Source organism: Lagenorhynchus albirostris, chromosome 2 (assembly GCF_949774975.1).
Source record: "Lagenorhynchus albirostris chromosome 2, mLagAlb1.1, whole genome shotgun sequence".
In the NCBI taxonomy this organism is placed as follows: domain Eukaryota; kingdom Metazoa; phylum Chordata; class Mammalia; order Artiodactyla; family Delphinidae; genus Lagenorhynchus; species Lagenorhynchus albirostris.
Genome location: NC_083096.1, coordinates 70,278,760 through 70,350,848, shown reverse-complemented (window position 1 = coordinate 70,350,848; position 72,089 = coordinate 70,278,760). Strand labels below are relative to the sequence as shown.

General features: G+C 39.8%; 2 protein-coding genes across 2 annotated transcripts; both read right to left on the bottom strand.

Annotated features, from left to right (window-relative positions):
- Positions 1-28,389: 28,389 nt before the first annotated feature.
- Positions 28,390-30,175, bottom strand: LOC132511684 (transcription factor Dp-2-like). The gene is given in 1 exon segment (XM_060135109.1): positions 28,390-30,175. A coding segment is annotated over 1 exon segment (1,344 nt). The 5' UTR covers positions 29,772-30,175; the 3' UTR covers positions 28,390-28,427.
- Positions 30,176-37,992: 7,817 nt separating this feature from the next.
- On the bottom strand, positions 37,993-65,358 carry SLAMF6 (SLAM family member 6). The gene is made up of 8 exons (XM_060142255.1): positions 65,253-65,358; positions 46,803-47,126; positions 43,778-44,041; positions 43,190-43,306; positions 42,837-42,875; positions 41,704-41,783; positions 39,110-39,184; positions 37,993-38,760 (listed from the first exon to the last, which is right to left on the bottom strand). Exons 1-8 carry the CDS (start codon positions 65,356-65,358, stop codon positions 38,707-38,709), a joined length of 1,059 nt encoding a protein of 352 aa, XP_059998238.1. The 3' UTR covers positions 37,993-38,706.
- Positions 65,359-72,089: the final 6,731 nt, after the last annotated feature.

The window sequence follows — 72,089 nt, the reverse complement described above, 5'->3', positions numbered from 1 at the left end:
TGACTCCCTGTTCAAATTTGAGAACAATGGAATTATTAACTTTTTATACTTATTGTTTTACTCTTCTCACTTATTGTTTCCATGTGGTTATTTTACAGATGTAGTACTATGAAAATACTGAAGTATTATCAATATTGTGTATCTCTTAACTTCCCTGAGTTGAGGACTACCACATTCATAACGACCTGTAAATTCCCCTGGATACCTGTCCCCTTCTGCTACCTTGCTCCAAGCCACACAGATCAGAGATGCCTGTGTGGTGACTCTTGTCAATAGCTGACTCTCAGGTTTTGAAACTTTGGAGAGAACAAAGGGATAATTCAAGTCACCGAGCAAAGAGTTAGGGAAATGAGCCAGGGGAGCCAAGTTGTGTACTGGGCCTGGAAGCAAGAAAGCATGGGTCCCTTCTGTAACTATTTTCTGTGTGATCTTAGACTGACCTCAGTTTTCTTATTTGTTGGGCTACATGAATTATAATGACTCTTTCACTTCTAAAATTCAAATGGGACTCAGTCATTATCTTTCTGTGTGACTATAAGTATACATACATATATAGATTTTAGTTTCTTTTTCTATAACTCTAGTTTCTTTTGCATGTTTATTCAGAGTCAGTGCTTAATAAATATCTGATTTCTTACCTGTTTTAGGACAATAGCACGGATGTACCCAGGGAAGAAGTGGAAAGGAGGTATGGCAAGAGTTGGTGAGAAGTTTACAAGAAAGGGTAAAGCCCACCAGTCTGCCCCCTCAGTCACTATAAAGTTCTTTAACAACAATACATGTACCTCTTTGAAACTGTTTCCTTCACTTGCAAATGAGGATAACAGTACCTACCTCATTTACTTTATATACTTTTTGGGAAGGTCAAAGGAGATATTAGAAATATAAATAATGAAGTATTTTAAAAAATGGAAGCAGTTATATATACACTCACTGGGTACTGTCTCTGATCCTGCAAAAACAACACATAATCAATTCCAGCCTTCAAGGAGCTCACAATCCACAGATATAACATGGTATAGTGGCAAAAACACTGCAGTAGAAAAAGACACCCTATTTCCTGGTATTATATTTGTTGTGTGAACTTGGACAAGTCTTTTAACCTCCCTGAACCTGATCTTTTATTTGCAAAATGGGCAGGAAAAGATTAAGCCACACAGTTGATAACATTGCTTCTAAAATTCCCCGATTCCATGTCCCTGGACAAATTACAACTATTCTTCCTCTTTTTTTTCTTTAATATTTATTTATTTATTTATTTATTTTGGCTGCACTGGGTCTTCATTGTGGCAGGTGGGATCTTCACTGTGACACATGGGATCTTCATTGCGATATGTGGGATCTTTAGTTGTGGCATGAGGACTTCTTAGCTGAGGCATGCAGACTCTTAGGTGCAGCATGCAAACTCTTAGTCTCAGCATGCTGACTCCTAGTTGTGGCATGCAGGCGGGATCTAGTTCCCTGACCAGGGATTGAACCCAAGCCCCCTGCATTGGGAGTGCGAGTCTTACCAACTGGTCCACCAGGGAAGTCCCTCCTCCTTTTTCTTTTTTTTCCTTCTTAAAAGAAACATTGTGAGGGTCAAGCAAGATGTGCCAAAGGACTTTGAAATCTTAAGGGGCTGTGTGAATGTGATGTGTGGTTATTTCTATCTCCCCCACCTCCCACCCTTGGTGTGAGTGGGTTTCAGGACCAGCTGTGTAATTTGCATGGCCTGTTGCAAGATGAAAACATGGTCCCTTATTAAAAAGTTATTAAGAATTGCAGGACAGCAACATCAGAGCATTAAATCAAACACAGGGACCTTCTCAGCATGTGGCCCTGTGTGACTGCACAAGCCACAAGACCGTGAAGCCATCCCTCGTGGTTTTGTAATTTCCCAAGTATCCAGCTCTCCTAGCACCGCTTGGTGGTTTACAGGTTTATGACCTGTCCACCTGTCTTTTTACTCGTCTGTTGCAATACACAAGGACCAGTCATGCAAGTTATTACCCACTTAGTAGAAAGTGAGGGAATTCATGGCATTGGGTAATATACCAAAATGTAAGTATTCTTAGTTTTAGTTTCATTTAAAATTACACAGTAGTGTTTTGATCTACTTTACTGACATGTCTTCTTGACTTGGTCGACCTCAAAATTCTGCCTTGAATGGTTTTAAACAGTCCCTTGGACTTTTCAACTCATGTCACCTAACTTCTTGCTCTGTTGCTTCTCATCCTCTACCCCAGACAAGTTCTACAGACATCCTGCTGTTCCAGCCCATCTTCCAAGCCTATGCTCAATTGGCTTCTTTTACTTACTTCAGCTTTCTGTTTGAAACTCAAGTGCTTAAGAATAATACCTTTTAAACCTTCCCTGGTACTTCCCTTGGATACTAATTTAATGCTCAGTCCCAGAGATCCCCAACTTTTTCCTAGAACAGATAGTTTTGATTTTTACAGTCTTAAGTTTTCTGGAGTTAGGACTTCTTGAAGTTTTTGAGCTGAGGGTTAGGGCTTACAGGAGGTAGCCCATGTGAGGCTTCAATGCTTTAAAGAATAACTGCAATAAATGGACCTGACCAAGGATGAAACGGTTTGTTAAATAAGACAGTTACTTACCTATCGCTGAATGTTGTCTAACTAGGCTCGGTAACTATAGAGGCATTTGAGCATGGGTGGAAGTTTGAGTGAGATGGTCTTAAAAGGTCTACAACACTGACAGTCTGGTGATTCTGTGTTAGCAAAGTTATTATCAGGTTGACTCCTCCTCCTTTACTTTTTTGAAAATCTCCTAAACTGCAAATGGGCATAAAGTTCTTTTCTGGAGTGATGGAATGTTTTAAAATTGGATTATAATGATGATTGCCCAAGTTTGCAAATTTACTAAAAATCATTGAACTGTACATTTGAAATGGATGAATTATGGTACATAAATTATACCCCAATAAATCTGTTTTTAAAAAGTCTTGAGAACATACACTGTCATATTTTTAAAACAATATATTTATTTTACATTATACATTATATATGTTTAAAGTATATGCTAAGAATCGGGATAGTTTTAAGAGACTAGATACTCAAATAAGAAGTTAAATCTAATGCCTGGAAATTTATCTAGAATATGTTAAAATGATGTAAACGTAAAAAAATGTATGTGAATCACCACTGAAGTTACTGACTCATTCTTTAAAAAATTATTTAATTAGTTTTAAATTTACACACAGTAAAATTCATTCTTTGTGATATATACTTCTGTGGGTCTTCTCAAATGCATATAGTTATATAACCACCACCACAATCAAGATATGGAACAGTTCTATCACATTCAAAAATCCTCTTGTGCTGCCCATCTGTAGTCAGCCTGTCTCCCACCTGCAGACCCTGGCAACCACTGAGCTGTTCTCTGTCTCTATAGTGTTGTCTTTTCAAGGACATTACATGATATATACATTTTGAAAAGATTTTCAAATAGCAATTACTAATTTTAATTTTTAACTGAGATATAATTGACATATAACATTATATTAGTTTCAGGTGTACAAAATAATGATTCAATATTTGTATATATTGTGAAATGATCACTACAATATGTTTAGTTTACTAAACATCTGTCATCTTACAGAAAAAGTCGTAACAAACTTTTTTTCTTGTGATGAGAACTTTTAAGAACCACTCTTTTAGCAACTTTCAAATATACAATAAAGTATTGTTAATTATAGTCACCATGCTGTGCATTGCATCCTTATGACTTACGTATTTTATGACTGGAAGTTTTTATTTTGTGACCAACTTCACCCATTTTGCACCCACCCCCCTTCCAATGACACCACCAATCTGTTCTCTGTATCCATAAGCTTGTTTTTGTTCTTTGGAGGGGGGTGGGGGGAAAGTTTAGATTCCACATATAAGTAAGATCATATGGCATTTGTCTTTCTCTGTCTGATTTATTTCACTCAGCATAATGCCCTCAAGATCCGTTTAGGCTGTTGAATTTTAATTTTTGAATTACAAAAATAATGGCTATTTTGGGGTTGTGGGAATTTCCCTGCTGATAACTAGTCAGATTGAGAAGGCTGAGATAGTCACAGACAGGATGAGGTTAGTCTGAATTCAGTTATTCTCATAGACTCACACTCAGTTAGAGCTGGAAGGATTTTTAGAGTTATTTAGCTAAAATCCTAATTTTAAATATAAAGAAACTGAGGTCCAGAAGACAAGAGTGAATCTCAAGCTTATGTAACTAGTAGTAGAATTGACCTGGCACTCAGTTTCTTTTTAATAAAATTTAATTAAAAAAATTGAAGTATAGATGATTTACAGTGTTTCAGGTGTATAGCAAAGTTACGTATATGTAAATATTTCAGATTCTTTTCCATTATAGGTTATTACAAGAAATTAAATATAGTTCCCTGTGCTATATAGTAGGTCCTTGCTAGTTATCTATTTTATATACAGTAGTAAGTATCAGTTAATACCAAATTCCTAATTTATCCCTCCCCACCCCTTTCCCCTTTGGTAACCATAAGTTTGTTTTCTATGTCTGTGAGTATATTTCTGTTTTGTAAATAGGTTCATTTGTATCATTTTTTTTTAGATTCTACATATAAGTGATATCATATGGTGTTTGTCTTTCTTTGCCTGACAACTTAGTATGATAATCTCTAGGTTCATTCATGTTGCTGCAAATGACATTATTTCATTCTTTTTAATTGCTGGGTAGTATGCCATTTTATGTATATATCACATCTTCTTTATCCATTCATCTGTTGATAGATATTTATGATGCTTCCATGACCTGGCTATTGTAAATAGTGTTGTTATGAACATTGGGGTGCATGTATCTTTTCAAATTAGCGTTTTCATTTTTTCAGGGTATATGTCCAGGAGTGGGATTGCTGGATCAAATGGTTACTCTATTCTTAGGTTTTTAAAGAAATTCCATACTGTTCTCCATAGTGGCTGCACCAGTTTACACTCCCACCAATAGTATATGAGTGTTCCCTTTTCTCCATACCCTCTCCAGCATTTTTTATTTGTAGACTTTTTGATGGTCATTCTGACTGGTGTGAGGTGATATCTCATTGCAGTTTTGATTTGCATTTCTCTAATAAGTAATGATGAGCATCTTTTCATGTGCCTATTAGTCATCTGTATGTCTTCTTTGGAGAAATGTCTGCTTAGGTCTTCTGCCCATTTTTTGATTGGGTTGTTTGTTTTCTTGATATTGAGCTGTGTGAGCTGTTTGCATATTTTGGAGTTTAATCCCTTGTCAATTGCATTATTTACAAATATTTTCTCCCATTCTGTAGGTTTTCTTTGTTTTGTTTATGGTTTCCTTTCCTGTGCAAAAGCTTTTAAATTTAATTAGGTCCCACTTGTTTATTTTTGCTTTTGTTTCCATTTCTCTAGGAGATAGATCCAAAAAAATATTTCTGTGATTTATGTCAAAGAGTTTTCTGCCTATGTTTTCTTCTAGGAGTTTTAGAGTATCAGGTCTTACATTTAGGTCTTTAATCCATTTTGAGTTTATTTTTGTATATGGTGTTAGAGAATGTTCTAATTTATTCTTTTACTTGTATCTGTCCAGTTTTACCAGCACCACTTTTTCAAGAGACTGCCTTTTCTCCATTGTATATTTTTGCCTCCTTTGTTGCAGATTAATTGACTATAAGTGTTTGGGTTTATTTCTGGGCTTTCTACCCTATTCCATTGATCTATGTGTCTGTTTTTGTGCCAGTACCATACTGTTTTGATTACTGTAGCATTGCAGTATAGCCTGAAGTCAGAGAGCATGATTCCTTCAGCTCCGTTCTTCTTTCTCAAGATTGTTTTGGTTATTTGGGGTCTTTTGTGTTTCCACACAAATTAAAATTTTTTTTGTTCCAGTTCTGTGAAAAATGCCATTGGTAATTTGATAGGGATTGCATTACATAGTGTTAATCTCTATATTAGCACTCAGTTTCTTAACAGTCAGATTAAGTATGCTTTTAACTATTATATAACATGATTTTTACTATTGGTTTTGTCTGACTTTCAGTTCTAGCACAAATTCTGCCTTTTTGTACTTCCTCTGCCACATTCCTGATTGCTGATGATCAAAGCAATACTTGGTATATATCACTAATACTGGAAAAAGGATGGTTTTGGACTACCATCTCATTGTTAATTCCTGACTCTTTGCATCATAAAACTATTTCAGTAACTCACTAATTAATATGTATTTGGTGGCTGTTCCTTCTGCTTATAGGAAAAATGCCCAAGAGAAAACACACAATCCAGACTCAAATCATTTTATTTTTTATGGTCAGAGAGGTAAAGTTTTTTTTTTAATTGGGGTATAGTTGTTTTACAATGTTGTGTTAGTTTCTACTGTACAGTGATCAAGTCATTTTAAATGGTGAGAACAAGAAAGGCCTTTATAGATCATTTGAGGTGGTTCTGAGGCATTGTTAGGCATCTGTAGAGTCCCCACCTGGAGCACCTTAGTAATGGGGTAAAGAAAGGGACTGAGTGGTAGCTGTGCTACCTCCTCTGATGAAACCATTTGGTATCATTATCATTCTTCCTGAAAGGCTTCCTTTAACATTTCTTGTGGTGCCAATCTGCTGGTGATGATTCAGCTTGTGCATGTCTGAAACAGTCTTTATTTCAGCTTTGTTTCTGAAGGCTATTTTCACTGGGTATAGAATTCTAGGTTGACAGTTTTTGTCTCTCACTCTCAAGACGTTGCTCCATTGTCTACTGTCTTGCATTGTTTCCAATGAGAAATCTGCTGTTGTTATTACTTTTATTCCTCTGTACATATGTCCTTTTTCCTTTGGCTGCTTCTAAACTTCTCTCTGTATCACTGGTTTTAAACAATTTGATTATGATGCACCTTGGCATAATTTTCTTAAGTTTTTTTGTGGTTGGAATTTATTGAGTTTCTTGGATCTATGGGTTTATAATTTCATCAAACTTGAAAAATTTTACTGTTAATTTTACTTAAGACATTTTCCCCCTCCCCTTTTCCTGGACTCAAGGTACATGTATATTGGTCCATTTGAAGTTGCCCTAAATGTCAATAATTCTTGGTTATTTTGTTTTCAGTCTTTATGTTTCATTTTGGGTAGTTTCTATTGCTAATCATTTTTTATGCAGAGTTTAAGTTCACTAATCTTTTTTTTTTTAATGCAGAGTTTAATAAGTTCTTACTTTCAGCCAGTGCATTTTTTCATCTCTAGAAGTTCAGTTTGGGCCTGTTTTATATCTTCCATGTCTCTCCTTTTTTTTTTTTTTCCTGGCCATGCTGTATGACTTGCAGAATCTTAGTTCCCCAACCAGGGATTGAACCCAGGTCACGGCAGTGAAAGTGCCGAGTCCTAACCACTGGACGACCAGGGAATTCCCTTCCATGTCTCTCCTTAATATGCTCATGCTTTCTTCTACCTTCTTGGACATATAGAATATGTTTATAACAGTTGTTTAAATGTCCTTTTCTATTATTTTTATCATTGGTGTCATTTTTTGGCTCTTTTTTTTTATCCTCAAAATGAGTCACATGACCCTGATTCTTTGCATGTCTGATAATTTTTTTTATTGGATGCCAGTTTTGTGAATTTTAGGTTATTGGAGGTTTTTGTATTTTTTAAAAATAATTCTGAGTTGTGTGTGTTGTTAATTTATTTGGAGACTGTTTAATATTTTCAGTTTTGCTTTTGAGTTTGTTAGGTGAGATTAGAGCCAATCCTCTTTATTCCTTAGTATACATCCAAATTTCCATCTGCAATCTTTTTATTTTAGCCTTAAGAACTTATTTTAATATTTCTTGTAGTGTATGTCTTCAGGTCATGAATTCTTCTATCCTTTTATTCTTCTTAAAAAGTCTTTATTTTGCCTTATTTTCTAAAAGATATTTTCTCTGGAAAGAACTCTAGATTTAGTGCTTTTTCTTTCAACACTGTAAAGATGTTTTTTGTCTGCTTGCTTACAAAATTTTTTTACTAGACATCTGCAATAATTCTTATCTTTCTTCCTCTGTATGTAAGGCTCCTTTTTCCCTTGGCTGCTTTTAAGATTTTTTTATCACTGGTTTTCAACAATTTGTTTATGATATTACTTTTTGTGGTTTTTATGTGTATCTTGCTTGGGGTTGACTGAGCTTCTTGGTGCTGACTGAGCTTCTGGGAGTTTATAGTTTTATCAGATTTGGAATATTTTTGGCCATTATACCTTGAAATATTTCTCTGCTCCCTCTTTTCGGTCTCTGATTACATTTATGTTATTCTGCTTAACAGTGCCACACTTCGCTGAGGTACTGTCCTTGTCTCTTTTTTAAAGTAATTTTTTCTCTGTATTATTCAGTTTGTCTCTCACTCTCAAGATGTTTCTTGAGAGTGTTGTTAATGGTTTTAATGGTTTAATGTTGTTAATGGTTTTTATTACTATGTTATCAAGTTCACTGGTCATTTCTTTTGTAACTGTTAAGCCCAGCTAGGGAATTTTTATTTCAGATATTGTATTTTTTTAACTCTATAACTTCCATTTAATTGTTTTCTGTGTCTTCTATTTTTTCCCATATGAACACAATAAGGAGAGAAGTGGAAGTATAGAAAAGAACCAAATGCAACATCAGCTTAAAACATTTTAAAAAAATTGATGTAGCCCTGAAAGTATGTCACTGAGATCTTTTGTTGCAGAAAGGCTAATTGATTGATGACTCCAGCAGCATGCTCTGAAGCCAGCATTGTGTTTGTACTGAAGTCATGGTTTTCATGCTCTTAGTCAGTGATTGAATGTGGTTTGTATACTAATACAGGCCTTTTCTTGTAAGATGCAGACTCCTCTAATGGGTGATTTTGGCTTGAGGACTCATCAGCCTAGCTGAGACTTTCTTAGAACTGCATGGCAGTTCGAAACTCTACTAATCCAATTCTTCTTCCTTTCCTCTCTTTTTCCTAAGGGTCAGATCTACATCATGGTCTGAAAAGCCTCCCTCCTTCTCCAGTTCCTTCTCTTTTTCTCATAGGCATCTCCCTCAGTAAATCTTTGGCATCTTGTTCATTGGAGGATCTGAACAAATATATTTATTATTATTTTATTTTTGTTTTCAGCCAGTATAGAATTTCATTTAAATAAAAGATTACAGATCTAAAAGTTTTTGAGAACTAGTGATCTATTTTATATCATTTATAGTTTAGATACTGAAGCTCAGAGGGTCCTTCTGAATATTGAGTTTGTGAAGCAAAACCAACCTATATTATGGCAATAGGTGATAAAGGCTTGTTCTCCTATCTGGTGACCTGAGGTCCTGGATAAAGAATCAGGAGCCCTGACATTATTGCTAACTCTCTTTTGTACCTAGACAAGACACTTAACTTCTCTAAGTTTATTAAAAGGTTTGGGCTAGCTCACTTATATAGACCCTTTAACTCTAAAATGTAATTTTATAGAAGAGAAAGCTTAAGTAATTTACCTGTCCAATTGTCCAAAGTCTTGTTAGTGAATATCTGGATTGGACTTTTTTTTCCTAACAGCCAACAAATGGCCCAAGACTTTTTTTTGTATTGAACTGTCTTTAGGAAAATACCTTGATAAACCACTCGTGGTAAAGGATGTAATCTGAGAACATGGATTTTTGGGGCCAATATAATGAAAAAAGTGGCTGAACTGTTCTGTATAAAAAGAGAAGGCATTTAGTTTTCACTGTAGGAGGGAATAGAAAAGAGAAGGAAGAAGCAAGGAAAAAGAGTGAAGCTATCAAAAGAGTAAGAAGCTAGAGAGCTACATGGGGTGAACATTCCTAGGTGTAGAATGGGGAAAGGGTTTTTAAGCCTAGAGATACACAACATTTAATTGAAGCTTTTTTTTTTTCTCTGTATGAATTAGGCTTCTGTGTTTGAAAGTAACACAAACCCAATTCAAAGAAGCTTCAATAAAAAAAAATCTTAGTGGCTCACAAAGTTTGGAAAGATACTAGGAGAGTTTGTAGCATCTAAGGAAGAGTTACAGAAACCAGAGCTGCAGGAACTGGAACCAGAAACTTGATTTAAAATTGCCAGATCTCAGGAGGAGCTTCAAGATGGCGGAAGAGTAAGACGCAGAGATCAACTTCCTCCCCACAAATACATCAGAAATACATCTAAATGTGGAACAACTCCTACAGAACACCTCCTGAACGCCGGCAGAAGACCTCAGACCTCCCAAAAGGCAAGAAACTCCCCACGTACCTAGGTAGGGTAAAAGAAAACAGAAAAAACAGAGACAAAATAATAGGGATGGGACCTGCACCAGTGGGAGGGAGCCGTGAAGGAGGAAAGGTTTCCACACACTAGAAGCCCCTTCGCGGGCAGAGACTGTGGGTGGCGGAGGGGGTGAGCTTCAGAACCATGAAGGAGAGCGCAGCAAGAGGGGTGTGCAGGGCAAAGCGGAGAGATTCCCGCCCAGAGGATCAGTGCCGACCAGCACTCACCAGCCCAAGAGGCTTGTCAGCTCACCCGCTGGGATGGTTGGAGGCTGGGAGGTGAGGCTCGGGCTTCGGAGGTCGGACCCCAGGCAGAGGACTGTGGTTGTTAGCTGTGTGAACAAAGCCTGAAGGGGGCTAGTGCGCCACAGCTAGCCGGGAGGGAGCCCAGGAAAAAGTCTGGAGCTGCCGAAGAGACAAGAGACTTTTTCTTGCCTCTTTGTTTCCTGGTGCGCGAGGAGAGGGGATTAAGAGCGCCGCTTAAAGGAGCTCCAGAGACTTGCGCGAGCCGCGGCTATCAACATGGACCCCAGAGACGGGCATGAGACACTAAGGCTGCTGCTGCCGCCACCAAGAAGCCTGTGTGCGAGCACAGGTCACTCTCCACACCTCCCTTACGAGGAGGCTGTGCAGCCCACCACTGCCAGGGTCCCGGGATCCAGGGACAACTTCCCCGGAAGAACACACAGTGCATCTCAGACTGTTGCAACGTCATGCTGGCCTCTGCCGGTGCAGGCTCACCCCGCACTCTGTACCCCTCCGTCACCCCGGCCTGAGTGAGCCAGAGCCCCCGAAGCAGCTGCTCCTTTAACCCCGTCCTGTCTGAGTGAAGAACAGATACCCTACGGCCACCTACATGCAGAGGCGGGGCCAAATCCAAAACTGAACCACGGGAGCTGTGCGAACAAAGAAGAGAAAGGGAAATCTCTCCCAGCAGCCTCAGGAGCAGTGGATTAAATCTCCACAATCAACTTGATGTACGCTGCATCTATGGAATACGTGAATAGACAACAAATCAGCCCAAATTGAGGAAGTGGACTTTGGGAGCAACAATATATATATTTTTAACCCTTCTTCTCTTTTTGTGAGTGTGTATGTGTATGCTTCTGTGTGTCATTTTGTCTGTATAGCTTTGTTTTTACCATTTGTCTTAGGGTTCTGTCTGTCCATTTATTTTTTATTATTTAACTTAAAAATATTTTTCTTAATTATTTTTTATTTTAATAATTTTATTTTATTCTATTTTATTTTATCTTCTTCTTTCTTTCTTTCTTTTTTTTCTCACTTTTATTCTGAGCCATGTAGAAGACAACTCTTGGTCCTCCAGCCAGGAGCCGGGGCTGTGCCACTGAGGTGGGAGAGCCAAGTTCAGGACACTGGTCCATAAGAGACCTCCTGGTGAAACGGTGAAAATCTCCCAGAGATCTCCATCTCAAGGCCAAGGCCCAGCTCCACTCAACGACCAGCAAGTTACAGTGCAGGACACCCTATGCCAAACAACTAGCAACACAGGAACACATCCCAATCCATTAGGACAGAGGCTACCTAAAATCACAATAAGGCCACAGACACCCCAAAACACACCACCAGACGTGGACCTGCCTACCAGAAAGACAAGATCCAGCCTCATCCACCAGAACACAGGCACTAGTCCCCTCCACCTGGAAGCCTACACAACCCACTAAACCAACCTTAGCTACTGGGGGAAGACACCAAAAATACCAGAAACTATGAACCTGCAGCCTGCGAAAAGGAGACCCCAAACACAGTAAGTTAAGCAAAATGAGAAGACAGAGAAACACACAGTAGATGAAGGAGCAAGGCAAAAACCCACCAGACCTAACAAATGAAGAGGAAATAGGCAGTTTACCAGAAAAAGAATTCAGAATAATGATAGTAAAGATGATCCAAAATCTTGGAAATAGCATGGAGAAAATAAAGAAACAATTAACAAAGACGTAGAAGAACTAAAGAGCAAACAAACAAAGATGAACAACACAATAAATGAAATTAAAAATTCTCTAGAAGGGATCAATAGCAGAATAACTGAGGCAGAAGAACGGATAAGTGACCTGGAAGATAAAATAATGGAAATAACTACTGCAGAGCAGAATAAAGAAAAATGAATGAAAAGAATTGAGGACAGTCTCAGAGACCTCTGGGGCAACATTAAATGCACCGACATTCGAATTATAGGGGTCCCAGAAGAAGAAGAGAAAAAGAGAGGGACTGAGAAAATATTTGAAGAGATTATAGTTGAAAACTTCCCTAATATGGGAAAGGAAATAGTTAATCAAGTCCAGGAAGCACACAGAGTCCCATACAGGATAAATCCAAGGAGAAACACTCCAAGACACATAATAATCAAAATATCAAAAATTAAATACAAAGAAAAAATATTAAAAGCAGCAAGAGAAAAACAACAAGTAACACAAAAGGGAATCCCCATAAGGTTAACAGTTGATCTTTCAGCAGAAACTCTGCAAGCCAGAAGGGAGTGGCAGGACATATTTAAAGTAATGAAGGAGAAAAACCTACAACTAAGATTACTCTACCCAGCAAGGATCTCATTCAGATTTGACGGAGAAATTAAAAGTTTTACAGACAAGCAAAAGTTAAGAAAATTCAGAACCACCAAACCAGCTTTACAACAAATGCTAAAGGAACTTCTCTAGGCAGGAAACACAAGAGAAGGAAAAGACCTACAATAATAAACCCAAAACAATTAAGAAAATGGTAATAGGAACATACATATCGATAATTACCTTAAACGTAAATGGATGAAATGCTCCAACCAAACAACATAGACTGGCTGAATGGAAACAAAAACAAGACCCTTATATATGCTGTCTACAAGAGACCCACTTCAGACTTTGGGACACATATAGACTGAAAGTGAGGGAATGGAAAAAGATATTCCATGCAAATGGAAATCAAAAAAAAGCTGGAGTAGCAATTCTCATATCAGACAAAATAGACTTTAAAACAAAGACTATTAAAAGAGACAAGGACACTACATAATGATCAAGGGATAATGATCAATCCAAGAAGATAAAACAACTGTAAATATTTATGCACCCAACAGAGGAGCACCTCAATACATAAGGCAAATACTAACAGTCATAAAAGGGGAAATCGACAGTAACACAATCACAGTAGGGGACTTTAACACCCCACTTTCACCAATGGACAGATCATCCAAAATGAAAATAAATAAAGAAACACAAGCTTTAAATGATACATTAAACAAGATGGACTTAATTGATATTTATAGGACATTCCACCCAAAAACAACAGAATACACATTTTTCTGAAGTGCTCATGGAACATTCCCAGGATAGATCATATCTTGGGTCACAAATCAAGCCTTGGTAAATTTAAGAAAGTTGAAATCATATCAAGTATCTTTTCTGACCACAATGCTATGAGACTAGATATCAATTGCAGGAAAAAATCTGTAAGAAATACAAACACAAGAGGCTAAACAACACACTACTTAATAACCAAGAGATCACTGAAGAAATCAAAGAGGAAATCAAAAAATACCTAGAAAAAAGTGACAGTGAAAACACAATGACCAAAAACCTATGGGATGCAACAAAAGCAGTTTTAAGAGGGAAGTTTCTAGCTATACAACCTACCTTAAGAAACAAGAAACATCTCAAATAAACAACCTAACCTTACACCTAAAGCAATTAGAGAAAGAAGAACAAAAAACCCCCAATTTAGCAGAAGGAAAGAAATCATAAAAATCAGATCAGAAATAAATGAAGGAAATGATAGCAAAGATCAATAAAACTAAAAGCTGGTTCTTTGAGAAGATAAACAAAATAGATAAACCATTAGCCAGACTATCAAGAAAAAAAAGGGAGAAGACTCAAATCAATAGAATTAGAAATGAAAAAGGAGAAGTAACAAATGACACTGCAGAAATACAAAGGATCATGAGAGATTACTACAAGCAACTCTATGCCATTAAATGGACAACCTGGAAGAAATGGACAAATTCTTAGAAATGCACAACCTGCCAAGACTGAACCAGGAAGAAATAGAAAATATGAACAGACCAATCACAAGCAATGAAATTGAAACTGTGATTAAAAATCTTCCAACAAACACGAGCCCAGGACCAGATGGCTTCATAGGCGAATTCTATCAAACATTTAGAGAAGAGCTAACACCTATCCTTCTCAAACTCTTCCAAATTATAGCAGAGGGAGGAACACTCCCAAACTCATTCTATGAGGCCACCATCACCCTGATACCAAAACCAGAGAAGAATGTCACAAAGAAAGAAAACTACAGGCCAATATCACTGATGAACATAGATGCAAGAATCCTCAACAAAATACTAGCAAACAGAATCCAACAGCACATTAAAAGGATCATACATCTTGATCAAGTGGGGTTTATCCCAGGAATGCAAGGATTCTTCAATATACACAAATCAATCAACATGTTACACCATATTAACAAATTGAAGGAAAAAACCCGTATGATCACCTCAATAGATGCAGAAAAAGCTTTTGACAAAATTCAACACCCATTTATGATAAAAACCATCCAGAAAGTAGGCATAGAGGGAAATTTCCTCAACATAATAATGTCTATATATGACAAACCCACAGCCAACATCATCTTCAATGGTGAAAAACTGAAACCATTTACACTAAGATCAGGAACAAGACAAGGTTGCCCATTCTCACCACTATTATTCGACATAGTTTTGGAAGTTTTAGCCACAGCAATCAGAGAAAAAAGGAAAAAAAAGGAATCCAAGTCGGAAAAGAAGTAAAGCTGTCACTGTTTGCAGATGACAGGATACTATACATAGAGAATCGTAAAGATGCTACCAGAATGCTACTAGAGCTAATCAATGAATTTGGTAAAGTAGCAGGATACAAAATTAATGCACAGAAATCTCTTACATTCCTGTACAATAATGATGAAAAATCTGAAAATGAAATTAAGAAAACACTCCCATTTACCATTGCAGCAAAAAGAATAAAATATCTAGGAATAAACCTACCTATGGAGACAAAAGACCTGTATGCAGAAAATTATAAGACACTGATGAAGGAAATTAAAGGTGACACAAACAGATAGAGAGATATACCATGTTCTTGAATTGGAAGAATCAACATTGTGAAAATGACTCTACTACCCAAAGCAATCTACAGATTCAATGCATTCCCTATCAAACTACCACTGGCATCTTTCACAGAACTAGAACAAAAAATTTCACAATTTATATGGAAACACAAAAGGCCCCGAATAGCCAAAGCAATCTTGAGAAAGGAAAATGGAGCTTGAGGAATCAGGCTCCCTGACTTCAGACTATACTACAAAGCTACAGTAATCAAGGCAGTATGGTACTGGCACAAAAACAGAAATATAGATCAATGGAACAGGATAGAAAGCCCAGAGATAAACCCAGGCACATATGGTCACCTTATCTTTGATAAAGGAGGCAAGAATATACAGTGGAGAAAAAACAGCCTTTTCAATAAGTGGTGCTGGGAAAACTGGACAGCTACATGTAAAAGAATTAAATTAGAACACTCCCTAATACCATACACAAAAATAAACTCAAAATGGATTAAAGACCTAAATGTAAGGCTAGACACCAACAAACTCTTAGAGGAAAACATAGGCAGAACAGTCTATGACATAAATCACAGGAAGATCCTTTTTGACCCACCTCCTAGAGAAATGGAAATAAAAACAAAAATAAACAAATGGGACCTATTGAAACTTAAAAGCTTTTGCACAGCAAAGGAAACCATAAACAAGACGAAAAGGCAACCCTCAGAATGGGAGAAAATATTTGCAAATGAAGCAACTGACAAAGGATTAATCTCCAAAACATACAAGCAACTCATGCAGCTCAATATCAAAAAAAAAAAAACAAACAACCCAATCCAAAAATGGGCAGAAGACCTAAATAGACATTTCTCCAAAGAAGATATACAGATTGCCAACAAACACATGAAAGAATGCTCAACATCATTAATCCTTAGAGAAATGCAAATCAAAACTGCAATGAGATATCATCTCACACCGATCAGAATGGCCATGATCAAAAAAATCTACAAACAATAAATGCTGGAGAGGGTGTGGAGAAAAGGGAACCCTCTTTCACTGTTGGTGGGAATGTAAAGTCATACAGCCACTATGGAGAACAATATGGAGGTTCCTTAAAAAACTAAAAATAGAACTACCAAGCAACCCAGCAATCCTACTATTGGGCAGATACACTGAGAAAACCATAATTCAAAAAGAGTCATGTACCAAAATATTCATTGCAGCTCTACTTACAATAGCCAGGACATGGAAGCAACCTAAGTGTCCATCAACAGATGAATGGATAAAGAAGTTGTGGCACATATATACAATGGAATATTACTCAGCCATAAAAGGAATGAAACTGTTATTTGTAGTGAGGTCGATGGACCTAGAGACTGTCATACAGAGTGAAGTAAGTCAGAAGGAGAAAAGCAAATACCATATGCTAATACATATATATGGAATCTAAAAAAAAGAAAAGAAAGAAGAAAATGGTCAGAAGAACCTAGGGGTAAGACCTACTAGAGAATGGACTTGAGGATACGGGGAGAGGGAAGTGTAAGCTGTGACAAAGTGAGAGAGTGGCATGGACATATATACACTAGCAAATGTAAAATAGATAGCTAGTGGGAAGCAGCCGCATAGCACAGGGAGATCAGCTTGGTGCTTTTTGACCACCTAGAGGGGTGGGATAGGGAGGGTGGGAGGGAGGGAGATGCAAGAGGGAAGAGATATTGGGGACATATGTATATGTATAACTGATTCACTTTGTTATAAAGCAGAAAGTGACACACCATTGTAAAGCAAATATACTCTAATAAAGATGTTAAAAGACAAACAAAAGGGCTTCCCTGGTGGCGCAGTGGTTGAGAATCTGCCTGCCAATGCAGTGGACACAGGTTCGAGCCCTGGTCTGGGAAGATCCCACATGCCACGGAGCAGCTAGGCCCGTGAGCCACAACTACTGAGCCTGTGCGTCTGGAGCCTGTGCTCCCAACAAGAGAGGCCGCAATAGTGAGAGGCCCACGCACCGCGATGAAGAGTGGCCCCCGCTTGCTGCAACTGGAGAAAGCCCTTGCACAGAAACGAAGACCCAACACAGCCAAAAATAAATAAATAAATAAATTAAAACAAACAAACAAACAAACAAAAAACATTGCCATCTCTCTCTCTCTTTTTCTTCTTCCCCCCTTCCTTCTTTTCCTATCTTGCTCATCTCTGCTTGACTTTTTCTTTCCATGCTGACTTCACTCTTTACTGCAGACAGGACTTTGCCATGTGGTAGGAAACATGGTTCCTGCCAGACCCAGCTCAGTGACCACGGAAACAGAGCTTTTTGGGTTCCAAGTATGCATATAACAATCCTAGGGACCTTCTCTAATTAGCCTTGCTTGGATTACATTTCCATCCCTTGGATCAATCAACAGTGCCAGTGATACTAGGCACTATGATTGTCCTACAGAAGTCATGTGACTACATTTTTGCCTAGAGGGGAAGGGTCTATTACCAGAAGAATGGGAATAAAAATACTTACTGGGAAGATAAAAATAAGAGTGGAACTTTGTGTTGCTTAAACTCTCTTCCAAAAACCTTCAGTACAATCTTCTATCCATGCAACAGCTTTGTGTAAATGGAGATTTTCAGGTGGAAATTTTGGAAAGGATCTTAGGCCTTGTCGGCTCTTTTTAAAAAAATACCTATTTATTTATTTATTTAGGCTGCACTGGGTCTTAGTTGCAGCATGCCGGATCTTTGTTGCGGCATGCAGGCTCATAGTTGCAGCATGTGGACTCTCAGTTGCAGCATGCAATCTGGGTCTAGTTCCCCAACCAGGGATTGAACCTGGGTCCCCTGCATTGGGAGTACAGAGTCTTACCCACTGGGCCGCCAGGGAAGTCCTCTTGTCTGGGTTTAAGGTAGTAAGGGGTAGGGAAACACACATAGGTGGCCAAATGATCCATAAACTGAACTAATTTAGCAGAAGCAGGAATTTGGAGCCAGAAGTGACAGTGAGAACAATGCCATGAAAGAGGGCATCGGATTACTAAAAGATGTAGGTGGAGATCTGAGGCCATCTTAGGTAGTTCTGTGACCTGGAAACGGGCAGATTAATATTGTTGGCTTATTAAAATGGGGTATTGTAAGTTCTTCAAAGATTCCCCTGCTAGGAATCTGTAAGTGTAATTCCTGTCATGTGGTTGATGCTTCTTATCTGACAGGCCGGTTTTAACTTCAACTCCTAGGAATGAGCCTCCTATAGTAAACATAAGGTACCTCTATGGAGTCATGAGTTTTCAGACTGGCTCCAGGTCAACTCCATTTTAGAAAACCTGTGTCTGGTATGAGGAAACATTCTTATTTCTGTTCTGCCCTCTGTGGATGGTCAGCCTTCTTTTTTCTCTGCTCTGTGGCCTCAGGCCCATCTATCCACAGCCTCTCTTCACAGTCCTTATAAACCCCAAACTCCAGAGGACACAGGTCACTCTGAATGATCTGCTGTTTATGATTCTATTGAAGCCCATCCAGTTGGCTTAGGGTGAAGGGAAGCCCCCCTTCCTCATGCTGTGAACACGAGCATTTATACAACTCTTTTAAAGAAATTCTGTGCTTCCCCTTCTCTTCAGCTTTAACTCCTGATACAGGGGATGTGCTAAGGGTCACAAAGCCAGCTTTTGATCATCTCCTTAGTAAATTCCTGAAAAAGAGGGCAAGCTTTGTACTGTGAGGAGAGCTTGGCATCTACTGTTTTATTTTTGGTTTTGTAGACTTAGCCCAAACTAACAAAGAAAGAATACTGTTTTAAGCTCCTTTTACACAAGCATTACCTCACTTAAACATTTCAATATATTGGTCCCATTTTACACATGAGAAAACAGGTTTAAAAAGGTTACATGACTTGTATGAGATCATATAGATAGTAAGTGGCAGGGATAGAATGTGAACGCAGATCTTTCTCACTTCAAACTTTATGCTCCTTCCACTTTAAAAGTGTTAACTGATTACCAGGGAGGCCGAGCGTCTTGTGGTTAATGCTCTGAGTCAGGCTTGAGGAGCCTTGATCAAGTGCTGGTGCCTCTGACTCACTATGGTGCTAGTCCATTTGCCTTTGTGTCTCAGGTTTCCTTTATGCGAGCTGTGGAACATAAAAGTAATACAAAATCTTATGTACAGAATCTTACTTCCTCTCCTTGTGACAGTGCTCCCCAATCAAGATACATGTGCATTACTGAGAGCAATACAAAAGAAAAAGAAAGAAGGACAGTGGGGGAACAGATCAAAAAGAAAGAAAGGGAGTCAGAGAAAGACAGAGAAGAAAGGAAGGAAGGAAGGAGGGAGAGAAGAAAAAAAGCCAGCAAGAAAGAAAGCATTCAGAACAGGGCTAGTTCTGGAGCTTTGTTTCTACAGTTTAATCAGATAGGCTCACAGTGAATGGAAAGTTTGCAAATTTAGAAGTTATTTCTGACTCCCTAGCAGCTTTCAACATCAAAGTGCTTCAGACTCCCCAGTGTATTCACTCAACACCAGGGCTCCGGTAATCACGACCTGGGAGGGGAGGTAAGGGTGAAGGGTACAGACTCAACTGTTACTTGTGGAAAAACCAAGGATAAACAGGAAGAATTAAAACAGGAAATGACTCATAAACCATAGAAGGGGGCACTCCCTTTACCTTGATCATTCCTCTCACAGAAAGAAGCATTTCCATTATCTTTGTTTTTAGGATTTTTCCCTCAACAACTCAAACTCTCTTAACTCCCTCCTATGAGGCAAATTCAGTTTTTCCGAAGAAGTCATGACAAACCTCTCTGGCCTCTTCTTTCACTCTTCTTTCAAGCATACTGAATACTTGTGTTGAGTTTTTGCTATTGAAGAAAACAGGATTAGTCAAAGATTTGTAAATACATTGCTTATAAAAAAGCACAGCAGCAGCTGCAAATTTTATGGGTCTGGTAAAATCATTTAGAGAAGTGATGGGTTTAGAAAAGCTCCTCAACAGGCCTGTTTGGTTCAGATCCTGTTCTGATCCTGTTCTGAAAAGGGAACAACTGTGACAGAGTTCAAATTGGTCGGCATAATAAAGTAACAGGTATGTTTCAGTTTTCCCCTTGGGGGAAGGCCAGTGGTGTGCTAGCAAATGTTTAAAAGCCATTTCTCTGGGCTTCCCTGGTGGCGCAGTGGTTGAGAATCTGCCTGCTAATTCAGGGAACATGGGTTCGAGCCCTGGTCTGGGAAGATCCCACATGCCACAGAGCAACTAAGCCCGTGAGCCACAACTACTGAGCCTGTGCGTCTGAAGCCTGTGCTCCGCAACAAGAGAGGCCGCGATAGTGAGAGGCCCGCACACCGCGATGAAGGGTGGTCCCCGCTTGCCACAACTAGAGAAAACCCTTGCACAGAAACAAAGACCCAACACAGCCAAAAATAAATAAATAAACAAATGTGGGTTTAAAAAAAAAACAAAGCAAAAAACCACTTCTCTAATAAAAACTACAGACGAACAGAAAACCCACAAAACCCTGATTTATAGCGCTTGTCCATTCTGTGGTAGCATTTGCATAAAGATGTGTACCATTATACAGTATTTCCACTCAACAGGTAAAATAGATGTAAATAGTCTCAAGAGCATCGAATACTAAAGTGTAGTAAAATAATTAGGAAGTGAATATTTACTATCTTTTAAAAATATAATTTATTTGAACGTAAGCTTATATAATTTAGTTTTTAATAACGGCTGTGTTTAACAACAGGCTTGTTGGACTTTGAGGACAGTGATTTAAATAATTCAATTTTAATTTGTTTTTTATTCCAGCCTTTTTCCTCAAATCTTTAAGTGTGTTAAATAATGATTAAAGAAGACAATTTAGGTGATACAAACAATCTTTACCTACCGTTTTATGAAGTGGAATGTCTCCATTTGGAGAACTGCAAAATGGGGCGGAGGGCAGGAGCTTTTCTTTTTTTTTTTCTTTCTTTCTTTTTCTTTTTTTCTTGAAGTATCATTGATTTACAATGTTGTGTTAGTTTCAGGTGTACAGCAAAGTGATTCAGTTATATATATATATATATATATATATATATATATATATATATATATATATATATATATATATATCAGATTCTTTCTGGCAGCAGCTTTTACAGGGTAAAGACTAAGGCAAAAGCAAGTAAGTATAGAGCCCAGAGTTGGCTTGGTGTTTAGGGACTGGCTGACTGGATATACCATGTTTCTGGTCAAGCAGAGTGTAGGTGAGCAAAACTTGCCACCCCAAAACATCTCTTTCGCATGAGCATTATTTTGAGCTGAAAACAATCAAGTCTTAAAAGACTCAGGAAGAAATTTCGACCTTCCCCCTAACTGCCTAAAAGAATTTAGATAGACTGGTCCTGGAATAGGGCTGTCACCAGAGATAATCTGCAAAGAATATGGGCTAGGGGTGCTGGGGAAACTCAGCAGGGCCTATTGATAAGAGTCCACTCTGTGCACTATTGTCTCAGGTGGCCCAGCAAACATTTGTTTACCAAACATTTGCTTTTCAATCTCCATGTGAATTGCCTACCACCCCTTTGAAGTTCCAAACCACTACACCCAGCATCCTTTTTTGTCTTTAGCTGAAGATGATATTTAAGGTGAGGGTTTTGACCATTTTGGTAAGTTACTCAGTTTTCCGGGATCTCTCCCAGTTGTACATGCTATTAAACTTTTGTTTTATTTTCTCCTGTTCATCTGTTGCATGTCAATTTAATTCTTGGGTCAGCCAGAAGAACCTACAAGGAAAATTTCCTCCTTCCTGACAAGAGCATTTACTAGGACATGAAAGTTGTCAAAGTTTTGGTTTGATGACATGGCATCTGGGGCAGGCAGAGCTCCATCTTGGGCCTAGAAAGTTATTTGAACAAGTGAAAGTGTGATAGACACACAGGCTAGTGTTTGATGGTACTTTCACGGTCAGGGTCCATGCAAATGTAAAACAAAGAATGTTGCCCACCATCCTTGGGCTGTCTGTGAGGATTAAGACATTAGCCACTGCAGTTGCTGACTGACAGTATGCCCTGAAAGGAATTACAGATGAAAAACAGCATAAGTCACTCTGTGCTTTGGAAAAACAAGCCCCTTAGTTAGTTAGAGATCCCAGAAATAATTTTAATGAACCCAAATTCTTGTGTTTTCCCACATATATGTTTTAAAAAACACTTAGATCACTAACAGAGATACCTGTTCCTCGTGACTAGCAGTTACCTTTTACTGAGGGGTGTGTGTGTGTGTGTGTGTGTGTGTGTATATACATATATATATATATATATATATATATATATATATATATATATATATATATTGGCTGGTCCTCCTACCTCCTCAGAGCAGTTAGCCAGAGCTACCTGAGAGGCTGTTTCCCTGGCTATAGTTCTCTGTAAGACCCTGAATAAAATTCAACTCAAAGCTCTGACATGTACTTTTTTTCAGTCAACACTAGTGATGAAATAGTATGGAGAGAACACAGCTGTAGAAGGTGAAAGGACAATAGGAAATGGAAACTCTATAGGTGTAGCAATTTGGAGTGAGGTTACCAGGTGAGTATAAGCACTGCTTCCTTCCCAGCCATACAGCAATCCCCTGGAACAGGAATTTCTGAGTGTGGGATGGGGCTTGAGGTGTTTTATCTGGGTGTTAAAGGAAAGGGTGACCCTAGAAGTCTAGAAGAATTAAAAACATTTGGCTTGGACTTCCCTGGTGGCGCAGTGGTTGAGAGTTTGCCTGCCAATGCAGGGGACATGGGTTTGATCCCTAGTCTGGGAGGATCCCACATGCCGCAGAGCAAATAAGCCCGTGTGCCACATCTACTGAGCCTGCACTCCAGAGCCCACGAGCCGCAACTACTGTGCCCACGTGCCACAACTACTGAACCCTGTGCACTCTAGGGCCCGGGTGCTGCAACTAGTGAAGCCCATGTGTCTAGAGCCCGTGCCCCACAACAAGAGAAGCCACTGCAACGAGAAGCCCATCCACCACAACAAAGAGTAGCCCCTGCTCACGACAACTAGAAAAAGCCCATGTGTAGCAACGAAGACCCAACGCAGCCAAAAAAACCAAACCAAAACAACAACAGAAAAAACATTTGGTTTAAATATTTAAGGAATACTTTATTTAAAAAATGGTTTAGGAGGATTGGGAAGATGGCAGAAGAGTAAGATGCGGAGATCACCTTCCTCCCCACAGATACATCAGAAATACATCTACACGTGGAACAACTCCTACAGAACACCTACTGAATGCTGGCAGAAGACCTCAGACCTCCCTAAAGGCAAGAAACTCCCCACCTACCTGGGTAGGGCAAAAGAAAAAAGAATAAACAGAGACAAAAGAATAGGGACGGGACCTGCACCAGTGGGAGGAAGCCGTGAAGGAGGAAAGGTTTCCACACACTAGAAGCCCCTTCGCAGGCAGAGACTGCGGGTGGCGGAGGAGGGGAGTTTCGGGGCCGCAGAGGAGAGCGCAGCCACAGGGTGCGGAGGGCAAAGTGGAGAGATTTCCGCCCAGAGGATCAGTGCTGACCAGCACTCACCAGCCCGGGCGGGCGTGGGCTGGGAGCGGAGGCTCGGGCTTCGGTCTGAGCGTAGGGAGAGGACTGGGGTTGGCGGCGTGAACACAGCCTGCAAGGGGTTAGTGGCCCACGGATAGCCGGGAGGGAGTCCAGGAAAAAGTCTGGACCTGCCGAAGAGGCAAGAGACTTTTTCTTCCCTCTCTGTTTCCTGGTGCGCAAGGAGAGGGGATTAAGAGCGCTGCTTAATGTAGCTCCAGAGACGGGCGCGAGCCGCGGCTATCAGCGCGGACGCCAGAGACGGGCATGAGATGCTAAGGCTGCTGCTGCAGCCACCAAGAAGCCTGTGTGCGAGCACAGGTCACTCTCCACACCTCCCTTCCGGGACCCTGTGCAGCCCGCCACTGCCAGGGTCCCTGGATCCAGGGAAAACTTCCCCAGGAGAACGCAAGGCGCGCCTCAGGCTGGTGCAACGTCACGCGGCCTCTGCCGCCGCAGGCTCGCCAAGCATCGTGCCCCTCCCTCCCCCCCCGGCCTGAGTGAGCCAGAGTCCCTGAAGCAGCTGCTCCTTTAACCCCGTCCTGTCTGAGCGAAGAACAGACGCCCTCCAGCGACCTACACTTAGAGGCGGGGCCAAATCCAAAGCTGAGCCCTGGGAGCTGTGCGAACAAAGAAGAGAAAGGGAAATGTCTCCCAGCAGCCTCAGAAGTGGATTAAAGCTCCACAATCAACTTGATGTACCCTGCATCTGTGGAATACCTGAATAGACAACGAATCATCCCAAATTGAGGAGGTGGACTTTGAGAGCAAGATTTATTATTTTTTCCCCTTTTCCTCTTTTAGTGAGTGTGTATGTTTCTGTGTGAGATTTTGTCTGTATAGCTTTTCTTTCACCATTTGTCCTAGGGTTCTATCCGTCCGTTTTTTGAATTTAAAAAAAAAATTCTTTTTCTTAATAATTATATTTTTATTTTAATAACTTTATTTTATTTTCCCTTACTTTATTTTATTTTCTTTTATCCTCTTTCTTTCTTTCTTTCTTTCTTTCTTTCTTTCTTTCTTTCTTTCTTTCTTTCTACTTTTTCTCCCTTTTATTCTGAGCTGTGTGGATGAAAGGCTCTTGGTGCTGCAGCCAGGAGTCAGTGCTGTGCCTCTGAGGTGGGAGAGCCAACTTCAGGAAACTGGTCCACAAGAGACCTCCCAGCTCCACGTAATATCAAACAGCGAAAATCTCCCAGAGATCTCCATCTCAACACCAACACCGAGCTTCACTCAACGACCAGCACGCTACAGTGCAGGACACCCTATGCCAAACAACTAGCAAGATAGGAACACAACCCCACCCATTAGCAGAGTGCCTGCCTAAAACCATAATAAGTCCACAGACACCCCAAAACACACCACCAGACGTGGACCTGCCCACCAGAAAGAAAAGATCCAGCCTCATCCCCCAGAACACAGGCACTAGTCCCCTCTACCCGGAAGCCTACACAACCCACTGAACCAACTTAGCCACTGGGGACAGACACCAAAAACAACGGGAACTATGAACCTGCAGCCTGCAAAACGGAGACCCCCAAACACAGTAAGTTAAGCAAAATGAGAAGACAGCAGATGAAGGAGCAAGGCAATAACCCACCAGACCTAACAAACGAAGAGGAAATAGGCAGTCTACCTGAAAAAGAATTCAGAATAATGATAGTAAAGATGATCCAAATTCTTGGAAATAGAATAGAGAAAATCCAAGAAACATTTAACAAGGACCTAGAAGAACTAAAGATGAAACAAGCAACGATGAACAACACAATAAATGAAATTAAAAATACCCTAGAAGGGATCGACAGCAGAATAACTGAGGCAGAAGAACGGATAAGTGACCTGGAAGATAAAATAGTGGAAATACCTACTACAGAGCAGAATAAAGAAAGAAGAATGAAAAGAACTGAGGACAGTCTCAGAGACCTCTGGGACAACATTAAACACACCAACATTTGAATTATAGGGGTTCCAGAAGAAGAAGAGAAAAAGAAAGGGACAGAAAATATTTGAAGAGATTATAGTTGAAAACTTCCCTAATATGGGAAAGGAAATAGTTAATCAAGTTCAGGAAGCACAGAGAGTCCCATAAGGATAAATCCAAGGAGAAACATGCCAAGACACATATTAATCAAACTGTCAAAAATTAATTACAAAGAAAACATATTAAAAGCAGCAAGGGAAAAACAACAAATAACACACAAGTGAATCCCCATAAGGTTAACAGCTGATCTTTCATCAGAAACTCTGCAAGCCAGAAGGGACTGGCAGGACATATTTAAAGTGATGAAGGAGAAAAACCTACAACAATATTACCCTACCCAGCAAGGATCTCATTCAGATTTGATGGAGAAATTAAAATCTGCAAAAGCTGAGAGAGTTCAGCACCACCAAACCAGCTTTACAACAAATGCTAAAGGATCTTCTCTAAGCAAGAAACACAAGAGAAGGAAAAGACCTACCATAACAAACCCAAAACAATTAAGAAAATGGGAATAGGAACATACATATCGATAATTGCCTTAAATGTAAATGGATTAAATGCCTCCCACCAAAAGACACAGACTGGCTGAATGGATACAAAAACAAGACCCATATATATGCTGTCTACAAGAGACCCACTTCAGACCAAGGGACACATACAAACTGAAAGTGAGGGGATGGAAAAAGATATTCCATACAAATGGAAATCAAAAGAAAGCTGGAGTAGCAATTCTCATATCAGACAAAATAGACTTTCAAATAAAGACTATTAGAAGAGACAAAGAAGGACACTACATAATGATCAAGGGATCTATCCAAGAAGAAGATATAACAATTGTAAATATTTATGCAACCAACATAGGAGCACATCAATACATAAGGCAAATACTAACACCCATAAAAGGGGAAATTGACAGTAACACATTCATAGTAGGGGACTTTAATACCCCACTTTCACCAATGGACAGATCATCCAAAATGAAAATAAGTAAGGAAACACAAGCTTTAAATGATACGTTAAACAAGATGGACTTAATTGATATTTATAGGACATTCCATCCAAAAACAACAGAATACACATTTTTCTCAAGTACTCATGGAACATTCTCCAGGGTAGATCATATCTTGGGTCACAAATTAAGCCTTGGTAAATTTAAGAAAATTGAAGTTGTATCAAGTATCTTTTCCGACCACAACACTATGAGACTAGATATCAATTACAGGAAAAGATCTGTTAAAAATACAAACACATGTTTTTTAATCTTTTAAATTTATTTACATTTATTTATTTATTATTTTCGGCTGCGTTGTGTCTTCATTGCTGTGCACAGGTTTTATCTAGTTGCAGAGAGCAGGGGCTACTCTTCATTGTGGAGCACGCGCTCTGGGTGCACGGGCTTCAGTAGTTGTGGCAAGCAAGCTCAGTAGTTGTGGCTTGTGGGCTCTAGAGCACAGGCTCAGTAGTTGTGGTGCACAGGCTCAGTAGTTGCTCCGTGACATGTGGGATCTTTCTGGACCAGGGCTCGAACCCGTGTCCCCTGCATTGGCAGGCAGATTCTTTACCACTGTGCCACCAGAGCAGTCCCTATTTTTAGTTTTTTTTTTGTTGTTGTTCGTATTCTGGAAATACTTTTCAGACAAAAGTAATGACAGTTCATTTTCACAAATTGCACACGGGGTGAAATCATACAATTACGGCAGGGAACTTGTAAGCAAGCAGCTCGGTCATAGGGACTTGTTTCTTTGTTTTGTTCTAGGTGAAAAAGCGGTATGAAATGCATAGCTCTGATTAAAACGATAGAGACAATTTTCTTCTCTTGTAAAACTCCAGATTTAGGTTGCTGGCGAAAGGCAGTGCTGGCAAAGTATTTAATGCACGTGGAAATGCTATTCTATTTTGGCTTCCAGAAGTAGCCCTAGAAAATTCTATGCACCAATGCATTGGCTAATAGTGATCATTTCAGTTTGACTATAAATTATTCTAAATGTCACTTAAGTACTCAAGAATTAGCGTTCGCTCCTTTCTAGAAGCCGTCTAAGGCAGCTGATGCGTAAAGCACCTCGACTAGACTTTCAACTAGTTCAGCGGTTCAATCTGTGCTCCTTGGGCCACGAGGGTCTCCATCCCTCGCTGTACAGCTCCTCCCACCGGGAACCTCTCGCGTTCAGCTCCGCCTCGTGAAAGGCAGCCCAGAGCAGGGAGCGGGGCGTGGGGCACACGGCCGTCGGGGACTGTTCATGGAGCCACCTCAGCAATAAGGAGGGCTGCGTGGGTTTGGGGGCCACGGCGCCCCGCCTCACGGAAGATAAATGCGCTGCGTTCGTGCTGCCAAGTCAGGGACTATCCCCTCTGCCACCTCCGAGTACGTGCTTTGTTTGCCATGTGATCTACTGCTCTGTCGTTCAGGGTTTTCATTCACACTACGTTAACTTTCACCTCAATCCTCTCAGCCTTCAGGTAATTTGCTTATTGTGTTTCCCTAGTTTTCACTGAACACACAGTGCAAACAAAGGCAAAGACCGAAGCAATCGTTTCAAACACAAGAGCTCACACTAAAAACACACATGAGCATCAAAGAGCAGAACGTGGGTCTGCGCCTGTCTTTATTCTGGGGAGGAGGAGTCCTCCTCGTCCTCGTCCTCGTCCTCGTCGTTGAGGGAACAGGGGGTCTCGCCTCGGGACTCAGAGCAGTGGGAGGCCGCACTGCCGGACCGGTGAGTGTCTGCGGCCAGGAGCCGCCCCGTTGCTAAGGCCACTTCAGCATCCAAGCACAACCCTTGGTTTGCACTTGATTGGGACAAGGTGGCACCAGCGGTCAGGTCTAAGTTTGAAACTGACTGGGTAGAGTTCAAAAGCAGTCCCTGATTTAACCACGACGGTCCTGTGGAGATGTCTGTGATATAACCTTCTAAAGCCTTTGGCACCAGTGATTTAGCAAGTTTCAGATCCTCCAAGGAGCACTTGCCTGACTCCAGGCCAAAGGACATTCCCATCCGCTTCAGCACTTCTATGTCATCATGAATCTCAAAGGTATTGTCAAAATTAAAAAGATATTCAAACTTGTCACTTGAGATGCTGCAGTCTATGACTGTTTTTCTGCTTGTATTGATGATTATAAATGGCAGCTGAATGGTGGAGTTCAGAGCTGGAGGGCCCTGGTTCTGCTGTTCGTTTTGCCGATTTCTCTGTACCAGGTTTTTGAAAGCGATTTGCTGCAGGAGAAGTTCCTGAAGCTGGGCCCGCTTCTGCTTTATCCGTTCTATCCGCCTCTGCTTCTCGATCTCCAGGTTCTGACATTCCTGAGCAGAATTGGTAGGCAAGCCGATCCACTTGATTTCTTTTTTCTCCTTTGAAATTATGTTCATTGCCATTAGCACATTTAAAGCATCATAAACCCTTCACCTAATGTTCTTCTGGTCATAAGCCTGCGAATCGGCTGCCAGATGGTTATTGGAATTGGTGAACTCGGACACCAGCTCATCAGCTACTTCATTATACGATGTTGTACCTTTCCGCTGAACTTTCTCACACACTTTCATTGAAAAATGTCTCAAGCCTTTTCCATTTTTATCTCCTTTTTTGCTTCGTTTGCTTTCTGAAAAATCAGAGTCTATAAATTCTCTAGCCCGTTTTCTATCACCAGGGACCCAGCCAGTAGCTTCTGCTATGTGTGTCTGAGTAACCATTGCTGGTGCAGGGGTATATGGACTCCCAATCAGAACACTTCCTGAACTGGTTAGTCTCTGTGGTGTACTTATAATCATTTGGGGTCCAACATTCACATTTATTGGTCCTAAGGTTTTTGGTAAAATCTTTGTTGGTGAGTTGGTGCTGGAAACTGGAAATGCAACAAATGAAACGTTACCTTTTGTTGGACTGAGATTCTGATCTATAAATCCTCTTAATTCTGCATTTGTAGAAGTCAAACCAACATTTTTTGCCGTCATGTCAAATTGTATTCAATTTAAAATTCTGTAAAGCCATTAAAAAACAAACAAAAAACCAAAAGAAAACAAAAAACTTCGTCTTCAATATTCTTTAAAAGAACATCCGCCGCTTGGCTGCAGAAAACGAGGCGACCGCCCAGGGCTGTTCTTCGAGCCTGGGGCACGTCTTCGGGCGCCGCCGCTCCAGTGGCGCCCGCGGCTGGCGGCGGCCGGGTCCCGGCCGACTCGCACGCCGGGCAGGCTGGCGATCCGCGGCCTGCCCAGTCGAGGCCCTGGAGTTCGAGGCCCCGGGACGCCGACCACGCGCGCGCCCCTGAGCCTGCCCAAAGAGGAAGGGTCAGGGCGCGCCCGCGTACCGAGCAGCGGCGGCGGCTGCAGCCGAGACCGCTGGCAGCTTCGTCCGCCCTCGCCCGGCCAAGCCACTCCTATTTTTAGTTTTTAAAGAAACCTCCTTACTGTTCTCCATAGTGGCTGTATCAATTTACATTCTCACCAACAGTGTAGGCGGGTTCCCTTTTCTCCAAACCCTCTGCAGTATTTATTGTTTGTGGATTTTTTTAAAAGACTTTATTTTTTTATTTTTATATTTTTAAAGTTATTTATTTATTTATTTAATTTTATTGATTTTTGTCTGCATTGGGTCTTTGTTGCTGCACGCGGGCTTTTCTCTAGTTGTGGCAAGTGGGGGCTACTTTTCATTGTGGTGCGTGGGCTTATTGCTGTGGCTTCTCTTGTTGAGGAGCATGGGCTCTAGGTACACAGGCTTCAGTAGTTGTGGCTCATGGGCTTAGTTGCTCCATGGCATGGAGCATGGAGTTGCTCCATCTTCCTGGACCAGGGCTTGAACCCATACCTCCAGCATTGGCAGGCGGATTCGTAATGACTGCACCACCATGGAAGCCCATTTGTGGATTTTTAATGATGGTCATTCTGACTGGTGTGAGGGGACATCTCACTGTATTTTTGATTTGCATTTCTCTAATAATTAGCGATGTTGGCCATCTGTATGTCTTCTTTGGAGAAATATCTATTTAGGTCTTCTCCCTATTTTTGGATTGGGTTGTGTTTCTTTTGATATTGAGCTGCATGAGCTGTTTGTAAATTTTGGAGACTAAGATCTCATCTGTCACATTGTTTGAAAATATTTTCTCCCATTGTGTGGGTTTTCTTTGTTTTGCTTATGGTTCCCTTTGATGTGCAAAAGCTTTTGAGTTTAATTAGATCCCATTTGTTTATTTGTATTTCCATTACACTGGGAGACAGATCGAAAAAGATATTGCTGCAATTTATGTCAAAGAGGGTTCTACCCATGTTTTCCGCTATGAGTTTTATAGTATCTGGTCTTATATTTAGGTCTTTAATCCATTTGGAGTTTATTTTTGTGTATGGTGTTAAAGAATAATCTAATTTCTTTTTTTTGCTTATATGTGGAATTTTTTCTTTTTTTTTTTAACATCTTTATTGGAGTATAATTACTTTAAAATGGAGTGCTAGTTTCTGCTTTGTAACAAAGTGAATCAGCTATACACATACATACATCCCCATATCTCCTCCCTCTTGTGTCTCCCTCCCACCCTCCATATACCACCCCTCTAGGTGGTCACAAAGCATAAAGCTGATCTCCCTGTGCTATGAGGCTGCTTCCTGCTAGCTATGTGGTAGTATACATAAGTGCGTGTATATTTGGTAGTATATATAAGTGCATGCCACTCTCTCACTTCTTCCCAGCTTACCCTTCCCACTCCATGTGTCCTCAAGCCCATACTCTATGTCTGCATCTTTATTCCTGTCCTGCCCCTAGGTTCTTTTTTTAGGATTTTTTTTTTTTAGATTGAATATATATGTGATAGCATATGGTATTTGTTTTTCTATTTCTGACTTATTTCACTCTGTATGACAGGCTCTAGGTTCATCCACCTCACTACAAATAACTCAATTTCGTTTCTTTTCATGGCTGAGCAATTTTCCATTGTGTATATGTGCCACATCTTCTTTAACCATTCATCTGTTTATGGACACTTAGGTTGCTTCCATGTCCTGGCTATTGTAAATAGTGCTGCAGTGGACATTGTGGTACATGACTCTTTTTGTTTATTTTATTTTATTTTTAACATCTTTGTTGGAGTATAATTGCTTTACAATGGTGTGTTAATTTCTGCTTTATAACAAAGTGAATCAGCTTTCCATATACATGACTCTTTTTGAATTATGATTTTCTCAGGATATTTGCCCAGTAGTGGGATTGTTGGGTCATATGGTAGTTCTATTTTTCGTTTTTTAAGGAACCTCCATACTGGTCTCCATAGTGGCTATATCAGTTTACATTTCTACAAACAGAACAAGAGGATTCCCTTTTCTCCACACCCTCTCCAGCATTTATTGTTTGTAGATTATTTGATGATGACCATTCTGGCCAGTGTGAGGTGATACTTCATTGTAGTTCTGATTTGCATTTCTCTAATGATTAGTGATGTTGAGCATCCTTTCATGTGTTTGTTGGCAATCTGTATATCTTCTTTGGAGGAATGTCTATTTAGGTCTTCTGCCCATTTTTGGATTGGGTTGTTTGTTTTTTTGATATTGAGGTGCATGAGCTGCTTGTATATTTTGGAGATTAATCCTTTGTCAGTTGCTTCATTTCCAAATATTTTCTCCCATTGTGAAGGTTGTCTTTTCATTGTTTTTATGGTTTCCTTTGCTGTGCAAAAGTTTTTAAGTTTCATTAGGTCCCATTTGTTTATTTTTGTTTTTATTTCCATTTCTCTAGGAGGAGGGTCAAAAGGATCTTGCTGTGATTTATGTCATAGAGTGTTCTGCCTATGGTTTCCCCTAAGAGTTTTATAGTGTCTGGTCTTACATTTAGGTCTTTAATCCATTTTGAGTTTATTTCTGTGTATGGTGTTAGGGAGTGTTCTAATTGCATTCTTTTACATGTAGCTGTCCAGTTTTCCTAGCAGCACTTATTGAAGAGGTTGTCTTTTCTTCATTGTATATCCTTGCCTCCTTTATCAAAAATAAGGTGACCATATGTGCGTGGGTTTATCTCTGGGCTTTCTATCCTGTTCTATTGATCTATAGTTCTGTTTTTGTGCCAGTACCATACTGTCTTGATTACTGTAGCTTTGTGGTATAGTCTGAAGTCCAGGGGCCTGATTACTCCAGCTCCATTTTTCTTTCTCAAGATTGCTTTTGCTATTCGGCATCTTTCATGTTTCCATATAAATTGTGCAATTTTTTGTACTAGTTCTGTGAAAAATGCCATTGGTAGTTTGATAGGGATTGCATTGAATCTGTAGATTGTTTTAGGTAGTATAGTCATTTTCACAGTATTGATTCTTCCAATCCAAGAACATGGTATATCTCTCCATCTGTTTGTATCATCTTTAATTTCTTTCATCAGTGTCTTATAGTTTTCTGCATACAGGTCTTTTGTCTCCTTAGGTAGGTTTATTCCTAGGTATGTTATTCTTTTTGCTGCAATGGTAAATGGGAGTGTTTCCTTAATTTCTCTTTCAGATTTTTTTCATCATTAGTGTATAGGAATACAAGAGATTTCTGTGCATTAATTCTGTACCCTGCTACTCTACCAAATTAATTGATTAGCTCTAGTAATTTTTTGGTAGCATCTTTAGGATTCTCTCTGTATAGTACCATGTCATCTGCAAACAGTGACAGCTTTACTTCTTCTTTTTCGATTTGGATTCCTTTTATTTCTTTTTCTTTTCTGATTACTGTGGATAAAACTTCCAAAACTATGTTGAATAATAGTGGTGAGAGTGGGCAACCTTGTCTTGTTCCTGATCTTAGTGTAAATTTTTTCAGTTTTTCACCATTGAGAATAATGTTGGCTGTGGGTTTGTCATATATGGCCTTTATTAGGTCGAGGTAGGTCCCCTCTATGTTTACTTTCTGGAGAGTTTTTATCATAAATTGTTGTTGAATTTTGTCAAAAGCTTTTTCTGCATCTACTGAGATTATCATATGGTTTTTATCCTTCAATTTGTTAGTATGGTGTATCACATTAATTGATTTGCATATACTGAATAATTCTTCCATCCCTGGTATAAACCCCACTTGATGATGATGTATGATCCTTTTAATGTGCTGTTGGATTCTCTTTGCTAGTATTTTGTTGAGGATGTTTTCAGCTATGTTTATCAGAGATATTGGCCTGTAGTTTTCTTTTTTTGTGACATATTTGTTTGGTTTTGGTATCAGGGTGATGGTGGCCTTGTAGAATGAGTTCAGCAGTGTTCCTCCCTTGGCTATATTTTGGAAGAGTTTGAGAAGGATAGGTGTTAGCTCTTCTCTAAATGTTTGATAGAATTCGCCTGTGAAGCCATCTGGTCCTGGGCTTTTGTTTCTTGGAAGATTTTTAATCACAGTTTCAATTTCAGTGCTTGTGAATGGTCCATGTATATTTTCTATTTCTACCTGGTTCAGTCTCAGAAAGTTGTGCTTTTCTAAGAATTTGTCCATTTCTTCCAGGTTGTCCATTTTATTGGCATATAATTGCTTGTAGTAATCTCTCATGATGCTTTGTGTTTCTGTAGTGTTTGTTGTTACTTCACCTTTTTCATTTCTAATTCTGTTGATTTGAGTCTTCTCCCTTTTTATCTGATGAGTCTGGCTAATGATTTATCAATTTTGTTTATCTTCTCAAAGAACCAACTTTTAGTTTTATTGATCTTTGCTACTGTTTCCTTCATTTATTTTTCATTTATTTCTGATCTGATCTTTATGATTTCTTTCCTTCTGCTAACTTTGGTTTTTTTTGTTGTTGTTCTTTTTTTTGTTGTTGTTACACAGGTCTCTCACTGTTGTGGCCTCCTCCGTTGTGGAGCACAGGCTCCAGACGCACAGGCTCCGTGGCCATGGCTCATGGGCCTAGCCACTCCATGGCCTGTGGGATCTTCCTGGACCGGGGCAAGAACCCTTGTCCCCTGCATCGGCAGGTGGACTCTCAATCACTGCGCCAACAGGGAAGCCCTGTTGTTGTTCTTGTTCTTCTTTCTCTAATTGCTTTTGGTGTAAGGTTTGGTTGTTTATTTGAGATGTTTCTTGTTTCTTGAGATAGGCTTGTATTGTTATAAACTTCCCTGTAAGAACTGCTTTTGCTACAACCCATAGGTTTTGGGTGGTCGTGTATTCATTGTCATTTGTTTCTAGGTATTTTTCAATTTCCACTTTGATTTCTCCAATGATCTCTTGGTTATTTAGTAGTGTATTGTTTAGCCTACATGTGTTTGTATTTTTTACAGTTTTTTCCCTGTTATTGATATCTTCTCATAGCACTGTGGTTGGCAAAGATACATGATATGATATCAATTTTCTTAAATTTACCAAGGCTTGATATGTGACCCAAGATATGGTCTATCCTGGAGAATGTTCCATGAGCACTTGAGAAGAAAATATATTGTGGTGTTTTTGGATGGAATGTCCTATAAATATCAATTAAGTCCATCTTGTTTAATGTGTCATTTAAAGCTTTTGTTTCCTTATTTATTTTCATTTTGGCTGATTTGTCCATTGGTGAAAGTGGGGTGTTAAAGTCCCCTACTATGATTGTTGTACTTTCAGTTTCCCCTTTTATGGCTGTTAGCATTTGCCTTATGTATTGAGGTGCTCCTACATTGGGTGCATATTTACAATTGTTATTATTTCTTCTTGGATTGATCCTTTGATCATTGTATAGCGTCCTTCTTTGTCTCTTGTAATATTCTATTTTGTCTTCAATGAGAATTGCTACTCCAGCTTTCTTTTGATTTCCATTTGCATGGAATATCTTTTTCGTCCCCTCACTTTCAGTCTGTTTTGTCCCTAGGTCTGAAGTGGGTCTCTTGTAGACAACATACGTATGGGTCTTGTTTTTGTATCCCTTCAGCCAGTCTATGTGTGTTGGAGCATTTAATCCATTTACATTTAAAGTAATTATCGATATGTATGTTCCTATTACCATTTTCTTAATAGTTTTGGGTTTGTTTTTGTAGGTCTTTTCCTTCTCTTGTATTTCCTGCCTAGAGAAGTTCCTTTAGCATTTGTTGTAAAGCTGGTTTGGTGGTGCTGAATTCTCTTAACTTTTGCTTATCTGTAGAATATTTTTTCTCCACTGAATGTGAATGAGATCCTTGCTGGGTAGAGTAATCTTGGTTGTAGGTTTTTTCCCTTTCATCACTTTAAATATGTCCTACCACTCCCTTCTGGCTTAAAGAATTTCTGCTGAAAATTTAGCTGTTAACCTTATGGGGATTCCCAGGTATATTATTTGTTGCTTTTCTCTTCCTGTTTTTAATATTTTTTCTTTGTGTTTAATTTTTGATAGTTTGCTTAATATGTGTCTTGGCATGTTTCTCTTTGGGTTTATCCTGTATGGTACTCTCTCCTGTATGGATTTGATTGACTATTTCCTTTCCCATGTTGGGGAAGTTTTTGACTATAATCTCTTCAAATATTTTCTTAGACCTTTTCTTTTTGTCTTCTTTTTCTGGGACCCCTATAATTCGAATGTTGGTGCATTTAATATTGTCCCAGAGGTCTCTGAGACTGTCCTCAATTCTTTTCATTCTCTTTTTCTTTATTTTGCTTCCTGACAGTTAATTCCACCATTTTATCTTCCAGGTCACTTATCTGTTCTTATGACTCAGTTATTCTGCTATTGATTCCTTCTAGAGTATTTTTAATGTCAATAATTGTGTTGTTCATCACTGTTTGTGTGCTCTTTGGTTCTTCTAGGTCCTTGTTAAATATTTCTTGTATTTTCTCCATTCTGTTTCCAAGATTTTGGATTATGTTTACTATAATTACTCTGAGTTCTTTTTCAGGTCCGTTGCCTATTTCATCTTCATTTATGTGGGCTTATAGGTTTTTACCTTTCTCCTTCATCTGTAACATAATTTTTTGTCATTTCTTTTTTTTTTGCTGGGCGGTGCTGTATTCCTGGTTGTATGGCCTGAGATGTCCAGCACTGGATTTTACAGACAGTTGGATAGAGCTGGGTCTTGGTGCTGAGATGAGGACCTCCAGAAGTTCTCACTCCTACTGATATTCCCTGGGGTTTGACGTTCTCTGTTAGTCCAGCGATTTGGTCTTAGAGCTCCCACCACAGGAGGTCAGGCCTGGCCTCTGGCCTTGGAACCAAGATCCTGCAAGTTTCGTGACATGGTAAAAAAAGAAAGAAAGAAAGATAAAAAGGAGAAGTACAATATCAAAGTTAAAAACCAAAATAAAATTAGAAAGATAAAAAATATATTAGGAAAAATAAAAGTTTAATTGAAACAACTGCAACAAGGTAAAATAAAACCACAACAGGAAAAAGAAAAAAAAAAAAAGGTGGTGGTGGGGAATGAGCCAAAAGTAGAGAACAATAACAAAGTATAAAGAATAAAAGAAAATTAGAAAAATAAAAGATTTATTAGGAAAAATGAAAATATAAGAGAATCAACAAGGTAAAACAGAATCCCAATCTAGAAGAAGAAAAAAGAAAAAAAAAAAAACAGCCTTGGCTCTGGGGGTGGAGTTTAGGCAGTGGTGGAACTAAGGCAGGGGCAGAGTTTAGGGTGGGGTGGGACTTAGGCAGGTGGGAGCATGATGTTTGTGTGTGGCCCGGGGCCTAGGCTCAGGACCACATAGCCAGAAAAGGCCCTGGGGGCGGGGTTTAGGCTGGACGATGTTCAAGCATGGGGCGGGGCCTCTGCTTAGGACCTGCATGGAAGGGAAGAGGCAGCACGTAGCAAGGAGGGCCTCTGGAGTGTGGAGTTCCGGAGTTTGGAGGAAGGGCCCTGAGTGAGGGTGTATGGGTGGTGTTTAGGCTCAGCACATTGAAGGGGGTCTCAGAGGGGTCTCCGATTGTAGAGGTAGAGCCCTGGGTGGGGGTGTAGGAACAGGGCTTGAGCTCTGCGGGTAAGGCGGGAGACTCCAAGGGCAGAGGAGTAGGCCAGGGAGCCCAACAAGCTCCCCAGTGCCTAAGTGGACAGGGAAAGCACTGGCCACATTCCCTTCCATTCCTTTGCGCCCCTCCCCCACTGTCACCTCCAGGGTCTCCCCTGTAGCCACTGGACCCCTAACCATGAGTGGGTGCCCCTAGGTGTAGGAACTCCTCCCCTCCCCCAGCCACCGCTCAGGGGTGCCGGTCCTAGAGGTCGGGCCTTTACTTTTGCTCCCCCTTCCCTCCCTCCCTCTCCCTCAGATCCGTATGGCTGGAGGATCCCTAGGTGGGCAGAGGATCAGACCCAGGATCTCAGCAGGCTCCTGGGGGCCCAAGTGGGCAGGAGAAACCTGGCCACACTCCTTGTTCATCCTTTGCCCTCCCAGTGGTTCCCCAATTTCCCCCTTCGAGCATAGGATCCCTTCCCCTCCTCCAGCCAACCCTCAGGGACGCCAGTCCCCTCTGACCTCCACTTCTTCTACACCTACACTCCCCCCACACCCTACCTGGTTGCTGGGGGTTCCTCCTGTCCACTTAGGTGTTCATGGTCCCTTACCAGTGCCCAGTAGGTGCCTTAGTTGTGAGGAGATGCGAATTCCGCATCCTCCTAGTATGCCATCTTGACTCCACCCCCGTATCATACGGTTTTTATTCTTCAATTTGTTGATGTGGTGTATCACATCAATTGATTTGCAGATATTGAAATTGATCAATTGATAGTGATCATGGTGTATGATCCTTTTAATGTATTGTTGGATTCGGATTGCTAGTATTTTGTTGAGGATTTTTTCAAGCATGGTATCTGATGTATGTTTTCACTTGGAGCTGATTAGAAATTGTTATTTGGGTCATATGCTGGAGATGATGTTATTCCTTAAATGTTTGACCTAGGTAAGCAGATTCAAGTCTGATAATCCTAGATATTCAAATTCTGTTGTCAGACAGAAACCAAGCTCTGTTCTCTCCCATAGGATTAGAAGATGTGTTGTTCCTGAATTCCTTTGAAGACTTTCAGCAAATTACATGACACTGTGAAGGGCAGTTGTCCTGGAATAGGTGGGCTTTCTGTAATGGAAAAAAGAGAAAAATAAAGTAGGTAAATAGGGACTAGAGTGTCAGGCCACTCCTCATGGATATAGAGGTGGTTTGGAGAGCACTAACAGGCAGTAAGGGATATTGACAGCATAAGCAGGATTATATTTAAAAAACAAGTAGGTTAAAAACTCAGTTATGTGTGGTGATCCTAATACAAGGTAGCTTCTTGGATATGTTTTGGAGCTGTCCTGAGACTTTCTGTATCCTGCTGATATTTGTGCATCTGTAAAATGGCCCCTTTACTTTTACCATATTTGCAAAGTCATAGGTCTGAGAAGAGAGGTAAGAATGTAAAAAGATGTGCCAATCATAGGCTTACCTCTTGGGACTGTTGAACTTCAGAGTAAATTGTGGTGGAGTCATTGTTTTTCACAGGTTTTGGGATTTCCATTTCCTGTAAAACACAATCATACCAATTTGGCTCACATAAAGAGAAATGTACTCATTCACAGATACAGTAAGTCCCCTACTTATGAGACTTCAAGTTGTGATATTTCAAAGATGTGAACGTGTGTTCACATGTCCAATCATGTAAGTTAGTTCACGTGTCTGGTGTACATTGTCATGTCAAGTGGTTGTGTACTTGACAACAAAGTAAGTGCACAAGCTTTTGTGTACTTACTTTGAGTAGCTTACTAATGAAGACCTGATAGAATTGGAGGCTCAAAGAAAGAAGAGAGACAAGAGGAAGAAGAAGTAATTGAAGATCTGAAGAGATTCACGATACAGGAAATGGAAAGGGGATTTTCTTTATTTGAAGAGGCACTGTTAGTTTTTGAGGCACAGGACGCAAATATAGAACAGTACATGAAGGTTGCCGCAGCCGTTCAGAATGCAATCCAGTGCTACCGTGTCATTTATGGTGAGAAAAAAAAGCTACTACCCAGACATCACAGGATCATTTTTTCAAGAGAATAGTTAAAATTGAATGCAGCAAGGAACCAGAACCTGTGACATCAACATCAGGCATGGGTGAAATTGCAGCTTGCCCTCTACCTCCTATTGCAGGAGATCCTTCAGCTCTGCCATCTCCCATGTCCTCTTCCTCTGCCAGTCAGTAACTCTTCTTGCCTGTTCACTCGATACCAGCCCCTGTAAGCCAGCTCTTGTACCGTATTACTGTACTTTTCAAGGTATTGTACTGTAAGATTAAAAATGTTTTCTTTATTTTTTTTGTTTTTTTGTTTTTTATGTATTATTTTTGTGAAAAGTATTATAAACCTATTACAGTACAGTACAGTACTATATAGCTGATTGTGTTAGTTGGGTATCTAGGTTACTTTTGTTGGACTTAAGAACAAATTGGACTTACGAGCATGCTCTTGGAATGGAACTCATTTGTATGTAAGGGACTTACTGTATATTCTTGGGAAAAGCAGTGTGACAAATGAGGGATAATGTCAAAGTTCTTTAGGAGGAAGGCTAGGGAGTGTCTAGCAAGAGAAGCTGGAAACAAAGCACCACTAGCTCTTAAACCTGTGAAGGATTAGTCACCTTTCCTGAGGCCCAAACAGAAGCACAACACTCCAGCAAACCGGTGGTCTCAAGAACCAGAGAGAGAGAGAAGGGTGACCTTGTTGGCAGTGGTGTGAAGGAAAGAAAACATTCTTGTCCTGCATCCAACTCTACTCTCCTTCCTCTATTTTTAGGAACTAACCTACACACCAGATGGTTATTGTATTACATCTTTTGTCTCAGATCTTTACTACCTATAACTGGAGTTATTGCCTGCTTCATTTTACCCCTGTGATTCTATTTGCCTGGTCATCATGTCACTGGGGTTCTCCTCAAGCATGGGGAACTGGTAGAGCAGGAATATCTTGTCTTAAGAATGGCTCTGCTTGGAATAAAAAGTGTGGCAGTAACAGAAGTCCCCCATCCTCATAGTTTTTGGCATTTTAAATTAACTAAGGCATATTTGGGGTGTTATCAAAACCTCTGAAACTCTCCAAAGTACCATGTTTTGCTAAGCAAAAGTTAACAAACTTGCTGGAGAGTTTCTTTGTTTGTTGAGAGTAATTCATCTTGTCTTCAAGAGGAAATTGGAAAGGCAGTTGAAATATCTGAAGTGAGAGCACTTCTTATTGTTGGCTAGCTTCAGAGTCTACTTTGCAAATACCTGTGAGGGGCTTTGTGAAGGGAGATTTGCTTGTGGAATCCAAGATTTCTAGCCAGACCATTGTTTCCATCAACTGAAGAATGCTGGCTCTCTTGGGTTATTTTTCAGAAGACATGGAAAATGGCCTCCCAGGATGTGTAGTGTTATTTAGAAATGTACCACCTGCAGGTGCTTTATTTTGCGGTTGATGGGGAATTACTGATGCATGGTGAGGAGTTCCTGATGCCTGACCAAGGCCATCCTGTTATGTTGCTAGAGGGCAGGGGACGATTGAGGACTGCTCATGCCGTTAGTGTCCTCTACTGTTGAGGGATTGCAAATTCTTGCCCCTCTTCCCTCTTGAGAGACTCTTCTGAGCTCCCCTATTTCCCCTACATCCAGGATGAGAAAGCCCCTGATACAGAATCATGCCTTCTGGGGGCTCTCAAGCTTAAATGAACTCTGATCCATCCAGCAAGTATTTACTGAGCATCATGCTAAGACATAGGGGAAGAGAGAGGAAGACATAATTTTCACTTCCAGGCAGCTTGTAATTAAGCTGAAGGGACAAGACTCACTGATGCATTAAGCAGTTAGATTAAGCAATGTAAAGCAGGGTATGAGTCAACATTCTACTGAGGTGTGAGCATTGAGGTCTAGAAAGGTCCCGCACATAACTCTGCAGTTCTTGTCGCTGCCTTTGCTTCTCCTCAATGGTGTATGTCATTTGAATTTAGAAAAGTTTGGTGACAATGTCATGTATAATGACTGTAAAAATAATGACCATGAAGGAGTATAAACCTGAAAGTACTCACCCTCTTTGAATGGGTGACCTGAGCATACACAGTGCTCCCTGGAGAGAAGGAAGCATACTCTACGTTCCTCACAGTCTCTGCTGTTAACACAGGAAGGCACAGTCAGTAGCTGAAGGACTCTGGTCTGCTCTCCCAGGACCTTGTCTACCCCAGGCCATTCTCTGACCCCAGAGAGGCAATTGTTCAAAGCATGGCCCTTCCTTAGGGTTCATTCATTTTTGACAGTCTTTGGAGTTCTGGGTTGAACCAGAACATTCTCAGTCATGTGATCTATTTCTGACCTCATCTCCTCAGGGGCACATGGTCTTGAGCTATCCTAAAGCCTCAGAGTCTCCCTCTGGCTTCACAGGAAGGGAAGCTTCTGGGACCAAATAACACTGCCTACACAGGAGCTAGAGAACCTCACTGGTGAGCATAATGGAGCCAGATTATTTCACATATATAATACTATTAAACTTTTCAGAGCTCCTTAGAGTGGGTTTGATTATATTAGAGATGAGGAACTGGAGGCTCAGAAAGTTTTACAGACTTGGTGCAAACTCACACAGGAAGTGATCAGACAAGAATTTGAATGCATGCCTTCTGACTCCAAACCTCATGCCAGGTCCTCCATGCATGAATTCATGTATCTCTCACCCATGAAATAAGACTCAATGCCAGTCTGAGTCCAGAGCCTGTGTTTCTGTCTCTATATCATACTTTCTTTTCTGACTGTGTCCACTCAATGCCCAAACCCTGGCTGAAGAGAGTGATGGGGTCAGGCAGTTTGTCTTTGGGCATTTGATGCTGTAATCCTGTCTTTACCCTGCACCTCCTGTTGATAATGGACAGGTCATGAGTCCTTTCACTGGCGCTTAGTCTCTCCATTGGCAGAGTGGGGAATGACCCTAATCCTACCCCAAGAAATTGCATGAGTGACCGGTTTGCATGCTTGTAAGGAACCCTGTAAGTCACACAGGGGACAAACTTGCACAGTTCCAGGTGTTATCCCCTTGCACCATCTGGTCCATCTGAGTAGTGACATTCTGACTCCCTCCTCTCTCATTATACAGCCCTCTGACTGCCCTCCTTTCCTTTTCACTTGGTTCTTCCCATCTGTTTTATGATTGGGAGTTAAGAGTCTGGAAGCTCACCAGGATACTGGGTTTGCTGAGTAGAGAATTGAAAGAAACCTGAAAAATAAAATTAATTGAAATCTGTGACTATAGTGAGAGAAGCCTTCCACCCCCTACCCCTAGATGTGTCTCTCTAGAGGGTGTGGTGGAAGGGGACCCGAAAGGGTCCTGCATTTTCCAGTAAGACACTTTTCTAGGAGATTAGCACATGTGTATTCACAACCCAGGTGTTGTCCCAGTGGACCAGCTGAGCCAGGGTTTGCATGCTCCCTCCCTTTATCTGTCTTCTACAAGACAGAGTCTTTTGGAGGCCCCAAATGCTAAGTCTCTGGAACCTTGGAGAAGAAACAGTAAGTAGGAAGAAAGGAAACCTATTTTTTTCCTCCAAACAAATAATGACACGATGATGACCACGACTATACATATTGAAGAAACTGCCACTACAATCCACGTGGTATCCAGGTGTTCATTTTTTTCATTAGTAACACCTAAAAAGAAAAAAAAAGAAGTTGCACTTGAGACACATCGAGTGAGGCCCAGAGTGGTTTTTTAGAGCCTCTACTGCATCTCTTCTAGACCATCTTTGGGAGTTGGGTGGGTTCATCTATACCCAGAGGCTCTGGGGGTATGAGCAGGCTTTCTAGGAGTGGGAGTCCCATTTAGGCAGACAGGGCATGGTGGAGCCTGGTAGAGCCAGTGGGAGGAAGCAATCCTGCCTTCCCAAGGACTTTGCTCTTGGGATCTGAGTAGGCTGGAGAAAGGGTTGGTGGAGGGGGAGGGAGGAAGGAGAGACCTCTGAGGGAGTGAGAGGCATGGAGCCCCAGGGGATGTCTGTCCCTTCCCAGTGTCACTTGGCTGTCTCCTACTGGGCTGCTGTTTTAGGAATCATAAAGAGCACAAGAGACACCCCACACCTCACAGCCACTCAAGGCTCTCAGAGAGACCTGAGACATACTTACTTTTGCAGAGACTCTGGACAGAGACAGAGAAGGATGAATTGCTGACAGCATTCTCAGCTACGCAGGTGTAGGTCTCTTCATTGAAACTCTTGGGGTCCCAGGAGATAGTAAGGTTTGCTTCACTTTGAAGTGTGTTTCCTGAGACCTGCCACCTGAATAAGATGTTATCATTTGGATTCTCCACAGAGCAGGTCAGGAGGATCTCACAGGTCCTATTATTAGACCATTTGGTGTGAGGGACAACTTGTAAGTTCCTCAGTCGTCCTGTGTGCAGAGAAGAGGCCTGGATTAAGGACAAATGTCTTGGCTCAGCCCTCTGTGAAAAATATCTCTCACCTCGATGTTTCTGTATTCCACCTGACACAGCTGTGTACTCTGTAAATAAGTCTGCATGTACCGCCTAATTGATGACATCAAGGTATGGGGTGACCAAATGATAAGGGACATCAGTATGAGACAGAGTAGGCAGTGGGAGAGAGGGAAGGGAAAGACTGGGGTTGTCGCCAACTAGTCAGGTGATTTTAAGCTGATCACTTTAATTTTTGGAGCTCCAGTTTCTTCCTGGGGGTCCTTCTAACACTTGTTCACTGCCCCTTATGTAAAGATAATTTGGAGACTAAACTAAGGGCCAGCCCTACCTCAGCCAGGTCCAAAACCAGAAGACCAGGCACACTTCTCCATTGTCAGAATTCCCTAGATGGGATGGAAGATAAAAGCTTAACACTCTTGGAGAACTGTATTTCCCACATCTGTGGGAATATTGGTTCTCACTGGAGCTGATGCTGGCTCAAATGATGACAAAGAGACCTTGATGTAGAGTGTCACCAAGTCAGAAAGGGAAATGTTGAGAATTAAAGAATTAGGAAAGGAAGAAGTGAAGAAACAGAGAGAAAGCAAGAAATTCTGGGGAAGAAAGAAGTGCAATATATTTGGGACTACATATGTTGCAGAAATATCCGAGAGCAGAGACCAGAAAATATCACCTCTAAGGTGTCAGTGGCTGTGAATCAATGGGGACATGAAAGCAGTACAGAAAAGCCCTCTGACCTAGACTCCGCCCAAGGGTTGAAATAAAGGTGACCCAATAGAAACAGAATGACTCCAACTGTCTGATTAGAAGAGATTAAGTAATGCTTTAAGCTTAGCTAACTGAGTAGGGGTGGTGGAACATACCTTGCTGGAACAGAATTTTCATGTCATGGCAAGAATGTTGGATTTAGAGTTAGGAAGACCTAGGTTAGAATCACGGCTTTGTCATTTACTGGCTACATGGACAAATTTTAGTCTCTTCATGCCTAAGTTTCCTCATCTATAAAACTGGGCAATAATACTTACTTCTTGGGTAATTATGAGAATTAAATGAGACAGCATGTAGCACAGAAATGGCAAATATTTGGCATGAATATTACATCTCCTTCAGCCAATGTCTGTTGCTGACCTCAAAAACCTATCTTGATATCTTTCTCCACTTGATGAATATATAACTACTGACTTGACATTTCTACCTGGATATAATGTGTATCTCCAACTCAACACGTTCAAAAAGACTCCTGTTTTTCTCTCCAAAACCTTCTCAATCTGCAACTTTCCCCATCTTAGTTGACAACAACTGCATCCTTCCAGTCATCCAAGCCAAAAGCCCTGGAGTCATCCCTGACTCATCTTTTCCTCTCATACTCCCACATCACAAAATCCTGGTGGCTTTACCTCTAAAGTATATCCAGAATCCAACCACTTCTCACTACCTCCACTGCTACCACTCTGGTCCAAGCCAGTATTACCTCTTGCTTAGATAGTTGCAATGGCTTCCTAATTGGTTCAGTGGCTTCCACACTTGTCCAAAGAGATCCTTTAAATAAGTAAGTTAAATTATATTACTTCTCTGCAAAACCCTCCAATTGTTGTCCGTTCTCCCAAAAATGAAGCCAAAGTCCTTGTGATGGCTCTTATAGCCTTAGAAGATATGGCCCCCTACTTCCTTACTGACCTCATTTCCTATTGCTCTCTCTTACTCTGCTCCTTGATGTTTGACCTTCTTTATATTCCTTGAGCTGCCAGACACAGGGAGTGCTTGTGTGGGGTGGCTCTTCATCCAGATATCTGCATGGCTCACTCTTTTACCTCCAACATGTCTTGGCTCTAATGTCATCTTCTCAATGAGGCCTATTATGATCACTCCATTTAAAATTGACCACTGCTTTCTGGCACTTCTGATGCTCCTTATTCTGTTCTAATCTCTCTTTCTCCATAGCACTCGCAGCTTACTGTGTCATTTGTTTATATATTATGTGTACTGTTTATTATTGCTCCCATATTCCCTACTCAGAATGTCAGTTCCATGAGAGCAGGGACCTTTGTTTTGTTCACTGATGTATTTCAAGGGCCTAAAACAGTGTCTCGTATATTATCCCTGATTAACAAATATTGTTGACTCAGTGAATAAACAACATGACTCTGATATCTTTCTTAACACTGAACCCTAGAAAGTTACTCCCAATTAATTGATATTGGCCCATAAGATCAAATCTTTGCCATCCCTAGCCTAGTACATACAGAACAATTGGCCAGTGTTTTTTAAAAGAAAACCTATATAATTTATATCTTAAAATACCTTTGCACAATTGTAAAACATGTTGGTGTAGCTTACACATCTCTCTGTGTATGTGCTTTTGAAGGAGAGGCACTCCAAAAGGCCCTGAGAAGCCATTGGCATTCAGCCTCAGGAGTGTGGCTGTTGCAGAAGAAGTTGTGCTTGGTCTTCTAAATAGTGGCAGAAGAAACTTGTCTCAACAAGTGTAATGGAGCCTAGTACAGGGTCTAGAAGTCACAAGATTTAGGTTCTAATCTTAGCTCTGTCACTAACTGCTGTGCAATGCCATTGAATAGTTTTGTTGCTGGACCTCAGTCTAGCTCCAAATGCCATGCTTTTTACCACTAAGCTATAGTGCACACTTGCAGTCACATAGACTTGAAATATGTACTATTTTTCAGTCCATACACAATTAAACCCCATGATTTGACTCACTGAAGATCCTCAGATCATAATCGGTAAACAGTGAAGAGGTCAGTGTGGTTATCTGGGCTCTGTAAAGTCCTGAGTCTGCCATCGTCAGGTTGCTGAGCTGCAAGGAATAGGACTCGGTGACATTCAATCGATTTTTCCGCTTTGGGTCAGTCACCCTGTTTAGTGCTTCATTTGGCGCTATGAAGATGGCAGATTTTCCCTCATGTAGCCAGGTGATGGACGTGATCTTCTCTTCCACAGGAAACTTCAGGGTAAGTGTTACAGACTCCCCCAGGACCCCGTTCACAATCAATGGGGTTGAGCTGGTTTGTGAAACTGTGTTCCCTGTGAACACAGAAAGAAAACTGCTATAACTCTCCCTGCCCTCCCCCTGTTCCCCACACCCTTTCTCCATCCTCTGCCAGTCAGTTAGAGCTCTCTGATACTGAAGTCCAGAAATATGATGAAAAGGGAAAGGGTTAGGAGGAGTGTTGAAATGGGCAATCACAGAGGCTCCACCCCAGCAAAATGTCTGGCACTCTTGTTTAATGAGTAGTTGATCCAGATGATCCTGGCCAGTCTACCCTCCCACACTAGCTGGTCACTCCTGAGTCATGGCCACATTATCTGATCCCAGCTTCTGAGTTATCTGGGCATGAGATAGAGAGGGACAACTATATCAACTCTCTGGCACAGACTTCAAAACCCACAAGTCTTTGCTGATGAAATATAATCAAAGCTTGACATTTATTAAATACTTACTGTGTTCAGCATAGTAGGCTTGTGAGATTTAGAGGACTAGTAATAGGAATTTACAGTTCTTATACATTATTTCATTCGACGCTGACAACAATTCTGTGAGGCAGTAGGATGAATATTACCATCTCCATTTATAGAAAGGATCTGAGGCACAGAGAGGTTACCTAGTTTTCCCAGGGTTACCTAGCTAAGGAATAACAGAGTCAGGATTCAGACCCAACTCCTTTGACTCTAACTACTTTGTGCTCTTTCCGTGATACCAGAAGATATCTTTTATTCTCCCAAAAGATTATTGTCTAGTAGTTGAGGAGATAAAAACTGATAAGCATAAAAATAATAGTTAACCTCAAAGTAACATACAATGACTATACTCTCATGAGCCTCTCTCAGAGCCATTAATGTTCAAGCAAAAAAGGTGAAATAGTCACAGTCATTCTTAAAGAAGATGTTTCTTTACCATCTTTTGCCAAATTCCTAGCATTTATCATACCATTTTTTTAGCCCTCTGTTTACTTGTTTGTCCAGCTGACCATGTCTTAATTATCTTTATATCTCAGCACTGTGCCTAACACAAAGTAGGATACGGAAATGTTTGAGTGAATCAATGAATAGGTAACCATTACCACAACCTCAACCTTCTCAAGATCTCTTAATTCTCAGGAGAGGATCTGAGTAGGTGAGGAAATGTCTCAGGATCTTTGCACTCAGCTCCTGGGTGACCTCACACTTCCTCTCTTTTTCTCAAATTGTCACATGCATGCCCATCACATGAACACTGCCACCAATTCCCCCTCTTTACTACATCTTTCCCATCAGCACTTTAACATGCTGTTGTTTGTCATTTGACCATTCTTCCCTCTCAGAATCACATGGGTGGATATCACAAGCAAAATCTTGAGTGAAAAAAGAAAATACAGATACAAATAGAATACAGTGGCATGCTTACATTTATTTAAAGTTAAAAAACAGGCAAAACAAATCTATTACTTTAGAAGTCAGGATAGGGTTACCTTTGAGGAGGAGGGAGGGATAGCAAATAGGAGGGAGCATAGAGGGGGTTTTCTGGGCTGCTGATAATGTGCCATTCCTTAACCTGTGTCTGGATACACAGATTTATTCATTTTATGATTATTCCTTGAGCTGACACTTAGGATTTGTAATTTTCTCTTTGTATACTATATTTCAGTAAAAGAGGTTAAAACAACAAGAAAAAACAAAACAAAACAATTACAATGGCCTATGAGGGCCAGAATGATATGGTCATTTTTCTCTTTTTAGCCTAATTTCCTATAACTCTCCCCCTTACTCCCTTTGCTCACACTATGCTGGCCTGGTTATTCCTTGAACAGGCCAGAGTCGTACACTTGTAATTCCTTCTGCCTAGAATGCTCTTCCCCCAGGTGTCCACATGGCTCACTCTTTCGTCTCCATAATGTCTTTAATGCAAACATCCCCTCTCAAGGAGGCCTTCTGTGACCACGCTTTCCTCACCACAAGCCCTCACTCCTGTGTACTCATTGCCTTTGAATTTGTTTTTCTCTGTAATACTTACTTTCTACCATACTCTGTAATTTGCATATTTGTTTTTTTGTTCTTTTCCCCTTCTATAAGAATGTAAGCTCCATGAAAGCAAGGATTTTTTTCTGTCTTGTTCACGGTGCTGGACATTCTTGAACAGTGCTTGGCACAGAGTAGGCACCCAATGAATACTGCTGGGTGAATGAGCACAGCTCCATCCCTTGTTTTGCAGGTTCTCTGCCCAGGATGTTTAGGACCGGTTTCTCTTTGTAACGGGTCTCGGCATACCCTGTGGCCCAAAGACTCTCCAAGAACTGTTCTTCCTTCTCTAGCACAGACCTTTAAGTTTCCTTTGTTGTTATAGATTGAAATCATTCATTTATTTAACAGGCCATTCATTGTACTATTTGCTCAGCTTTATGCCAATTCAGTGAGTAAAAGCCTTAGAAATCATGGCATTCAGACCATACTTATTAGATTCATTTTATGTACCAGTTTCTGGACTGAAGACTGAATATAGAAATGAATAAGACATTATCTGTTCTCTGGACTCACCGTTTGGTAGAGGAGTTTGACAGGTAAACATGTAGCTATGGTGTGGTGAGTTAGGCGTTGACCTAGGATAGGGTTTGCTTCTGCATTGCCCTCACACCACTAATTGCACCCTGCACACTCAATATCGAGTGTTTCTTTCTCTTAGATATAGTTAAAATGTTCTTTTCCTCTATTTTTCATAATCTTGAGGTAGGGATTATGCTTATCATCTCTGTATTCCTAGCATTTAGCACAATTTTGAGCTCAATAAATGTTGAATTGATAGAGATAACTGCTCTACAGGAGCACAAATAGTGAAAATGATGGGGTAGAAAGGGTTGGGGGTTGTCAGGGAACACTTTGCAGAGAAGGTAACATTGTAGTTGGGTTTTGAATAAAAACAAGAAGTTCTCCATTGCTTGATTATTTCAAGAATGCCCGGCTCTTTCTTTGCTCCATTGTTCCCTTTGCCTGAAATACCTTGCTCACATTTTCCCATCTGGTGAGCTCCTATTTATCCTTTAAGGAGAAGTTCAAATATCTGTTTGCCTTTGTTTATATTTGTGGGGTTTGCATTTGGTACAGGGGAGGAGACAGGAGTTTGTGGTTGGAGAAGAGGAAAAGTTATAGAAGGAGGAGAAGGGGTTGGTAGAAGTAATTCCCTGCAAGTCTAAGAAAAAAAAGAAGATAAGAGCCACTGTGCTTAAGGAAGGTGAAGGTAAGAAGTTACTGAAAAAGCTCAAAGGCTCCTCTGAAAGACTTTGGACTCTAGGAGAGCTGCTTTGGGACCCAGATGACGTGGTGTGGCCCAGAAGGCACAAGAAGGCCTTTTTCTCTACTCTGCCTGTGATCAGCACTGATGCTTTGGGAATGTCTTGGGTCAGCATCCTTGGCATGGATATCCATGTTCTCTGCAGAGCATTGAGGTCTTCTGTAAGTGGTTCAGCTGGCTGCAGATTTGGAGGACTAGAATCAGAAGAGACTAAGAATTGGGAGGATGCCTCATGACCTTAACAGAAGGCTGCTTTGGGGGCCTATGGGAAGCATCCCTTATAAGTCACTGGGAGCCACTTGGAGCATGTGGGTGGTGCTGAGGTCCAACCACTGGTGTGGATGTTCAGTCAGCAGAAATTTGGAGTATGTTTGTTTACATGTTTCACTCACTCTGGAAACATGAGTAATGTATCAGTCAGCTCTTTATGCCCCCAGAATCTGGCCCAGGGATCTTGGAATACTAAATAGGTTGAGATCAGAATGTAAAGTGTCTTGAATGATTATCTGAATGATTTTTTTGAATATATTAAGAAACATGGAGTATTTTTGAGAAATGCAAAGGAATAAAGAAAGCAGGTAAGGCTGAACTGATTCTGAAAAAGAGAAAAGTCAGAGAAACTTTGGGATATCTAACCTACGGGAATGGCTTAGGCCTAGGACTGGCTTAGGCCTATCTATAGGAAAAAGAGATATAGTGGGTTGTTTCAGCTCAGCATGAAACAAGTTCAGAAGGAGGGTAGGGGCTGATTTCTCAAGAGATTTAATAGAGAAGGGAAGAGATATATAAGGCAGGATCTTGAGTAAGACAAGTGAAAATGAAAATACAACATACCAAAACTTACAGGGTGCAGCGAACACAGTGCTCAGAGGGAAAATTTGTTCTTTGAAAAGATCAGGAAGATTGACATAATTTTAGCTAGATTAATTGAGAGAACAATAGAGAAGGCTCAAATTACTAAAATTAGAAATGGAAGAGTGGACATTACTGCAGACCTTATAGAAATAAAAACGATTATAAGAGAATAATATGAATAACTGTATGGTAACAAATTAGATAGCCTAGATGAAATAGACAAATTTCTATAAACAAACAGATTACCATGACTGACTTAAGAAGAAATAGAAAATCTAAGAGGATCTTTAACAAGTAAAGATATTGAATCAGTAATCAAAAACCTTCTGGCAAAGAAAAGTCCAGGACCAGATGGCTTCACTGGTGAATTCTACCAAATATTTAAAGAATAATTAATGTCAATATTTCTCAAACACTTCCCCAAAAAAGGAGAGGAGAAAACACTTTCTAATTCATCCTATGAGGCCGGCATTACCTTTACCAAAGCCAAAGATATCATACACACACACACACACACACACACACACACACACACACACGCACGCACGCACACACAAACTATGGACCATTATCCCTTATAAGCATTGACGGAAAAACCCTCAACAAAATATTAACAAACTGTATCCAGCTGCATAGTAAAAGGATTATACACCAAGACTAATTGGAATTTATTTCAGGAATGTAAGAGTGATTCAACATATGAAAATCAATCAATGCAATATGCTACATTAATATAATTAAGGGAAAAAGACACATGATCATCTCAATTAATACAGAAAAAAACATTTAACAAAATCCAACACTGTTTCACACATAAGAATCTAAAAGTAGAAGGGAAATTCCTCACCTTGATAAAGGGCATTTGAGAAACCCACATCTAACATTCTATTCAAGAATGGAAGGGACTTCCCTGGTGGTGCAGTGGTTAAGAATTCACTTGCCAATGCAGGGGACACAGAAGATCCCACATGCTGTGGAACAACAAAGCCTGTGCACCACAACTACTGAGCCTGTGCTCTAGAGCCCGTGAGCCACAACTACTGAGCCCGTGTGCCACAACTACTGAAGCCTGCATGCCTAGAGCCCGTGCTCCACAACAAGAGAAGCCACTGCAATGAGAAGCCTGCCTACTGCAATGAAGAGTAACCCCAGCTCACTGCAACTAGAGAAAGCCCACCCACAGCAACAAAGACCCAATGCAGCCAAAAATAAATAAATAAATAAATAGATTTTTAAAAAAAGAATGAAAGACTGAAAGCCTTCCACGTAAGGCCAGGAACAAGATAACAATGCCTACTTTCATCACTTCTATTTAACATTGTACTGGAAGTTCTAGTTACAGCAATTAGACAAGAAAAAGAATAAAACGTATCTTAATTGGAAAGGAAAAAGTGAAACTATTCCTATTCACAGGTGATGTGATCTTATAGATAGAAAATCCTAAAGAGTCCACAAAAATAGATTGGTGCAAAATGGTAGAGTAGAAGGACATGGGCTCACCTCCTCTTGCAAGAGCACCGAAATCACAACTAACTGCTGAACAGCATTGACAGGAAGATGCTGGAACCCACCAAAAAAGATACCCTATATCCAAAGACAAAGGAGAAGCTGCACTGAGACAGTGGGAGGGGCACAATCACGATAAAATCAAATCCCATACCTGCTAGGTGGGCGATCATCCACAAATTGGAGAACAATTATACCACAAAAGTTCTCCCACTGGAGAGAAGGTTCTGAGCCCAATGTCAGGCTTCCGAGCCTGGGGGTCTGGCAATGGGACTAGGAATCCCCAGGCAATCTGACTTTGAAGGTCAGTGGGATTTGATTTCAGGACTTCCAAAGGACTGGGGGAAACAGAGACTCCACTCTTGGAGGTCACACACAAAGTCTTGTGTGCATGAGGACCTGGCTAAAGGAGCAGTGACCCCATAGGAGACTGAACCAAACCTACCTGCTAGTGTTGGAGGGTCTCCTGCAGAGACAGTGGGCAGCTGTGGCTCACTACAGGGACAAGGTCACTGGCAGCAGCAGTTCTGGGAAGTACCCACTGGCGTGAGCCCTCCCAGAGGCTGCCACTAGCCCCACCTCTACCTGTGGCGGCAGAGGCCAGCGTGATGTTGCAACAGCCTGAGGAGCACCGTGTGTTCTTCTGGGGAAGTTGTCCCTGGATCACGGGACCCTGGCCTGGCGGGCTGCACAGACTCCAGGGAGGGGAGGTGTGGATAGTGACCTGCTTGCACACAGGCTTCTTGGTGGCTGCAGCAGCAGCCTTAGCATCTCATGCCTGTCTCTGGTGTCTGTGTTGATAGCTCGCACCTGTCTCTGGAGCTAATTTAGGGGGTGCTGTGAATCCCCTGTCCTCATGCACCCCTAAACAAAGGTCTCTTACATCTTAGTCAGGTCCAGACTTTTTCCCGGACTCCTTCCCTGCTAGCTGTGGAGCACTAGCTCCCTTCAGGTTGTGTTCATGCAGCCAACCCCAGTCCTCTCCCTGGGACCTGACCTCCAAAGCCCAAGCCTCAGCTCCCAGCCTCCACTCACCCCGGCTGGTAAGCAGACAAGCCTCTCAGGCTGGTGAGTGCTGGTTGGCACCAATTCTCTGTGTGGGAATCTCTCCACTTTGCCCTCTGTACCCCTGTTGCTGTGCTCTCCTCCATGGCTCTGAAGCTTCCCCCCCACCCATCCCCCATCTCCACCAGTGAAGGAGCTTCCTAGTGTGTGGAAACTTTTCCTCCTTCACAGCTCCCTCCCAGAGGTGCAGGTCCCTTCCCTATTCTTTTATCTCTGTTTTTTCTTTTTTCTTTTGCCCTACCCAGGTACGTGGGGAGTTTCTTGCCTTTTGGGAAGTCTAAGGTCTTCTGCCAGTGTCAGTAGGTGTTCTGTAGGAGTTGTTCCACATATAGATGTATTTCTGATGTATTTGTGGGGAGGAAGGTGATCTCCACGTCTTACTCGTCCACCATCTTGAAGATCTCTCTGGCATGATATATTTAAAATGATGGAAGGGAAGAACCTACAACCAAGAATACTCTACCCAGCAAGACTCTCATTCAGATTTGGACAAGAAGTCAAAACCTTTACAGACAAGCAAAAGCTAAGAGAATTCAGCACCACCAGACCAGCCTTGCAACAAATGTTAAAGAAACTCCTCTATGCAGGAAAGAGACTAGCAACTTAAAACAAACAAACAAACAAAAACAATAACCACAAAATAAACTTGCGCATATATAGACTGATATATCAAAACCTCATGGGAACAGCAAACCCAAAAACTGCAACAGATACCCACACACAAAAGAAAAAGCAACCCAAACACAACATTAAAGACAGTCATCAAATCACAAGAGAAAAGAGCAAAAGAGGAAGGGAAGAAAAAAGACCAACAAAAACAAACCCAAAACAACTAAGAAAATGGCAATACGAATGCACATATATATATATATATATATATATGTTTTTTTTCTTTGTGGTACACAAGCCTCTCACTGTCATGTCCTCTCCCGCTGCAGAGCACAGTCTCCAGACGTGCAGGCTCAGTGGCCATGGCTCACGGGCCCAGCCGCTCTGCGGCATGTGGGATCTTCCTGGACCAGGGCATGAACCTGTGTCCCCTGCATTGGCAGGAGGACTCTCAACCACTGCACCACCAGGGAAGCCCACGAATGCACATATTGATAATTATCTTAAATGTAAATGGATTAAATATGCCAACCAAAAGACATAGACTGGCTGAATGGATACAAAAACAAGACTTGTATATATGCTGTCTACAAGGGACCCACCTCAGACCTAGGGACACATACAGACTGAAAGTGAGGGGATGGAAGAAGGTATTCAATGCAAATGGAAACCAAAATAAAGCTGGAGTAGCAATACTCATATCAGACAAAATAGACTTTAAAATAAAGCCTGTTATAAGAGATAAAGAAGGACACTACACAATGATCAAGGGATCAGTCCAAGAAGAAGATATAACAATTGTAAATATATATGCACCCAACATAGGAGCACCTCAATATATAAGGCAAATAACAGCCATAAAGGGAGAAATCAACAGTAACACGATAATAATGGGGGACTTTAACACCCCACTTTCATCAATGGACAGATCATCCAGACAGAAAATCAATAAGGAAATACAGGCCTTAAATGACACATTAGACCAAATGGACTTAATTTATATTTATAGAGCATTCCATCCAAAAGCAGCAGAATACATATTCTTCTCAAGTGTACATGGAACCTTCTCCAGGATTGACCACATGCTGGGCCACAAGGCAAGCCTCAGTAAATTTAAGAATATTGAAATCATATCAAGCATCTTTTCTGATCACAACGTTATGAGATTAAAAATAAACCACAGGAAAAAAACTATAAAAAACACAAACATGTGGAGGTTAAAAAATATGCTACTAAAGAACAAATGGGGGCTTCCTTGGTGGCGCAGTGGTTGAGAGTCTGCCTGCCATTGCAGGGGACACAGGTTCGTGCTCTGGTCTGGGAAGATCCCACATGCCGTGGAGCAGCTAGGTCCATGAGCCATGGCCGCTGAGCCTGCAAGTCTGGAGCCTGTGCTCTGCAACAGGAGAGGCCACAACAGTGAGAGGCCCGTGTACCGCAAAAAAAAAGAACAAATGGATCATTAAAGAAATTAAAGAGGAAATTAAAAAATACCTAGAGACAAATGAAAATGAAAGCACAATGATTCAAAACCTATGGGATGCCTCAAAAGCAGTTCTAAAAGGTGAGTTTATAGCAATACAATCTTACCTCAGGAAACAATAAAAATCTCAAATGAGCAACCTAACCTTACACCTAAAGCTATTAGAGAAAGAAGAAGAAGAACAACAACAACCAAAAAAAAAAAACCCAAAGTTAGTAGGAGGAAAGAAATCATAAAGATCAAAGCAGAAATAAACAAACAGAGACAAGGAAAACAGTAGCAAAGATCAATGAAACTAAAAGCTGATTCCTTGAAAAGATAAACAAAATTGATAAACATTTAACCAGACTCATCAAGAAGAAAAGGGAGAGGATTCAAAACAATAATATTTGAAATGAAAAAGGAGGAGTTACAAATGACACCACAGAAATACAAAGGATCATAAGAGACTACTACAAGCAACTGTATGCCAATAAAATGGACAACCTGGAAGAAATGGACAAATTCTTAGAAAGGAACAGTCACCCAAGAATGAACCAGGAAGAAATAGAAAATATGAACAGACCAATCACAAGTACTGAAATGGAAACTGTGATTTAAAAACTCCCAAAGAGCAAAAGTCCAGGACCTGATGGCTTCACAGGCGAATTCAATCAAACATTGAGGGAAGAGCTCACACCTATCCTTCTGAAACTGTTGCGAAAAATTGCAGAGGAAGGAAAATTCGCAAACTCATTCTATGAGGCCACCATCACCCTGACACAAACAAAGATACCACAAAAAAGGAAAATTACAGGCCAATATCACTGATGAACATAGACTCAAAAATCCTCAATAAAATACTAGCAATCTGAATCCAACAGTACATTAAAAGGATCATACACCATGATCAAGTGGGATTTATCCCAGGAGTACAAGGATTTTTCAATATCCACAAATCAACCAGTGTGATACACTACATCAACAAATTGAAGAAAAAAACCATGTGATCATCTCAATAGATGCAGAAAAATATTTTGAAAATTCAGCACCCATTTATGATAAAAACTTCCCAGAAAGTAAGCAAAGAGGGAACATACTGCAACATAATAAAGGCCATATATGACAAAACTATAGCTAACATCATACTGACTGGTGAAAAGCTGAAAGCATTTCCTCTAGGATCAGGAAAAAGACAAGGATGTCCACTCTCATCACTTTCATTCAGCATAGTTTTGGAAGTCCTAGCCATGGCAATCAGAGAAGAAAAAGAAATAAAACTAATCCAAATTGGCAAAGAAAAAGTAAAACTGTTTCTCTTTGCAGATGACATGATACTATACATAGAGAATCGTAAATATGTTACCAGAAAACTACTAGAGATAATCAATGAATTCCGTAAAGTTGCACAATGTAAAATTAATGCACAGAAACCTGCTGCATTTCTATATACTAACAATGAAATTCAGAAAGAGAAAGTTAAGAAACAATCCCATTTACCACCACATGAAAAATAATAAAATACCTAGGAATATACCTACCTAAGGAGAGAAAAGACCTGTACTTTGAAAACTGTAAGATACTGATGAAAGAAATCAAAGATGACACAAACAGATGGAAAGATATACCATGTTCTTGGATTGGAAGAATCAGTACTGTTAAAATGACAATACTATCCAAGGCAATCTACAGATTCAATGCAATTCCTATCAAATTACCAATGGCAAGTTTCACAGAACTGGAACAAAGAAAATCTTAATTTGTATGGAAACACAAAAGACCCCAAATATCCAAAACAATCTTGAGAAAGAAAACTAGAGCTGGAAGAATCAGGCTCCCTGACTTCAGACTATACTACAAAGCTACAGTCATCAAAAGAGTATGCTGCTGGCACAAAAATAGAAATATAGATCAATGGAACAGGATGGAAAGCCCAGAAATAAACCCAACATCTATGGTCAATTAATCTATGACAAAGGAGGCAAGACTACACAATGGTGGAAAGACGGTTTCTTCAACAAACGGTGTTGGGGAAACTGGACAGCTACATGTGAAAAAATGAAATCAGATAATTCTTTAACACCATACACAAAAATAAACTCAAAATGGATTAAAGACCTAACCTATAAAACTCCTAGAGGAAAACATAGGCAGAACACTTTCTGACATAAATCACAGCAATATCTTTTTTGATCCATCTCTCAGAATAATGGAAATAAAAACAAAAATAAATGAATGAGACCTAATTAAACTTAAAAGATTTTGCACAGAAAAGGGAACCATAAACAAAATGAAAAGACAACCCACAGATTGGGAGAAAATATTTACAAATGATGTGACCAACAAGGGATTAGTCTCCAAAATTTACAAACAGCTCACGAGGCTTAATATCATCAAAACAAACAACCCAATTTAAAAAAATAGGCAGAAGACCTAAATAGACATTTCTCCAAAGAAGACATACAGATAGCCAACAGGCACATGAAAAGATGCTCAACATCGCTAATTATTAGAGAAATGCAAATCAAAACTACAAGACATCACCTCACACCAGTCAAAATGGCTATCATCAAAAAATCCACAAACAATAAATGCTGGAGAGGGTGTGTAGAGAAGGGAACCCTCTTACACTGTTGGTGGGAATGTAAACTGGTACAGCCACTGTGAAGAACAGTATGGAAGTTCCTTAAAAAACTAAAAATACAGCTACCATATGACTCTGCAATCCCACTCCTGGGGATATATCCAGAGAAAAACATGCTCTGAAAGGATACATGTACCCCAATGTTCATTGAGGCACTGTTTACAATAGCTAAGACATGGAAGCAACCTAAATGTCCATCAACAGAGCAATGGATAAAGAAGATGTGCTATATATATACGATGGAATATTACTCAGCCATTAAAAAGAATGAAATAATGCCATTTGCAGCAAAATAGATGGACCTAGAGAATGTCATACAGAGTGAAGTAAGTCAGACAGAGGAAGAAAAATATTGTATGATATCCCTTATATGCAGAATCTAAACAGAAATGATACAAATGGACTTATTTACAAAACAGAAACAGACTCACAGACTTAGAAAATGAACTTATGGTTACTGGGGGGGAAGGATCGGGGGAAGGGATAGTCAGGGAGTTTGGGATCGACATGTTCACACTGCTATATTAAAAATGGATAACCAACAAGGACCTACTGTATTACACAGGGAACTCTGCGTAATGTTATGTGGCAGTCTGGATGGGAGGGGAGTTTGGGTGAGAATGGTTACATGTATATGTATGGCTGACTGAGTCCCTTTGCTGTGCACCTGAACCTATCACAACACTGTTAATCAGCTACACTCCGATATAAAACAAAAAGTATATATAAAAAAAAATCCACAAAAAATCTATCAGAGCTAATAAATGAATTAAGCAAAATTGTAGCATAGAAGATCAATTTACAAAACTTTACAATTACAACACATATTTTTACAATTGTAAATTTACAATTGTATAGTTTAAATTTGCATTTTACAAATACACATTGTATTTTTATTATTTTAATTAATTAATTAATTTTTTTACACATTGTATTTTTAAACACTAGCAATGAACAATCTGAAAAGGAAATTAGGAGAACAATTCCATATATAATAACATCTAAAATAATTAAATATCTATGAATAATTTAGCCAAGGAGATTCGAGACTTATATGCTGAAAACTATGAAATGTTTTGAAAGAAATTAAAGAATACCTAAATAAATGGAAAGACATCCTATGTTCATGGATTGTAGGATTTTTTTTTTTTTTGGATTGTAGGATTTAAGATTAAGTATTTGGCAATACTACCCAAAGCAAGTTACAGATTCAGTTCAATCTCTATCAAAATTCCAATGACTTTTGTGACTTTCTTTTTCATAAATAGAAAAGCCATTCTTCAAATTCATATGGAATTGTAAGGGACCCCAAATAACCAAAACTATATTGAAAAATAAAAACAAATTGAAGAACTCGCACTTCCCAATTTAGAAATTTTCACAGCTACATTAATCACATGCCAGTGCATTGCTGGTATCAAGACAGACATATAGATGTCTATATGGAATTGAATTGAGAGTCCATAAATAAACCCATACATTTATGGACAGTTAATTTTTGACAAGAATACCAAGATCTTTCAATTGGGAAAGAATGGTTGCTTCAACAAATAGTGCTGGGACAACCGGATGCCTATAAACAAAAGAATGTAGTTGAACACCTCCCTCACACCTATGCAAGAATCAACTCAAAATGTTTCAATGACCTAAATATGAAAGCAAAAAATTATGAAACTCTTAGAAGAAAACATAGGTGTAAATTTACATGATCTTGGATTTGGCAATGAATTCTTAGATATCACAACAAAAGTGTGAGCAGGAGAAGAAAAAATAGATAAATTAGACTTCATCAAAATTAAAAACTTTTGTGCATCAAAGGACATTATCAGGTAATGAAAATAAAACTTACAGAATAGGAGAAAATATTTATAAATCATATATCTGATAAGGGTCTAGTATTCAACGTAGTTAAAGAGCTCTTATAGCTCAAAAAAAAAGAAAGACAAATAATCCAATCAAAAAGGGACAAAGGACTTGAATAGACATTTCTCCAAAGAAAATATACAAACGGCCAATAAGCACATGAAAAGAGGCTCAATATCATTTGTTGTTAGGGAAATGCAAATCAAAACCACAATACACTTTACATGTATTAAGATGGTGATTAATAATAATAACAACAATAATAATAGTAAATAATTGGAAAATAAGTTTTGGTAAGGATGTGGAGAAATTAGAACCCTTATACATTGCTGGTGGGCTTGTAAACTGGTACAGACACTGTGGAAAAAACTGTTTAGTGATCCCTCAAAAAATTAAGTACAACATTACCATATGATCCAGCAATTTCATTCCTGGTTATATACCCAGAAGAATTGAAAACAATACTTGTACAAAAGTCTTCATAATAGAACTATTTGCAAAAGCCAAAAGGTGGAAACAACACAAATGTCCATCAGTAGATGAGTGGATAAATAAATATGGTACACACATACAATGGAATATTATTCAGCAATAAAGAGGAACAAAGTACTGATACATGATACAATATGAATAAACATTGAAAACATTGTACTAAGAAAGAAGTCAGACATAAAAAGTCACATGTTGCATGACTTCATTTATAGGAAATATTCAGAATAGATAAACCCATTGAGCCAGAAAGCAGATTAGTGTTTGAAGAGGGATAGGGGGAAGGAGAAATGAGAAGTGATTGCTTAATGAGTACAAGGTTTCCTTTTGGAGTGACTAAATGTTTTGGAGCAGTAGAAGTGGTGGTTGCCCAACATTGTGAATTTACTAAATGTCACTGAATTGTACATTTTAATATTATTATTTTGTTTTGTGAATTTCACCTTAATGAAAAAAAAGAAAGACAAAAATTTTGTGTGCACATGGAGACACAACTGAGGCTAGATCTGTAGTGGGAGACTGAAAACTGGGAGGTGTGGAAGGCTGGTAGTCCAGTGGGCACAGACCACAGATTCTGAGAGGTGGAAAGACACAGTTGTCCTTGAGGATAGTGACAAAATATAAACAACTCTCTGCCTGTGGTGAGCAACAATAAACATTTGAAGGTGTGGATGGTTAGTAAGAAGTAGATAATGCTGCTCAGGGGAAGGGGAGTCATCGGATTACAATCTCTTAGCAGAAGAGCCTGTAAGTTTTTGACTCAAAACGTCAGAATCATTTGGTTGGCCCATGTGTATTGGCTGTACATATATTTCCTACCACTGTTCTCTCTTCAGCATCAGAATACCTGTATCTGCTTCCTGCAAACACACTTGAAGAATTTGTTCTTATTTCTCCATCCCTCCAACCCCACTGTGACTAAAGTCTCATGAGTGTGGTTCATGAAGCAGCATTGGGGTTGCCTGGGAGCTTGTTATAAATGCAGAATCTTAGTCTCCATTCCAGAATCAGCATTATAATAAGATTCCCTAATAATTTGTATGCATATTGACATTTGATAAGTAAGTTCCCACCTATAAAGAATAAAACGGAGAAGCAAATGAGATTCATTTTCTCCAGGGCATGATAATGTCTGATTTCAGTTATACCAATTGGGATTATTTCTTAACATGGTTTATCTTTTCAGATACATTTCTTAAAAGGAGCAAGTTATGGTGTCCAGCCCCTTGAAAGAATGTAGGCTGGCATGAGTCATCTTCCTTCATGCTTGTTTTCAAGAGTGATTTTATTTGTGCCATACTCTTGTCACAGTAGTTTTCTTTCCCTTCCTTAATCACTCCAAACTCTTCCCTGAACCAGGGCCTTCGCACATGTAATTCCCACTGCTTTGAATGCTTCTTCATTAGACTCCTCCCCTGTTTGACTTCTCACACTCCTTAAATATCAGAGGAGATGCTACCTTTCCAGAAAATCCATTCCACATCACCTCATCCAAAGCAGATCCTCTTGTTTTTCTCTGCAATGGTACTGAAACCAAGAAGGACACTGTGGGGACTCCTGGGCATGGAAGGCTTTATGTCCCCCATTTCTTGTTTGTAGGGAATAGACTCCAGCCTCCATGACCTTCCCTGAGTTCCTAAGGGCGGATTAGAATAGTTGCTAATCAAGGAAGAGAGGGGATGCAGAGACGAGAGAGGAGCAGCCAAGAAACAATAGTGCAACCTTGGGGCAGGGTCCTGGTTCCGCCTCAAGGGTTAAACAGCAATATCTTTGAGCTCTTCTACAGAACTAAAACCCCCAAAGTGGAATATATCAGCATTCTTCATTCCAGATTAAAGGAACCAGAGAAACTCTTCAAGAAGACAACCTGAGGCCAGATTAAAGGAACCATAGAAACTCATCAGATTACCTGAGAACAAATTGAAGGAGTGCAGGTCCTGCACACACCCTAATCTTATCAGCAACCCCAACCTTGAACCGTTGCATAAAACTCCTCACCAGGGCTTCCCTGGTGGTGCAGTGGTTGGCAGTCCGCCTGCCGATGCAGGAGACACGGGTTCGTGCCCCAGTCCGGGAGGGTCCCACATGCCACGGAGCGGCTGGGCCCATGGGCCATGGCTGCTGGGCCTGCGCGTCCGGAGCCTGTGCTCCATGGCGGGAGAGGCCACAGCAGTGAGAGGCCCGCATACCACAAAAAAAAAAACAAACCAAAAAACTCAGGTTGGGACACACAGTTTTTGAGGACAGGAGCCTGCTTTGTCTCCCTTGTCTGGCAAAGCAATAAAGCTACACTTTTCTATTTCACCTAAAACTCTGTCTCTGAGATTCAATTCAGCACCAGTGTACAGAAGCCAAGTTTTCAGCATCAGTACCCTGCTTATTTTCTTCCTAGTATCACAGTTTATAATTATATATACATTTATGTGAATATATAACTGTGTATAAACTAACTAGCAGAGTAAAGTGGTTATGAATACAGACTCTGGAGCCAGGTTCTAACCCTGGAAATCACTGCTTTCCTCCTGGGCTTCAGAACACCTGCAAAACACATTCAAGTATGTTTCTTTTCTGCACCATCCCCACTTCCCCCATAACAGTGTGACATTAAGCAAGTTACTTAAGTGTTGCATGCCTTCTTTCCTCTTCCTTAAAGTGAGGATAGTGTATATTTCATAGGGCCCTATGAGAAGTATTGATGGGAATGAGGAGAAGCAGGGGAATTTTAACCTGAGGACATTCAGAACATTTAATTCTAGAGATGGGTTCAATTTTGCAAGGAGGCAAAGACACGGGTCTCTGCTCCCATGCTGGGGAGTGGCTCTTGAATGTGTAAGTAAATTCTCCCTCTTTCTACATCTTATACTTATTTCCCAAGTTTCTGTCCTTACACTTTTCTCCTTAACTTCATTTATTACTTCTATGCTGTGACTTCTAAACTTCCAGCCTCAGCTCTACCTCCAGTCCTAAATTTCCAGCTGCTTTCAGGAAATCTTCTCATGGATATCACACCTAACATCTTAAAATTAGTAGCTCCAAAATAGAAATCACCTTCTCTTCATGGCTGCTCCCTCATCCCCGCAACTTTGTAACCTTCTTTGGCTACTCTGAAATTTCACCCCCCCCAATATTTCATATCTCCTTTCCCTGCTTGATTTATTTCATTCTTATCATTTATCACTATCAAATATACTATTTCACTTATTTATCTTGTTTATTGTTTGTCTCCCCCGCTAAAAAGTTAACTCCACGAGAGCAGGAATTTTTGCCTCCTTTGTTCATGGTGTATCCCCAGGAACTAGAACAGTGCCAGGCATCCAGTAGGTGCTCAATGAATATTTATTGGATGACAGTGAATTCTCTTCCCCCCTAATTCCCATTGCCAGTTAATCTAGTTAATTCTACATCTATGATGATTTTTGCTTCTGTCCTTCTTCCTCTTGTGCTGCTACCGTGTTTATTCAACTGTCACTGTTCCTCAAAAATATTGCAAGAGCTTGCCACCTAGTGTCTAATGAAATTTGGGCAAGTTATTTAAAAAGGGGATAATAATAGTATAGACTCATAGAACTGTCATAAGGCTTATGTATATGATGTATGTACAATATTTGACCCAGTTCCTGGAACAGTATGAGCCCTCAATGAATATTAACTATTTTTATCTGCTACCCTGGGCTAGTTCTGGGCTAGCTTTCCTGTTTTGTCTTCTGCCCCATCCTATACTTTGGCCCCAGCTGACCACTTGTGGTTCTCCAAACCTGACATGAACCTTCATGCTTTCCATGAAATGGACAGCAGGGAATGAGAAGCAGGCAGGATCAGATAATTCCTTTCTGTCTGCCAAATTGGGTGCTGCTGGACTAGATAGCCCCTGATTTGCATCAAAGGAAAGGAAAGCTGGAGAACGCTTTTTATCACAGTAAGCAAAAACTGAGAGGACTATTTCTAGTGTTTTAGTTGGGTTCAGAAATTTCGGCTAAGCCCAACCATAGAATTTCAATATTTCCAATGAAGATTGTGAGGCTCAGGAGGAACGTGTAACCTACCTGTGACACCACAGTAAGTAAGAAGACCTCTTTTCTTAACTTTCGGTCTCTTTATACCACAACATGCTGGTCATAAAACCCAAAGAGTCTTGTCTCATAAAAGCACATTTACCATGCCCCAGCAGATAATTCACTTAAATGAAAACACAGTTGGAACTCTTAACTCTGAACCATCTCAGGCCATAAGCTTTTAGGTTGAGAGACAACGGCAGTTTATCAGGCACCACTGTGAGCCCCACCGGATCCCTTGGCAGAGAGACAGACAGACACCTATAAATAGGTGATTTATATTGAGCAAGCTGCACAAAACCAGGAGTGACTCATGACTACATGGGTCCGCTTCAGTATTTACCTGGGCCAAGGCAGGAGACAAGCGTGAGAGACTGGAACAGCCAGATCATGCTCTTAGCAGTGGAGAATGGTGCTGGAGACCTCAAGGCAGTCAATGTTCTTGGCATTCTCTCATAGACTGAAAGTGCTTCTACTGAAACTGCCCTCTTCCTCTCAGAGGCGTGGCAAGGCTTTCTTCCCTTATACAAAGAGTTCCAGTTTTATTTTATTACTCTATTTATTTCTTTTCTGAGCAAAGTGCAAAAATCTTGTGTGTGATGTGAATTGGAATTTTCACTATCTATATCCTTTTTTCTTTCTTTTATACGGTAGTAAAACAACCTAAATTACATATTGTGATTATGTAACCTAAAATTAACTGGGTTTTTTTTTGAATTTTATTTTATTTTTTTATACAGCAGGTTCTTATTAGTTATCCATTTTACACATATTAGTGTATATATGTCAATCTCAATCTCCCAATTCATCACCCCCCCACCACCAACCCCCTACCACTTTCTCCCCTTGGTGTCCATATGTTTGTTCTCTACAACTGTGCCTCCATTTCTGCCCTGCAAACCGGTTCATCTGTACCATATTTCTTGGTTCCATATATATGCATTTATATACGATATTTGTTCTTCTCTTTCTGACTTACTTCACTCTGTATGACAGTCTCTAGATCCATCCACGTCTCTACAAATGACCAAATTTTGTTCCTTTTTATGGCTGATTAATATTCCATTGTATATATGTATCACATCTTCATTATCCATTCATCCATCAATGGACATTTAGGTTGTTTCCATGACCTGGCTATTGTAAATAGAGCTGCAATGAACATTGGGGTGCATGTGTCTTTTTGAATTATGGTTTTCTCTGGGTATATGCCCAGTATTAGGATTGCTGGGTCATATGGTAATTCTATTTTTAGTTTTTTAAGGAAATTCTATACTGTTCTCCATAGTGGCTGTATCAATATACATTCCCACCAAGAGCGCAGGAGGGTTCCCTTTTCTCCACACCCTCTCCAGCATTTATTGTTTGTAGATTTTTTGATGATGGCCATCCTGACTGGTGTGAGGTGATACCACATTATAGCTTTGATTTGCATTTCTCTAATGATTAATGATGTTGAGCATCCTTTCATGTGTTTGTTGGCAATCTGTATACCTTCTTTGGAGAAATGTCTATTTAAGTCTTCTGCCCATTTTTGGATTGGGTTGTTTGTTTTTTTGATATTGAGCTGCATGAGCTGCTTGTATATTTTGGAGATTAATCTTTTGTCAGTTGCTTCATTTGCATATATTTTCTCCAATTCTGAAGGTTGTCTTTTCATCTTGTTTATGGTTTCCTTTGCTGTGCAAAAGCTTTTAAGTTTCATTAGGTCCCATTTGTTTATTTTTGTTTTTATTTCCATTTCTCTAGGAGGTGGGTCAAAAAGGATCTTGCTGTGATTTATGTCAGAGTGTTCTGCCTATGTTTTCCTCTAAGAGTTTGGCAGTGTCTGATCTTACATTTAGGTCTTTAATACATTTTGAGTTTATTTTTGTGTATGGTGTTAGGGAGTGTTCTAATTTCATTCTTTTACATGTAACTGTCTGGTTCTCCCAACACCACTTATTGAAGAGGCTGTCTTTTCTCCATTGTATATTCTTGCCTCATTTATCAAAGATAAGGTGACCATATGTCGCAGGCAGATTCTTAACCACTGTGCCACCAGGGAAGTCCCTGATAGTATCATTTGATGCACAAAAGTTTTTTGTTTTAATGAAGGCTGGTTTATTTGTTTTTTCTTTTGTTGCCTATGCTTTTGGTGTCATATTCAAGAAATTGTGCCAAATCCAATGTAATGAAGATTTTCCCCTGTGTTTCTTCTAAGAGTTTTATAGTCTTAGTTTTTATATTTATCTCTTTGATACATTTGAGTTGATTTTTCTATATTATTTAAGGCAAGATTCACCTTCATTCTTTTGCATTAGGATGTCTTATTTTCCCAGTACCATTTGTTGAAAAGGCTGTCCTTTCCCTATTGAATGTTCTTGGCGTCCTTGTCAAAAATCATTTGGACATATATTTGAGGGTTTATATCTGGTCTATTCTGTTTTATTCTACAGCACCCTGTGTCTGTCTTATGCCCCTGCCACACTCTTTTGATTACTGTAGCTTTGAAGTAAGTTTTGAAATCAGAAAGTGTGAATCCTCTAACTTTGTTCCTTTTCAGGATTGTTTTGGCCATTCAGGGTTGAATTTAATAAAATACATGTTTTGGAATCTCTCCAGATGATTATTTCTTTTCTCCCCTTTAATTTGTTTAAACAAAACCTTGCAATAAATGATTTCTTTTGCAAAATATATTCAAAGTCTTAAAAGAGAAAAATCTTCCACCTAGAATACTCTACCCAGCAAGATTGCCATTTAGAATAGGTGGAGAAATAAAGAATTTCTCAGACAAGCAAAAACTAAAAGAATACAGCAATACTAAACCTATCCTAAAAGATATATTGAAAGGCCATCTCTAAATAGAAGAGAAGCAAGAAGAAATAGGAAGGAGTAAATCCAGCTGGAAAGTAAATCGCTTAAATTACCCAGTATACAGATCAAAAAGAAAAAAAAAACTGTTTGTGAAAGCAATGATAAACACAAGGAACAGCAAAAGGATAAACATGAAGATGTAAAAAGGGACATCAAAATCATAAAGTGTGGGGAAGGAGAGTAAGAAAATCCATATTCTTTTTCTTTATTTTTTAAAATTTATTTATTTTATGTGTTTTTACTTTTTTTGGTTGTGTTGGGTCTTCGTTGCTGCACAGAGGCTTTCTCTAGTTGCAGCGAGCAGGGGCTACTCTTCACGGCAGTGCATGAGCTTCTCATTGTGGTGGCTTCTCTTGTTGCGGAGCATGGGCTTTAGGCATGCAGGCTCAGTAGTTGTGGCTTGTGGGCTCTAGAGCACAGGTTCAGTAGTTGTGGCACACAGGCTTAGTTGTTCTGTGACATGTGGGATCTTCCCAGACCAGGGCTCGAACCCATGTTCCTTGCATTGGCAGGCAGATTCTTAACCACTGTGCCACCAGGGAAGCCTTCTTTTTCCTTTTTTTAGAACGTGTTTGAGTCTATATCACTATCAGTCCAAAGCAAGCAGATATAGGAATGGGTTAACATATTGGAAAAACAGGGCAACCACAAATAAAAAACTTACAATAGAGTCACAAAAACCTAACAGAAGAGAACACAAGTATAAAATAAAAAGAAATAATCAAACCACAAAAAGAAAAAGAAAAAAGAAAGGAACACAGAAGAAATAAAGAATCAACTGGAAAGCAAGGTTTGAAATGGCAATTAATACACATATATCAATAATTACCTTAAATGTTGATGGACAGAATGTTCCAATCAAAAGACATAGAGTGGCAGATTGGATTTGAAAGACAAGAGCTTACAATATGCTGCCTACAAGAGACCCACTTTAGGGAAAAAGGCACACATAGATTGAAAGTGAGGGGATGGAAAAAGATTTCATTCAGGGACTTCCCTGGTGGTGCAGTAGTTAAGAATCTGCTTACCAATGAAGGGGGCATGGGTTTGATCCCTGCTCTGGGAAGATCCCACATGCCACGGATTAACTAAGCCTGTGCACCACAACTACTGATCCTGTGCTCTAGGGCCCATGTGCCACAACTACTGAGCCCACATGCTGCAAATAATGAAGCCCACTTTCCTAGACCCTGTGCTCCACAACAAGAGAAGCCACCACAATGAGAAGCCTACACACCACAACAAAGAGTAGCCCCCGTTTGCTACAACTAGAGAAAGCCCACATGCAGCAATGAAGACCTAATGCAGCCAAAAAAAAAAAAAAGTTATTTCATGCAAATGGACATGACAAGGAAGTAGGAGTTGCAATACTCATATCAGACAAAATAGTCTTTAAAGCAAAGGCTATAAAGAAAGATAAAGAAGTACAGTATATAATGATAAAAGAATCAATACAAGATGAGACTTTTACACTCATCAACATATATGCACCTAATATAGGAAGACCCAAATACATAAAACAAATACTAACAGACATAAACGGAGAAATTGATATGAATACAATAATACTAGGAGAGGTTAACATCCCACTCACATCAATGGACAGACCTTCCAGACAGAGAACCAATGAGGCAACAGAGGTCCTAAATGATACAATAGAACAGTTAGACTTAATTGATATTTTCAGGGCACTACATCAAAAAAACCCACAGAATATACATTCTTTTCAAGTGCACATGGAACATTCTCTAGAATTGACCATATCCTAGGGCACAAAACTAACTTCAAGAAATTTAAGAGTATAGAAATTATTTCAAGCATCTTCTCTGACCACAATGGCATGAAACTAGAAATCAACCACAGGAAAAGAAATGAGAAAAAAAAAAAAGATTATATGGAGACTAAATAACATGACACTAAAAAACCAATGGGTCAATGAAGAAGTCACAAAGGAAATTAAAAAATGCCTTGAGACAAATGACAATGAAAACACAACTTACAAAATCTATGGGATGCAGCAAAAACATTTCTCAGAGGGAAGTTCATAGCATACAGACTTTCATCCAAAGAAAGAAAAATCTCAAATAAACAACTTAACCTACCACCTAAAAGAATTAGAAAAAGAAGAACAAAACCTAAAGTTAGCAGAAGGAAGGAAATAATAAAGATCAGGGAGAAAATAAATAAATAGAGATTTTAAAAATACAATAGAAAAAAGCAACAAAACCAAGAGCTTGTTCTTTGAAAGCATAAACAAAATTAACAAATCACTGGCCAGATTCACAAAGAAGAAAAGAGAGAGAACCCAAATAAACAAAATAAGAAATGAAAAAGGAGAAATCTCAACTGATAGCACAGAAATTAAAAAAAATAAGAGAATACTATGAACAATTATATGCCAACAAATTTGACAACCTAGAAGAAATGGACAGCTTCCCAGAAACATACAGCCCAGCAAAATTCAATCAAGCAGAAATAGATAATTTGAACAGACCTATTACTAGAAGTGAAATAGAATTTGTAATTAAAAAACTTTCTACAAACAAAAGTCCAGGACCAGATGGCTTCACAGGTGAATTCTACCAAACATACAAAGAAGAACTTATACTGATTCTTCTCAAATTCTTCCAAAAGATTGAAGAGGAGGGAACACTCCCAAAGACATCCTATGAAGCCACCATCACCCTGACACCAAAACCAGACAAAGACACCACCACAAAAGAAAATTACAGGCCAATATCTTTGATGAATATAGATGCAAAAATTCTCAACAAAATATTAGCAAACAGAATCCAGCAACACATAAAAATCATCATACACCACGACCAAGTGGGATTCATCCCAGGTTCACAAGGATGGTTCAACATATGCAAATCAATCAATCAATGTAATACACCACATTAACAAGAGAAAAGTCAGAAAAGTCAAAAACCACATGATCATCTCAATAGATGCAGAGAAACCATTTGACAAAATTCAACATGAATTCATGAAAAAAAAAAAAAACTCTTACCAAAGTGGGAATAGAGGGAACATATCTCAAGATAATAAAAGTCGTTTATGACAAACCCACAGCCAATATAATAGTCAATGGTGAGAAGTTGAAAGCCTTCCTCTAAAATCTGGAACAAGACAAGGATGCCCACTCTCACCACTTCTATTCAACATAGTATTGGAAATCCCAGCCACAGCAATCAGACAAGCAAAAGAAAAGTTATCCAAATTGGAAGGGAAGAGGTAAAATTGTCACTGTATGCAAATGACATGATACTATATATAGAAAACCTAGGGATTCCACACAAAAACTACTAGATCTAATAAATGAATTCAGCAAAGTAGGATGATAGAAGATTAACATTCAGAAATCAGTTGCATTCCTTTACACTAACAATGAAATATTAGAAAGGGAATTTAAAAAAAAGACACTTTTTTAAATTGCACCAAAGAAAGAAAAATACCTGGAGTAAACCTGACCAAGGAGATGAAATATTTATATGCTAAGTACTATAAAACATTAATTAAGGAAGTAAAATAGGATTCAAAGAAATGGAAAGATATCCCATGCTCTTGGATTGGAAGAATTAATATTGTTAAAATGGCAATACTACCCAAAGCAATCTACAGATTTAACGTGATTCCTATCAAATTACCTATGACATTTTTTCACAGAACTAGAACAGATAATCCAAAAATTTATATGGAACCATAAAAGACCCAGAATTACCAGAGCAATCCTGAGGGGAAAAAAACAAAGCAAGAGGCATAACTCTCCCAGACTTCAGACAATACTGCAAAGCTACAGTAATCAAAACAGTGTAGTATTGGTACAAAAACAGGCATATGGATCAATGGAACAGAACAGAGAGCCCAGAAATAAACCCACACACCTACAGTCAATTAATCTTCAACAAAGGAGGCAAGAATATAAAATGGGGAAAAGACAGTCTCTTCAGCAAGTGGTGCTGGGAAAGTTGGACAGTTTCATGTAAATCAATGAAGTTAGAACACACCCTCACACCATGCACAAAAATAAACTCAAATGGCTTAAAGACTTAAACATAAGACATAACACCATAAAACTCCTAGAAAAAAGCATAGACAAAACATTCTCTGATGTAAACTGTACCAATGTTTTCTTAGGCCAGTCTCCCAAGGCAATAGAAATAAAAGCAAAAATAAACAAATGGGACCTAACTAAACTTACAAGCTTTTGCACAGCAGACCATAAAAACAAACAAAAAACCAAACAAAAAACAAAAGACAACTTACGGAATGGATGGGAGAAAATATTTGCAAATGATGCGATAGACAAGGGCATAATCTC

Coding starts and splice junctions, on each gene's coding strand:
- SLAMF6 (XM_060142255.1), bottom strand. CDS start 65,358: ATGCCAAGAACATTGACTGCCTTGAGGTCTCCAGCACCATTCTCCACT. Junction 47,127..65,252: donor TGTCTCCTGCCTTGGCCCAG/GTAAATACTGAA, acceptor CTGTGTTCACAG/GGAACACAGTTTCACAAACC. Junction 44,042..46,802: donor TTATGATCTGAGGATCTTCA/GTGAGTCAAATC, acceptor CTCTGCACACAG/GACGACTGAGGAACTTACAA.